The 68,871-nt window shown below is 44.0% G+C and overlaps 2 protein-coding genes across 3 annotated transcripts in view; both read left to right on the top strand.

The window, feature by feature from the left end:
• Positions 1-11,671, top strand: part of LOC115311576 — a 35,354-nt gene extending 23,683 nt beyond the window's left edge. The window contains exons 5-7 of the mRNA XM_029970265.3: positions 479-617; positions 9,041-9,176; positions 11,577-11,671. Coding sequence (XP_029826125.3) covers positions 479-617; positions 9,041-9,176; positions 11,577-11,671 — 370 coding nt within the window. The remainder of the gene's footprint in view (positions 1-478; positions 618-9,040; positions 9,177-11,576) is intronic.
• Positions 11,672-18,842: 7,171 nt separating this feature from the next.
• Positions 18,843-52,980, top strand: LOC8031771. Of its 2 annotated transcripts, XM_040222472.3 has the most exons (11): positions 18,843-19,032; positions 28,094-28,137; positions 28,210-28,320; positions 32,022-32,106; positions 34,385-34,471; positions 35,931-35,978; positions 36,060-36,115; positions 37,435-37,513; positions 42,342-42,470; positions 45,102-45,179; positions 48,505-52,980. In XM_040222472.3, the coding sequence occupies exons 3-11, from the start codon at positions 28,217-28,219 to the stop codon at positions 48,631-48,633; spliced, it is 795 nt and encodes a 264-aa protein (XP_040078406.1). In that variant the 5' UTR covers positions 18,843-19,032; positions 28,094-28,137; positions 28,210-28,216; the 3' UTR covers positions 48,634-52,980. The 2 variants fall into 2 exon arrangements, with proteins under 2 accessions (XP_040078406.1, XP_040078405.1); XM_040222471.3 differs by lacking the exon at positions 28,094-28,137.
• Positions 52,981-68,871: the final 15,891 nt, after the last annotated feature.

Genomic DNA, 68,871 nt, shown 5'->3' on the forward strand with positions numbered 1-68,871 from the left:
GACTTCTCTCAGCTAAAAGTGAGCTGTGACGAGGCTGAGGGCAGAACGCGCCGATATAACCTTCTTTTCTTTCGCTCCTGCGATGAAGATGAAAAAACTTAGGCTCAATTGAAAAAAAAAAAAAAAAGAAGAAAACTGTCCCCGAGCTGTGCCTCGAAAAATGGGATTCAAAACTTGCCCAAAAGTGACCATAAGGCAATGATTACTTTAGTCACTAAGAATTAAATAAAGCCAATTAAACAACGAAGTCGTCCACGTACCTTCACTGCAATCATATGTAAATCGTATAGAAGTCGTATAGTCGTATAGAAGTCGTATAGACGAACGAACATTTGTTTTTGCGTCGCGAGATATTTTGCAACCAGAAAACTGACGGTAGCATTTTAAAGTTATCGTGCTGCAAATTTTCTGAACGAGCTGGCGTGCCGCCCTGCTGCTTCGACGGTTGCCTCGTGCCGTGAACGCACCACGTCCGCAGGGAGAACTGCGACCACGTGGGGCAGAAGCACCTGCGCCAGTTCTACCGACGTCCGGAGTTCCTGCCGCTGGCCGTCGAGCTGACACGAGCCAACTGGGTGATCGCCTCCAGCGGCTTCGCAGGGAGGCGCTTCAAGCCGGTGCGTATATCCTGAACCTGCCGGGGGGACACAGGCAGGCACAATGGCTGGAAGGATGAATGAATGTGCATAAACAAGAAAGGCTGCACGGAGACCTCGGAGAGAAAGAGAGCGAGAAGGAGAATAAACGATGTTCAGGACAGTTTACATGCCTGCAGACAAAATATCAAAACCCAAATAAAAAAATTAAAAAAAAAATTGAACAAGAGGTGCAGTTGAGGATATGTACGGTGTGTATTTTCCGGTTTTAACCGAAAAACACCGATAAACATCCGTCGGTGACAACAATATAAAACGGGTAAAACCGAAAAACACCGGTGGTCGGATATTTTCGCCCTGGTTAAAACCGAAAAGCACCGGTCGTTGCATGTTTCCGACCTAGCAAAACCCTTTCCCCGTAGAGGTTCGTCAAACGTGTTATCTCGTGGATCCTGCATTCTTCCAGTGTTTATACATGGCTTGCACGTGGCGTCAGTCCGCCCTCTTTTCTGGCGGTCAAAAGCGTCTAGTGAACGCATTGGAAGCTAAGCTCTCACACGCTTTTCCCCTATTGTGTCTACCATGGCCCCCTTTTGTGGAAAAGTTAACGCAGTGGAGGGTAGGCTCTCACGTGCCCTTTCCTTATTCTGTCTGGTCAAGTGATGTCGGTGCAAGCCATGTATTCAGGGGTTGCCGTGGTTCCTGGAAGACACTGCCAACGTCCGTGTCGTACAGAAGCGTGCGTTTTCATAATTGCGGGTTGTGAACCGAAAGGAACGTGCTGCCATGACGGAAGCAAGCCTCTCGAAGTAGGCTTGCATCTACTATAATAACCAAGTGTGAAAATAGATGCTCCTTAGAGAAGTGTATGAAATATGTGAATAAAATTGGAACTCTCTGTCTGTGATCCATCGCATTTTTTTCCACCGATAATCACCGATTTTAGCCTAGTCCTGAGACGTTCCACCGAAATACACCAGTGCTTTGAAAATAAATAAACACCGAAAAACATCCGCCGATTTTTCTCACAAATAAACACCGGAAAGTACACACCCTAGGGATATGTGACTGTCATACGAATATGAGGTTACTTGAGCGTGGTAAACACTATTTTGACTGCCATTTCGCATATTTCTGCGGTTGTTTTTGTGTGCGCGCGAAAAGATTTCTTTTTTCCTTTTTGTTATGAACTGCCTCGGTAGGCCAAGATGGTTGACCATTCGAGTCCTTGCATGTGCTAGGTAGACGCACTTGCATGCACTTTTAGGAGTCTACCAAAGCATCTGAACTTAACGGTTTCTTATTTAGAATTAACCTCCAGATAATTTTCCACGATTTTAAATAAGAATGCGACGTTCCTTTTTGGCACCCGTACACATCCGGCCGCTTAGGGGAACACGCAAGCTCCCTCCATTGTCCGCATTCTGCTAACTGAAGTGAAGTCTTCTTCAAAAATAGATTCCGAATTTTGAATATAATAGTGTCCAGATTGTTTTTTTTTTTTTTTTTCCAAAGGATTTCTGTAATCATTCACAACCTAAGAAGTAGGAGGCATACAACCTATTACGTTCACACCTCCTGCTTTCTCATTCGCTCTTCGGCGATGCCTGTTTATGCTACGCGAGAAACACAGTTCGCTTTCAAAGTCAACACCTTTTACCCACAAATACAAAATGTAAAAAAAAAAAAAAAAAAACTCACCGCAAAAAAAAAAAAAAAAAAAAAAAAAAAATTGATATTGCGAAATTTCCGCGTCGCAACGAAAAGAAGTCTTGTGTCATTTTGGTCCTGGGCCTATTTAGGAAAATTATTAAAGCCCGGGATAATTAAATTGTTAATTATTTTTGCGTAATTAACTTTTTTAATATTTGGTTTAAGGGCATGGTTTCAATTAGAAAATTGCTCAGCATCATTGAAAAAAACTAAATCAACAAATGGCAGAACGATATAAGGCACGCGAAGCATTTTACGCCTTTCTGAAAAGCCGCACTTCGACGGGTTTTTAAGTTTCGGTTCGCAATCGGAGCTCTTCTCGGCCCCGGCGGCACCGCACCCCTCTGCTGCGCTGTCATCGCGCGACGCAGCAGAGGCTGGTTGCACTATTTCTCCACGGGGCGTGGTGCCGCCGAGGCCGAGGAGCGCTCCGATTGCAAACCGAAACTTAAAAACCCGTCGAGGAAGAGCGGCTTTTCACAAAGGCGTAAAATGCTTCGCGTGCCTTCTATCATTTTGCAATTTATTGATTTAGTGTTTTTCGATGATGCTGAGCAATTTTCTAATTGAAACCATGCCCTTAAACGCAACATTAAAAAAGTTGGTTACGCAAAAATAATTAATTACGCAAAAATAATTAACAACCTAATTCTTCACCCAAATGCAGCTGATACCCAAATGTACCACTACAGGTCTGAATCGGATGCCCAAGTTTCAGAATTAACCACGTTGTCTTTCAGAACTCATAATCGGTTTTCTGAAATTTTCAATGGGAAAATGGCGGTCGACGGAGCTCCGAGCACACATGGAGCTGAATGGCGCCAGTTACTAGCGGGCGGAAACAAACCCCTTTCAAGTTGACGATTGAAATTTTCAGGAAATCACTTATAATGTTTTATTGATATAACAGTTAGTTTTAGCGCTAACGCTACATTGGCGTGGATAATATTGAACGTTCGGCGATGCGTAGCTTATTTTCGAGGAAAAAAAACACCGCATACTTTTATTTTTTTTTTTATACATGCTGTTCATTTATGTGGTCAACGAGAGAAGGTGGTTATTTGGACCATTTGGTTTTAAGTCCCTCTAAGTCACTGACTTTTTAAGTCTATGATCTTTTAAGTCACTAGACACTAGGGCCTCTAAACTCGTCAAACACAAAGCTGGGGCCGAAGTTGACGGAGCGCACCGATTGGCCTATCACGACGATGACGTCGCGCTTTTTTCGCCGACCTCCAATCGACGCGCTCCGCGAACTTTCGGCTCCAACTTTGTGTTTGACGAGTTTAGGGTTCTAAGTCACCAAGACCTTTTCAAGTCGAGCTAAAGAACTACATGGCATGGCTAATGTTCCCGCTTCGTGATTCGTGATTGGATCTTCGGCGTGTAATGCCGTACTCGCATTGGTTGCGGAGCAATCGTAAGAGGACACCTATCACGTTTCTCAAGCTGTCAGTGGGCCACAACTTATGGGTGTACGTGCTGTCTTGGTGCGTGCGTGTGCTATAATTACAATTCGCATGGTGGACTCCCTCATCTGAATTCATGACCCTGATCCTTATTGAGGTGCGTGCAAGGGGCCAACGCGGTGTTTACAAACAAGCTGGCGTTTGCCCCCACCAGGTGTCGTCGGCATCAGGGACGAAGCCACGAACTTTTTTCAAGGGGGGGGGGGGGGGGGGGGGTACTTGGGTATGTCCATCACTTGGGGCAGTGTTGTCGGTAACGCGTTACAAGTAACGGCGTTACCGGTAACGCGTTTAAGAAACATAAGGTTTCTTAAAATAAGGCGCTTACGCATATCAGTACCGTCAAAAGAGGAAAACGTGTTAATTTAGAATAATAAAAAAAAAGTCAGACAAAGTAACCTGCGTTACTTTTTATCGGTAACGGTAACGCGTTCCTTTTATTTTGAAGCAACGAGTGACGTGTTTCGTTACCTTTTCCCGTTAAAGACCGATGACCAGTTCGCGCTTTCCATTTTTCCCCCGCTCCCTCCTCTCCCTTTTCTACCCAATCCACTGTTGCCTGTTTCCTCCTCTCCCATGATGATGAGGACCTTCTGCCTTAAAGAATCTCGATTCTGGTCGTCGAGCTTTAACGCCTACACTCTAAAAAAAAGAGCTGGTGCGTCTACTTTCTCGCACAATACTCGGAGAGCCAATCACCAGCCGCAACTCACGGAGGCAGCTCAGCGAATGAGGATGCCGAAACATATGTTTAGACCAAAAAGCAAAGCATGCGTGACGTTTTTGCGTTGGCCCGGGGGGGGGGGGGGGGGGGGGGGTTCAAAATGCATGTGTATTATATATTATAATTATAATCTATTATATAAATAATTACAAAACCGAGCGTGTTGGTAAGGTTCATTTTTACGCACGATAGGACGCAAATAGGACGCAACACAAAACACAACGTCTTTCAACTAGCAAAAAACAATTATGAAACAAATCTGCCCCCCCCCCCCCCTTTCCCCCAAAGGCTTAAACAAATCTTGGAAGGAAAGAGATAAAGATGTTGAAGGAAAGGAAAATGTCAGACGGGAAAAAGAGATAAAACTGAAATTCAGGAATTTTTTATTAAAAAAAAAAATTATTTCAAGTTTGAAAACACTGTGGGACGTCGGTCTGTGAGTATTCTGGAAAGTTCAAGCCTAAAGAGCCCCTTACAAGAAAAAAACAAGTTTTTTTTTTTTTAACATTTTGTTTTGGACACGCGTGTCAAAAAAAAAAAAAAAAAATTAATTTTACGCAAAAAAAAAAAAACACTTTTTTTTAAGGCAATATTGACGGCGCGAGACGCGATTTAGTTGGCAGTCACCTCCTTTCCTCTTGTTTTCTATATCGGCATTTCGGGCACGTGGAGGAGAGGTGGATCGGCTTCGCTTTCACGACCGAGATGGTCATTCTGGAATGACCCGTGACGTCATGAACTTCGCGCGCAGAATTTCAAATAAATCTCTCGCCGTCACTATTGCTCTAATTTTTTTTTTTCGCGTAAAATTCATTTCTTGACACGCGTGTCCCAACCAAACTGTTTAAATTTTTTTTTTCTTTTTAGGGACTTTTTGAGTCTCCCTCCCCCTTTTTTTTTTTTTGCTTCTTCTGGCACCACCACTGGTGGGCACTAGTGCGCGTGCGCAGGAACCAGATTCCAATGCACATGCTCCAACAGCAGCGGCACCGCAGCGATGTAATTATAGAGCCGCGTGCGTGCTCTATAGACGACAATATAATGAACGCATCAGCTGCGCCTGCCCCCTCCGGAGCGTTTCTTGTGTTCAGGAGTTATTTTCAAGCGCAGCGGGCCTTAGTTTTGCGACTCCGGCTTCTTTTGCGCGCGTTTCTGAGCGTCACGACGACTCGCCCGACTTTCTCAGATCATCGCGTGTGTCGGGCCGCCTTCAAAAGAGATTCGTGCTCTTCGAGGGCAGCTGGTGCATTCAGAGGCCCCTTTCCAGCGAAAGATTCTTCACCGAGTCAAAACACGTTTCATCCGCGATTAAGACACGACAGCTGTTCTAAACTCCCCTTCCAGAAGAGGGCGTTGTTTATCATAAGGAAAGATGAATTGGATTTACCGTAGAGAACGCTACGAGCCGTGTGAGCGTCACATGACCTTGGAAAGGGGAGCTGCGACGCCGCCGGCGCGCGTAATCACGTGATATGTGTACACAAAGCACTGGATTAGCTGGAAGCAGTTTCGTGTCTGGGAAGCCGATACTGACCGCCTAATTCAGAAACCTCACCCAAACTACACTCAAACTGAAGGGCCCCTCCACTACCTCGAGGAAGGCCCGAGGGCCGGCGCTGGTCAATCGCGACGGCGGATCCGTCCTCGCGATTGGCCAGCGCCGGCCCTTGAGCCTTCCTCGAGGAAGTGGAGGGGCTCTTCAGTTTGAGTGTAGTCTGAGTGAGGTTTCTGAATTCGGCGGTGAGACCCGCTAAGGGAAACAGGCAGTATCAATAAATAAAATAAAAAATAACTTAATGCTTCATTACGCTAGCACGTGAGGCGAGGAAGGGATGATAAAAAAAAATCTGTTTATGAGTTGAGAAAATAAAAAAAGGTACTCTAACAAAATTATAGGCAGCAACACTTACACGAAGGCTGTGCTTTCCACAGGGACTCAACGTTCTCTGCACTGTGTCCCTATGATATTAGTAACCAACGAGGAAACAGAAACGGCTTTTACTTTTCCAAATACTGTATTTAGTTGCCTCTGTTTTGTTCTGCCTATGAATAAATCACAAGCCAGATTAAACGTCGTGAGCACAAGGTGTCACGTGTGCTATTGGTCAGAACAGACGGGGCGTCGTTACTCTATATATACTGCGACGAGTGGACGTAAATAAATGTGTAGCTTTGTTGTTTTTAAATATAACCACAAAGAGCTTTTTTTTTTTTTTTTTTTCTAGGTGCGCAAATTATTTGATTACGCACAGTTGCGTTGGAGAGCGTTTGAGTGTGTTTGACAGCGTTGCAGCTGCGAGAAACCAGGACATCCCTGTTTCTTATGTCGCGTGCCAAGCTTTTCCTTGAATTGGATTCTACGCTTCACAGATGTGCCGGTGACGTGAGTCGCTTTCGTTTCTCGCAGCCGCAACGCAGTCAAACGCGCTCGACCGCTCTCAAACGCAACTGTGCGTAGGGTCCTTGCCCGAGTTAAAGCAGTTGTGAAAGCCCCTCTGTCCTGGGAAAAGCGGCGCGACTCATTGCTGTGAAAATGCTCGAGACACGTGCTGCGCGATGGGAAGAACAAAGCGCCTGAAATCTTGCTTAGTGCTGCACTGTGCCGCCATAATCTTCCCAAGAGTTGCACGTTGCACAGGCCTTATGCATCGACGCACGTGTTGCTGTAGTGGGGCCCGAGTCCCACTATAGAGCCAAACAGAAACAAACGACAGCGACAAGCCTCAAACCAGAGTCTTTCGCGGTTTGACAGGCTTTGTAGAATAAAGGAAACTATGCTCAAACACGAGCATCACGCACGCTTGGGTATCGTTGGCACGCTCGCAATCACTCGTGGTTACTTCACGAGCACCGAACGACTAAACACCTGCCAAAGGTAGCATAGCGAGCATGCTGCTTGTGTTTGAGGCTTGTCGCTGTCGCTTGTTTCTGTTTGTCACTCAAGTGGGACTCGGGCATTAACACGAAACGAGCATGCTACGCGCTTCATAGCGCAGGTGAAGAAATATACAACGCGGAGGATCCCGAAGAAAATCAAGTGTGCTGCGAACACGACTGGCGCTCGGAATAAAAAAAGGCTCGGAAGTGTTCACCCTAAGAAATTCGGTGCGTTGACTTCCCCCCAAAGTACAAAGCTAAAAATGTGTTCAAACATTAAAAAGAAGAAAAATAATCAGCTTTTACTTTGGTGAAGAAGGAAAACCAGCAGAGCTACTATGGTGGGAATGAAGTAATGTCCGGCCGCAAGTCGGCAAGCCAGAGTGGAAAGGCTGGAAAGGTTGCGCCATCTATGAGCGACGGCGGTAGCTGTCCAGAGTTTCGTGTCATCATTCGTTTGCTGACAGACACGATACTGGGGAAACTAGCCCTTAACAGCTCCGCTCTAAAAACAGCTTGTTGGGATACATTGAGGATGACGTAAGCACTTAAAACGTAAATGCCGCAGCGCAGCCAGCTTTTTACATCTGAAGATGATTACAGTGCGGACAACTTCTAGGTCTAAACATTATTTGAGCCTCGTCCGCTAACACGCCTGAAGCATCTTCGAAGCATGTTCGCTTCTTACATGTGCATGATTCGAACACGTCTGCAGACAGTTTTCGTGTGTGACAAGTCCGTTATACACACACGCCTCCGACGGTGTGTGGACACCGCCTTTTGTATAGCGTGCAAGCAGTGCGACCACGGTCTTACAGTGTTCGAGGCTGTCTGTATCCCCACCGTCACGCGGTATCGCCCAACTTTTCCAGTCCACATAAACATACAGATTCGAACGCGAGTCGCCGCGAGATCCGTGCTTCGAATGCCGCATATGACAATGAGTTCAAGGAGGAAGCTTGGCACGCGGCATACGAACCACTGATATTGCGGTAACTCGATGTGCAGATTGTCTTGTGTATGATGTATACAAGCAGTGTGACCCCGACCTTAGGGAAACTTTGAGTGTTTTCTGGGGTTAAGCTCCGAACGGGCGTGAGCGATCTTTTGAGTTGCAGAAAGGACACGTGTCTCGTCTTGACGTCCAGTCGGATGGCTGCAGACACGGGAAGGAATACGACCGCCCTATTTTCGTGTCCTGGAGTTTCTTTGATACTGGTCAAAGAAACCAATATAAAGTGCTCGATGAGCATTTACAAGTTATTATTGAACTTAAAATGCTGGTGTTAACTATACGTCATGTGGCGCAGAAGTCGACTCAGTTCTGACTGATACATTTAGGTCAAGAGGACATTGTATACGTAGCAGCACGTGTGAGTGAACCACTGGAAGAATAATTGCCACGGCCCACGGGATTATCGCTCAAACTTTCTTGTGAACGAGCGTGCAGAGTGCATTATCGTGTCGAGATATCTTTGAGGTATACGGTCTGCGGCAACCTCCGCGTTAGACCCGTTAATGGGTTAAAGTCACCAATTGATTGATTAATAAATCCGAATTGTTGCGCACACACGGGTGGAAACACGAAACGCTCAAGCTCGATCACGTACTTCAGGGTTAGTTATATGTATATCATTCATCATCGTCCTTCCTTTTTGCAGCTGGACTTTGAGACCGGCAGCACGCTGGTCTGGCTGGCCCAGGTAAAGGGACACAACTATGTCAGACTGCTCCCCGAACCCGTCTGCGCCCAGCAGTGCCAGGATCTAGACCTGGTGCTCGAGACCAGAGACATTCGTGAGTTTAAACATAACGCTGCCATCTGAAAGCGCTTATACAAAACTATACCGACGTCTCCTAAGTCGGTCGTCTGGAAACCCCACCGAGGGTATAGGATGCACACACGTGAAACGACGGCGTACACTAAAGCCGTTATAAGATATATTTTATCATTGTTTTAGAACATCAACCGTTTATAAACCCCAAAATACAATGCTGCATTGAGAGTCAAAAGCTAGTGTTTCACTTTAGGTTTCCAATATTTAGAGGTAATATCAACTTGTTTCGCACTGTCGCCATCTGATACATTCATATTTCAGGTTCATAACTGAGGAATTTTGTGCATGCGTTTATTGCGTGAGACCTAACCAAAAATAAGGCATTCAGAAGGCTCGCATTGACAACGTTAGTCACATTATGAACCTATATACGAAATCGACCGGGCCGTATCCAGGTTTCAACGCCTTTATTTTCTATACTAAAAGCGTGAAAGCACCAGTATGTTTTCTTGCTCAAAAGAAGGCTTTTCGCAGATACTACAGCATGGGGCAACACTGGCCAGATTCGTCCCAACAGACCGTATGCGACCCTACAGTAATTTTATAAAACAACAACAACAACAACCAAAGTCGGGGAAATGGCGATAGTTTCAAGTAAAGATCCCCCCAAATTCGATCGACATCGTTCAATAACAGAAAGAAATAGCTAAGTAAGAGGAAATGCACTTGCTAGACGTTCGATACACATTGTATTCAGTACAATTCTGCCGTACTTATTCGGGAGACAACAGACACGATGGCGCAACAGTTCGTTTCCATCACGCTTTTGAAACGCTCTGCGAACAACGTTCCCTCATCATTGTTTCGCGTTCTGTCTAGTGTCCCCGTAATAGATTATAGTGCGCACCGACTAGTTCGCTGTTTTATGTAAAGCCTAATATAAACGCATGTCAGCCAATAGTGCATTAATTAGAGGCCCTCTCCACGGAGACGCGACCTTCACATGAATCGATTCCCACTGCGCACGATTTATTGAGATGACACCGTTTCCGTATAGGATCTTACGCGGCGATACGCGTTCTCGAAAATACCCGCGCGTCCACTTTCCCGCAGATCACTCGGAGAACCAATAGGGAGTTTTCGTAAGTCGTTCCGATTATACGACAACGATTCAAGATGACAGAGAGGTTTAATATATAGATTGCTCTGATATCTATACGGTAGCGAAACGATGCGTGCGCAATGGCGTCGGCTGTATGTCGGGAAGCGTTATCGGAAACGGAGCGATCTAAATTTTCGTAGATCGTTCCGACGACTCCGATAACGATACACCCGATACCCCGCCACCGCCTTTGCGCATGCATCCTATCGTTATCGGGTATCGTTACCGGGAGGGTCGGAGGTACCGAAACGATTTACTAAAATTCTCTACGGAACAATCTACTGTCGGGAACACGTTCCGACCTAAAAATAAAGTCAGCGATGTGGCACTAAATGTTGTTACTCACATATTAGTTAACGCTTCAGGGTGGAGAATAAAAAAAAATGATATAAATCGTGATTCAAATCACGATTCAAATCTTGATTTTAATCAGACCAGTTTCACTATCATATGATTTAAATCCAAACGTCCCTGCAAAATAATCCCCGCAAAATATTTTTATTAATGTTTGTTTATTATGTGGTGCTTGTTATGTGACTTTTTATATATATATATTTAAGTCAGATAATTATCGAGCAAGAAATATGTATATAAATTCGAGCAAAAAGAACTGATCTTTTGAGCCATTGAACTTAGTTTCTGCCTTCCATTTCGTTCACTGAAGTCAGAACGCTACATAATTTGAAAGAAAAATTAAATATATAGTTTCCGAACTAGCTAAAAGAATGGGGCGACTACAGCAACGATGAAAGTTGCTCATTAAACTCTATCTTACATTTATAGTAATTCTTTCTTCCGCGTCGCTACCAGTGATCGGACGAATTGATCAGTTAATCTGCCATGTTGAAAAATACATCTAGTGGTAAAGATTCACCGATTTCTAGCACAGTCATGTAAGTGAAATGAATCTGATCTAAATAAAATAAATCTGATTTATACACAATAAATCTGATTTATACACAATAAATCTGATTTATACACAAAAAAATCTGATTTATATACAATAAGTCTAAATTACATTATTAAAAAATCGTTTTTCTATAAATAAACATTTCGTGCTTTGAATTTTTTCACTACTAAAGAGGCAAAATATTTATGATACGGCGAGTGCCGCAGATGCGAAACCCTTTAGTGTGTGCGTGTGTGTGTGTGTGTGTGTGCGCACACACACGCCAGCACGCACGCAAGCACGCACGCAAAACACAATTGGTCCTTCTCATGCATGTAGTTTCAATCGTTTGTTTTGTTTTCACGCAGTATTGCTGAACACGAAGCTGTGGAAGGTGGAATACCTCCCAGGGGAAGACACCGACAACCTGGCCTTTGCTGCCGGCGGTTTCATTCCCTTCTAATGGACACAGATAATCTGTTCGCCGGGCTTTGATCACAAGAATTCGCGAGGAGAGAGAGAGCGCTTGTTCTGCGCAGCGTCGCAATTGTGAGGACGGCACTGTCTGCCGCGGGCAAATAATTCTAAAATTAGAATCCGTTATGTCTGGACCGCCTGTTGTTGTAAAACGAATCCCGAATAAAACGACGTTGTACCTCGTGGCCCAAGTAGATTAAGCTTCAAATAAATCGTAGAAACCGGTTTGCCAAGTACCACTTGTTGTAGTAGTTTCCCAGCAGAACACTCCTTTTACATATCACACCTCCCGGCCCATTGCTTCAAAGTTACTTTACTTTACTTTACTTTACACACACACACACACACACGCACACGCACACGCACACACACACATTTTTTTTTTTATTGAAGTGAGACGAGTTAACCGGAGGTCACTCTGGGATGGCAAAATACGGAACAGATAGGCCAGCCAGAACAATTGTTTCCTGTTTTACCTCTTCCTTTTTTAATAATAATAGTAATAATAATTATTATAATCGCTTGGCCTCATGAAGCACAAATATATTTTAATTATGATAAAAAAACATTCAACTAAAATACCGTCAAAAGAAGAAAAAGAAAACGGATCAGTTAAATATTGTATTTTGTAATTTAGGGTGCCAATTGAGCGCAGCTAGAAACACGCCTTCAAAATATGCTGCGATTCTACTTTCGTACCAATGGAACGAAATATTACTAGAAGTTGAAAGTACGATGAACGTTTTAATAATGACGAAGTACAGAAATAGCAAATATATATGACGTGCGCTGTGACTCCCAGCACGTAAATTTATTTATTTTTTATTAATAATTACTGCAACCTCTGGTTGCAATCTTAGGACAATGGGTTACATTGGGGTGCTGGTGCTATCACAAGCGGGAACAATGCGAACCACATGATCGTTGTTGTTATCATCAATATTTGGCTCTCTCCCACATATACTGGAACGATTTCACCATTACTGGATTTGTCACCCAGCTGGACTGCATATTATCGGGGCTATTTAAACATGGTGGGCCATTCCTCATATCTGTACAACTCAGTCTGCCATTCAAATAGCTTTCGCCTTTTGTTGTAATATATATTGTCCGTCTCTGATAAGACACGGAAAAACCGCGCGGGCGCCTTATCGCAACCATTAGCAGCTTGTACCTGCTCCACGAGTGGTAACTTTAGCGCACTACAACGCTTCTCACGCGCTCAGTCTTTCTGAAAATGACTAATTTAGTGATTTTCAATGACGATCCTAAAAAGTTAATTAGTCATCTTTAATTAATTAACTGGCTAGTTGGTAAGTATCGCGCATTTTTTGACGCCCGCCAGCACGAGTAATGCCATCCCGTGAAAATGATTTTTTTGCGTCGAATACACTAACTTTAGGAATTCTTTTCAGTCTTCGCTGAAACACCCGATATATATATATATATATATATATATATATATATGGGTGATTTCATCTCAAATCGGGCAGGCTAAAAGGGTCTAGTTCTTAATTTTCACGAAAAAAATATATGTTTGGGGGGTATTTCTCAAACGAAGGAGGGCGCAAACCGCAAGTTCCCCAAATTTTTTGTTCTCGAGTTACGAAGCGTAGAAGCCCCCAAAACATTTATTTTTGTCGTGAAAATTAAAAATTAGACACTTTTAGCCTGCCCGATTTGAGATGAAATCACCCATATATATATATATATATATATATGGGCGGTTTCATCTGGATTCAGGCAACGAGGGGCAGTCGTAATTTTTATTTTGCTTCAAATTTTTATATTTCGTGGCGCATGTTCTAAGAAGAACAATCCTTTTTTATTTTATTGTCCTAACATGTATAGTTTCTGAGAAAAAAATCTCAAAAAAGTGGGAAAGAACAACGAGGTTTTGACGATTGTCGTGTGTGGCGTTTTTGAATCAATCTCAATCTCAAAGTATTCATAGGAGAGCATCTATATTTTTTTAGTGTGACATACATCCAAGTAGGTAAGACGTCATTATAACTACTATTTATTATTCGTCGCTCCAATTTTTGTAAAAATCCCCCAACACGCCTCTACGAACAACTGTTACCTAAATGGCGAAAATCTTTTTTTTCTTTTTTTTTTGTTTGAGTCGGATATGTTTAGTATCGTTTTTAAAATAATGCCACATGTAGAAACTTTCATTGCCTTCCACATTAAACAAAGTTTGTGTTTTTACCATGTACGAGTACTGACAAATAAATTATGAAACAGAGAGGGTTTTCACTTTTCACTCAACTTCAACACGCTGTACAAAAAAAAAAAAAAAAAAAAAAAAAAAAAATTTGCGTTACGTTTTTTTACACCCTGCTTTTAGCCAGAATACATTCCGTTAAAGGTATGTGCCTTGGTTTTGAGTTTTAAGCCTCTAAATATGCTAAAAAAGAGCAAATGCCGATGGTGGGTTTTGACGATTTTCGTGTGTGGCGTTTTTGAACCATGCACTCTCAATCTCAAAATATTCAAAAGAGTGCTTCTCTATTTTTTATTGTTATATACATGCAAGTCGGTAAAACGACATTCTAACTACTATTGATTATTCGTCGATCCAGTCTTTGTAAAAATTCTTAAACATGCCTCCGCGAACAACTGTCACCTAAACCGCGGATATTGTTTTAGTCGACTATGTTTAGTTTTGTTTTTAAAATAATATAACACGTGTATAACCTCTCATTGCCTTCCACATTATGCAAAGTTTGTTTCTTAATCACGTATGAGTACTGAGAAATAAATTATTAAGCAAAAAAGGTTTTCACATTTTGCTCAATTTCACGACGCTGTAAAAAAAAAAAAAAAAAAAAACACCAAACAACAACACAAAAATACCTTTCAATTTTTTATTTTTGTGCGTCGCGTTTTATTTTAGATTTTTCCTTTAGCCAGCATACATTCCGTTAGAGGTATATGCACTAGTTTTGAGTTTTAAGCCTCTAAATATGCTAAAAAAATGCTGATGGTGGGTTTATGGGTTATAGCTGTATATTTTATTCTTTATTATAATAATCTAAGGGACGTTGAATAAATACTCATACAAAAGACATTAATGTCGTTAGGCGTATAATAACAAGTTTGCAATTCTAAACGTCTAAACACTATAAAATCGCAACTGCCGAAAGCAGGTTTTCAGACAATTTCCACCGGTGCCATGATTGGAGAGGTTTCAAGCCTAAACCCCATGCGCTACATAATCTATCTATAAGTATAATATTGTAAAACATTAGAGCAGAATACACTTCCTATTGGAAACTTAGATTTTTAAATGCGAAATTTTATATTTTCAATGCGAAATTCATTTTGATAACAGAACGGAATAATTTTTAAGCATATTTACAGGCTTAATACTCAAAAGCAGTGCGCACAGTCAAACCCGTATATAACGAACAGCAGGAAACGCTGCGATCAGTTCGATATAGCAAAAATATTTACATCGAACTTCCGCGATGAGTTCGTTGTAAGGCGAAGAGCTTGTCTTTCCTTCTCATCTCTTCAGTTCCGCCTTGTAACACGGCCCTGGAAAGATTTCCTTTTTCTTTTCTTTTGCATGTTTGCAGAGTTTGTACGCTTTGGGATGAAAATATCTTTTTTGTTTTTCTGCGCGTGCGTGCAGAGTGTATTTTTTTAGCTTCTCCCATTCTGAATCGCAGATTCGCTCAATTTTGTTCGCAACTTGAACTTTTGGAATAATCTTTCTTGCGTACTTCTTTTTTTTGGGAAGGGACAGGCCAGAAGACGATTCTCTGCACGCTTTTGGAAGCCTTCCCGGGGGAAAAGGTTCGATATAGACAATATGTTGTTCGTTATAAAACGTACTTTTTACATGCATTTTTATTTAAATTTTCCGTGAGTTCGATATCGACAATAATTCGCTGTACGTGGGTTCGTTCTAAACGGGTTTTGTATACCTCTAACGGAACGTATTCTGGGTAAAAAAAGGGTGTGACGAAAACGCGACGTAAAAAAAAAAAAAAAGACTTAAAAATGTTTTTCTTTTTTAATACAGCGTGATGAAATTGAACGAAAAGTGAAAACCTACTCTGTGTCATAATTTATTTCTCAGCACTCGTACGAGATTAAGACACAAACTTTGCATAATGTGGAAGGCAAGGAAAAATTCTACTCGTGGTATTATTTTAAAAACAAAACTTAACATAGTCGACTAAACAAAAAAAAAAAAAAAAAAAAAAAACCGCAGTTTAGATCACACTTGTTCGTGGAGGCATGTTTGGGGAGTTTTACAAAGATTGGATCGACGAATAATAAATAGAAGTTATAATGCCGTTTTACCGACTCGCACATATATCACAATAGAAAAAATATAGAAGCTCTCTTTTGAGTACTTTGAGATTGAGAGTGGTTCAAAAACGCCACAAACGAAAATTGTCAAAACCCACCATCGGCATTTGCTCTTTTTAGCACATTTAGAGGCTTAAAACTCAAAACCAAGGCAAATACCTCTAACGGAATGTATTCTGGCTAAAAGAAGGGTGTAAAAAAAAACGCGACTCCAAAAAAAAAAAAAAATAATAATAATTTTTTATTTTTTTTTAATTTGTTTATACAGCGTGTTGAAATTGAACGAAAAGTGAAAACCCACTCTGTTTCATAATTTATTTTTCAGTACTCGTACAAGATAAAAACACAAACTTCGCTTAATTTGGAAGGCAATGAAAGTTTCTACACGTGGTAATATTTTAAGTGCAATAATAAACATGGCCGACTAAAAAAACAAAAAACCCGCAATATAGGTCATGTTGTTCGCGGAGGCAAGTTTGGGGACTTTTACAAAGATTGGAGCGACGAATATTAAATAGTGGTTATAATGTCGTCTTACCTATTTCCATATATATCACACTAAAAAAATACAGACGCCCTCTTTTGAATACTTTGAGATTGAGAGTGATTCAAAAACACCACACACGACAATCGTCAAAACCTCGTCGTTCTTTCCCGCTTCTTTGAGATTTGTTTTCTCAGAAACTAATTATCTCAGGACATTAAAATAAAAAGAATTGTTCTTCTTGGAACATGCACATGAAATATAAAAATTTGAAACAAAATAAAAAATACGACTGCCTCTCGTTGCCTGAATCCAAATGAAACCGCCTATATATACATACATATATATATATATATATATATATATATATATAAAAAGAGGGGGAGAGAGAAAAAGTTTTCTTTTTCTTCCAGGGACGCATTTATTTCCGGACCTTTCGAACGTGAAAGCAGGTACACTTTGGCGAAAAAACTTTCAGTTTACGGCTGAAGTTACGGAGGTCGGAATGTTGGAGTCACGCTTGGCCCCTTTCAGCCTTCCGGCTTGTCTCTCCGGGATATAAAGCACCTGAAACTACCAGTAAAAATGGAAACTGAGAAAAAAAACGAGCGTTTTTTACAAGAACACGTCGTAACAAAAGGCATCCGCATGCAGCTGGTCAGACCATAATGAGATAAAGAAACAGAAATAAATATAAATACAAATTTAAAATAAATGATTATCCTATCGATGCATATCCGCTTAAAAACGACATAATATAAATCCTAACCCAGTGCCCTTTAAATTTATGTTTTACCAGTGTTCTATCGACATAGTCCGTAATTCTGTTATCGCCTTGTATTTAGGTTTGTGGGATTAGACTGCAATGTTTCTAACGAGGTCGGTAATCTCTCTTGATCCTCTGTCCCGCAAATCCTACTGTCGACTCGCGCATGTAGCAAACGAGAAATAAATAAATTTAATTTGATTTAATGCTTTATTAGGTCTCTAAAACCCGGGTGACAGTGAAAAGGCTATTGCCCATGCCATAGAGGCTCACTGTACCCGCTACACACACAAACACACATACATACAAAAAGAAAGAAAGAAATGTTTTACATTGGGATTTGGGTCTGATTGAGTGTCACTGGTGTCACATCACAGTTCTTTGAGGTGGAGGGTTGCACATTTGCACAGTTCTTTTAAGTCCTCTTTGCTTTCGAACGTCCCTTGTGTGACGTAGCAAACGAGAAATAAATAAATTTAATTTGATTTAATGCTTTATTAGGTCTCTAAAACCCGGGTGACAGTGAAAAGGCTATTGCCCATGCCATAGAGGCTCACTGTACCCGCTACACACACAAACACACATACATACAAAAAGAAAGAAAGAAATGTTTTACATTGGGATTTGGGTCTGATTGAGTGTCACTGGTGTCACATCACAGTTCTTTGAGGTGGAGGGTTGCACATTTGCACAGTTCTTTTAAGTCCTCTTTGCTTTCGAACGTCCCTTGTGTGACGTCACTCGGGAGGGAGCGCCAGAGCTCGATGGTTCTCGGAAGGAGCGTGCTTCTGTGACGCTCCGTCCGACCAAGGAGGGGTTGTAACTTGTCGGCGCGGTTCTTCCTCACATACTCTAGAAGGGGTGTAGGAGGGCCACCCAGCGTGCAGGCTAGGAGGCGAAGCGAAGCCACCTGCCTACGGACAGACAGGCAGTTCCACCCCGACGCCGAATGATGAACGCCGAATGATGAGTACGCCTCCAGTCATTTGTTGCGCTCTTGGCACTCATACGGACGAAATTTGCCAGTTACTTCGACAAACTTTTGAACGCACGCAGAAAAGAAAGCAAAGGTCCGGGAAATTAAAGTAAACTAAGAAAGTATTTAATTTGGTGGACCATGGAAGGATAATTAATCCCGGTTCATGAACTACATAATGTCACAGCAACAAGCAGTTGGACGTAAGAGAAAAGAAAACGGTAGGAAGGGGCAAGCCATGGAGATCGGGAGAGGGATACCACAACTTTCTCTGTATTAATTTCATTAACTTATTTTGATCCCTTGTCCGATCGGGGAGCTTGGAATTACCGACGAGAATGGAAAAACGGGTGTCGAAAAGGCGGAAGTTACAACACTGAGGTTAGAAAGACGTATAGAAGGCCTAGATAAGTGCAAGCTTTAATACAAAATCAAGGGGTTACGGGAATTCACTAAAATTTACAAAACAATTTTTAAAGTGAAAATTATATAGGGTAGGTGGCGCAAGTTGCCGCCCCATACGCTAGCTTCCATTTATCTATTTTGACCAATAAGGTAGATCGTTGCTCCACCACTCCTCCACTCCTCTCCAGCGTCCACTCCGCTCTTTCTCCTTCCTTTACGTCCACCTGCTGCAACCACAGTGGCTGCAACCTGCTGCTGATGTGATTATCTTCCACTAACGCCTGCTCAAGCGCAGCATTTGGCAGATTTGCTTGATGCACGAGAGCTCACGACTTCCGACGCCGTAGACTGCTAGCACCCGCTCCGTTTATGGCATCCGGATCTTGAAAAGTAAGTCCGTTCTTTCCTTTCCGTTCAAACATATGCCGTGTAAACAAGTTCTCATCTTGCGAGCGCCGAGTGCAGTTTTCATTGGCCGAGTTCATAGACACTTGATCGCGGTGCACGCACAAATTCGGTTCGCGTACATGTGTTCATAACTTGCTGATTTCAAAGTGCAGCTGACGCTCACATTAGAACGTACGTGATCGAAATTCTCTCTTGGGTCGGATGTGCACGCTTGCCCCGTAAGCTTCAGATGTGTTGTTGATCGTTTCACTTGGGCAGTTCAGCAGTTGGGTGTTGTCTGTTGATTTGCGGCTGTACTTCCTCAGGATGACGTAGGTATACTACATCGGCGGCGCTCGGGATCAGACTCGACGTTAAACGCCACGTAACGACGTCGTTTAGATGTGAACTTTTCGAGAATACGCTTTCGATTAGGAAAGGTGAGAAGTGATGTGGAGCTTGGTGATCCTAGTTCGTGGTGCGGTCGAGATTTCTGATGTTTCTGCGAGCTGTTTGCTCGGTTCCGCTCTACCTTCCTTTTTTTTTTTTTTTTAATTGTCTTTTTTTTTTTTGTTGTGAATTTTATTTGCATTTTGTCGTCAATCCCGTTTGAGTAAAAAAGACAACCAACACAATTCTGTTCGACTTCACTCTTTATTTTAATAATCATAATAATCTGAGTGCTTCTAGTTTGTTCGGCAACCGAGCCTGCGTCATGACATTTTTATGATTTTTTTTTTTTTTGAGGTAGGTTTTGGGTTGTGTAAGAGGCTAAGAAAAGAGTGGCCATTCAACATTTTGTGTAGCTTACAGTTGTAACCCTGCCTTTCTCGGCGATTCATAAAGGCAGTTCCCAGACATTTCATCGAATGCCGTTTTATCGAACATAGTTTCATTGAACACAATTTCATTGAAAAAGTGGACGTTTTCAATACATCAAATCTTTTAATCCCTATGTTATAGTTTGGCGCATTACTAAACACGTACAGGTGCCTCCCCTCATGCAGGTATTTTGCAATGTGATGAAAACTCATGTTTTGTTGATAATTCCTTTTTTGTGTTTTGAAAGTAGATGTGCACTGTCTCCTGTTGAGAGCGCGTGTCTTTGACATAGGTCAGCAGTGGGCCCAAGTTGTTGCCTTCTCAACAGTATACTACCTTGAAGAAAAATTAATTGGGTGGGCAAGCTTGTTGCCATTCATGGCAGAAAGCTTGACACTGTAGAAAACAAAGAAGTATTCTGAACTTTTTTTGTAGCTTTGGGATCTAAACCTTTGTCAACTTGGAAACCAGACAAAACATGGTCAATTTCCCAAAGACAGAGTGATGCAGGGCGTAGACAATTGTATAGACCATGCGCTCGAGAACCAGAAAGGATGTAGGCGGCAAATTAGAAACCAGAAGAACATTGCACTTTGCAACGAGGAGGGTGGGAAAAATGTCACACATGATCATTGTTATATACCGTAAAATACCGAGCAGGCGCCCGCTCTAAATTTGAAGATATTCACAAAAAAAATAGGGGATGGGTGCATGTGAGGTCATCAATTTTACATATATATGTGCTGTGCATATTTTTTCAGATGTTTCAAATTTTGGGGGTGGGCACTAAGTGTGGAATGGGCGGATGCATGGTATTTTATAGTAGGTGAAGTTGCGGCTTTGTTCTGTGTCTGTCAAGCATTTGTCGTTATTTACTAAAACACAATAAAGCATACTTCCTTATTTCTGGGTTTCAGACAATCAAAATAAAGATAGGTAATTTCAGTTGTGCAAGCTATTTTATTTCGAGTAAACCATTGTATGAAATGGCATCCAAGGGAACTGTTTCAATGAAATAATGTTTATTGTAATGGCATTTAATGACCGTTCAATGACCATTTGATGAAATCTTTGGTCCCACATAAGACATGCAGGGTGTGCACAAAAAAAATGTGCAGGATTTTTTATTTTTATTTTATGAAGAAAAATTTAGCTTTTCACAAAGCTGAATTTCCACCTGTGGTGATGATTGCATGGGCTTTTCTTTTTTTCTATGTGCAGGTTCCCTTTCTCTGTTCATCATAATGTTAGATTAGTCAGAGGAACTGACCTTAAGAAACAGTCAGTGGTTATAAGATGCCTCATTGGCAGCTGACGTCTCCCTATATTCTTTTTCTTTTCTTTTTTTGTTTGGCGGGCTTTTCCGCCCAGGGGGCAGAGATAAAGGTGTGAAGCCTGACAGAGTCTCTGCCCCCCAACAGTTCAACAGTCAACAGTGCAATGAATATATTCAGCAATTGGTATACTCAGTAAAAATAAAAAAAGAAGGCACAATGAAACAGCTTCTTTAACATTCAACATTGTGAATTGTAAAATAAAATAATCTTGCCTGTGCGGCCCTCTGGAATGGTGCTCTGCCGACTAATAACAGGATGATTCGTCACATATAAACATTCGTCATGGGGTGGCTCGTCCGTTGGATAGCTGGTTACATCAAGAGTGCTGGAGGGATATGATAAACCATACTTTTCAGTTACCAGCTATGTTACATGATGGTTATGCAGTGAGAACAATAGGATGGAATGCTTCAGCTAAAAAAAACTAATATGTACGAAAATGTATGTACTATCGTGCACACTGTTAGCTATACCACGGCAGCTGTGGCCGTTCCGTACCCCCAGCGCCACATAGTACGGCGGAATCGCTTTTCCAGGTTACAATAAAACTCTCCCCTTGTTGTTTGATAGGCGCAAATCAGATGCCGCCACAGCGCTTGCCGATGTTTGCTTCACAGGCTTTTTTGAGTGCCTCTTTTGGTACAAAGATTTCCTGATCCCTGGAAACAAGTCAGGCAAACATCCAACGAAGGGAACTGTAAAACAGTCGCGAGGAACCCCCTCCCCGGGTGGTCCTCTTTCCACGGCTGCGCGGGGGTGTGGGGAAGAGGGGAAGTGGCCGCACCCGGGGCAGTCTTTGTTTTCTTTACTTTCGACGGGTGACCGCGGTCCTCCCGAGCAGGCACCCCGTGGCGAAGACGTCTCTTCTGCGAAAAGGGCGTTTTGTTTTGTATGTGCGCTTGTTTTCTTTTGTGCTCCAGCGTCCCACAGGGTACGCTGGTAACAATTGAATTTCGGGCCAGGAGCTCTAAAATGGCGCCACTCTGTCTGGAACCCAAGGCTGTGCCAATGTTATGGAGCTGTCAGCCGTGGCCGTTGCAAACTTGATGTACGGCCGGGTTGGCCCCCAGCTGACCATTGTAGGGTTGACGCCACGTGACTTCGAAAAAGTTTGAAACCATTGGTTAAAACTTCCCTGAGGGCGAGGAAATGAGTGCCTTCAAAAGCCTCGGATGGGGCGGGGTCGATTTTGGACTGATTTGGACATCTGTTAGACCTGTTCGATCCGAATATGCCAACTTCCCCTACTTTGTGCAAATGTATGTATCATATTTATTCGGATATAAGGAGAGGTTTTCTTTCCAAAATTGGTAGTCTCAAAGTCATACCCCACCTTATATTCGAAGCTCAGTATAGCAATATAGCAATTTTTTTCTTTTTCTTGGGTCCTTCAACTGCCCCCTCGCTTTATAATCGTGACTGCCTTATATTCGAATAAATACGGTAGTTTGTAAAATAAATTGGTTCGCCAAAGAACTCGCAAAGTCTCCATCGCCTCCTGAGAACTTCAACAACCATCAGGCTGCTAAACTTGGCAGGACGAAAGTACCACCAACGAACGAATGAACATTTACTGGAACATACCAAGCTAACAAATGTCAATGCTAAACATAGAAGAGGTTTTCGCACACGCCTGCTTTCTGGACGACCCTTCAGTATGCAGGTCTCGGTTGAGTACACCGAGTGGGTACGGTTGCTTGAAAGTCCCATTATTCAACTGGCAGTCGAATCAGTTGTTATTTCTGCTTTTTCTATCAAGGTCTATTGCAACAAATCCAATGAAACAGCGCATTGTTCATCCTGTTGCATGTCTACAAAAACTGTTGTGAAGCAGCATCGCTCCACCTCTCTTTGTCGCGATCACCTCCATCCTTGGGAAAAAAAGTCCTGTTAAGGACCGAATCGGGGGGCTGCAACGTTTATGTCAGTTCCTTGGTGGCCCCCGTGACGAATCATCCTATGACCAATGTTCTGCCGTGACGAAAGGGCCTGTTGCAAGTCGTTCTGCAACGAATCGCCATGTGAGGAATGGAACGTGTTCCCCATATTTTGGTTTTTCCTTGTAACTTCCGATTTCTTGAGGTCTCTGTTTTTCGTGTCTTATTTAGGTGAAGTTCCGTATGGTTTTAGAACATTATGTATTTGTGGACTGCAAGAAACCCAGAGCCCCTTACATGTTTACCAGACTGTCGAACCAAAATTTTTATTAGTTTGATTCGGGTTCACAGCTTTCAGTTCACTTCCGGTTCAGTTCTGGGGAGCGAAAATAACGGTTCAAACTGGTTCGAACCAGTTTGAACTGCTAAATTGAGAATATATTTTCCACATTGCTTTGACTATAGTCACTATTTCCGCCGTGAGACGAGTAACTAGGTGTATATTTTATATTTGTACAATCCACTTTTATTTTAAGGTACAAAAAAATAAGAAATTGCCTTATTTAATTTCGACGCAGCAGTAAAAGAGAATCTAGATTAACATACAAAATGTCGCATTTATACGAATCCAGATCCATTTGTTTGCCGTGTCACACATATTTTACATGAATTGAAAGTTTGTCACGAAGGGTGGTAGGTTGATACCCGTGATTGGTACAACTTTGGTTAGCTGTATTAAAACTTGAATCGTGGCTGTGCTCTTTGACTAAGGAATGAATCACAGTGCATACAAATTTTAAATTGGCACTTCGTCTCCAAATATATAGTACAATATAGTTTACAAAATATGTTTCGTAGTACACACAACTGAGCTAAAAGTAATAACATTTTCAAAATGTAACCAGAGTTTTAGCACAAGCCCCTTCAGTCTACTTTTTATAGAAACACTGAGCGGCAATCACAACGCTTGTTTTAGAGCGCAGTTCTTAGGCGCCCGTTTCCGGCTTGAGCGGCGTCGCCGTTGCTGTCGGCGTAACTGCCCATTGCATTATGGGATGTTTCCCATAATGAAGTCGCACGGTACGTCACAAGTGATGTCAAGAAGGTCACGAGTGACATCACGAGGGGGAGGAGGGGATAGGGAGGACAAGAGGGTACGGAAAAGGAGGAGAGGGTACCCTCCTCTCCGTACACTCCCCTCCTCCTCGTCAGGAGGAGGGGGGTGTACTCTAATTCGGCATTACAGGAAATTGTAAACGTCTCATCTTTTTTATATCATTGTTTACACTCAGCACCGTGATGCAGAAAGGAGTGCTCAAAATTGTTCACTCTAATCTATACTCACCGTCATACTCAAATCGAATCTGGCCCAAAAGAGTGCTGTAAAAAATTTTTTATACAGGATAAATTGGCATAGCCTGGCTATTGATATATGTACCTCACAAGATGCTGGTCAATTCAGTTTGCATATATTAGCATCAGCTTTGCTAATTGATGATTTTTGTTAAATAGAAGGAGGCAGTATTTCATGATCTATTCGAGACAGCAGCTACTTAATTTGTCACTTTCTAACCATCTGTGCGTGTAATTGTCATAGTTCTGCCACGCTGCCGTGTGTACTTTGTTTTTGTCCAGCCCACACACACAAAATTGCTGTTCATCACATAAAAAAAGGCAATAACAGACTTCTGTATGTTTGAAAATTTATTTATCTGTCAGAAACACATAGTGTTTTAAATCAGCTTCAAAATGAGAAATTTGTATAAGGCTCTCCCAAATCACTGATACATGTGACTATCAAGAATAAAAACGCCGGAAAAGATTTGCAGGGCATATTTCAAATATTTAGGGGTGCATTTACTTCTGATGAATATTGCTAAGGTGATTGGCCCTTTACTTTCGTTGTCAAATGTTCAGTCAGTAATTAAATACATTTTTATATGCATCAATAAATTTGACATTATGAAGTTCACATAACCGCTTGAGACCAGCGGCGTAGACTTTCCATTTTCCCGGAGGGGGGGCAGGTTGAGCTCTCCCAAGAAGCTGAGCTCTCTTGGGGGGGGGGGGGGGGGGGGGGGTGCACATTATTTTTTTACCAAAACTGGAGATTGAAGCTAATGAAAGCACGCTGGGATTCCATTTCCCATGTATTTTGTCGATAAAGGCAACGTAAGTGTTATTTTGTTTACATGCCGCTACCAGAAGCTCGTTACATGGCACGTAAACAGCGTCTCGGTAATGATCTTGGCCCGGGCCCGGGGGGGGGGGGTCTGCCCCCCCGGATTTCACCAGGGGGAACACGAGCCCCGATGCCCCCCCCCCCCCCCCGTGGTCTACGCCTGTGCTTGAGACCATCACGGGAGGACGATACCTGAAAATACGCCAGCTGTTGAGCCGATCTGCGGAAACGTGATCTTTTGGTCGCTGCTTGGCAGTGTGAAACACAGGGTCACGGCGTATGCCCAGAAGGACATTGTGTTCCCATGATAGATCTAAAGGCAAGCACACAAAATGTGCAGGAAGGGAGAAATAATAAATGGTGTTCTTCAAAGGAATCCAATACACAATGCCTTACTACCAAAACAAATACTGTAAAACCCGTAAAGTTCGCAATCCCTTAATTTTTGCGAACTTTGCGAATTGAAAAAATTGTGAAATTCAAGGGCACGCAAAAATTTATAGATCCTTAAGAGTTTGAAAGCAGGCGCCTGGAATTCGCAAAAGGTAGTGGCCGCGATTATGTCCTCTGACCAATTTGCAAAAAATGGGGGCCACGAAAATAAATGGTTTTACAGTACATGGAGATGTAATGATATTTCTAATTACCCATAAATAGTGTGAAGGACAGACAAAGATTTGTATAATCCTAATATTAATCACATTTCAGCATTAACTTGCATTAACTAGAAACTTCTCGAAATACTGCCTCGGCACACTAATGTTATATTCAGTTTTGTGTGCAGTTGTTTCGAGCCCTCACTTTACAACTCTGTGCTTGATCAGTCATGCTCTCTAACAATTGTTAGGCTGCCGTATATCCTCGCGAGACTGCTATATATACTGCACAACTTAACAATTTCGACATTTACTTTTGCTAGTGTTATGAACATTGCATTTCACCAGAAAACTGAACTGTTTAACATATGGTTTGCATGTGACGTCTTCACACTATATGATTTCTTGCAGAGAAAATCAAATCTGGTGGTGCAAAATGCACGCTGCGGAAGGTTCGCTCTCAGTGCAATATGTGTATTTCAGATACACAAATTACTTTTGCATACACAAATTATTTTTGCTTGGTGCAGCATTGTGTGCAATGGCGCGAGCGTCGGGTATCACGAAACGCGTTTTCTGGCCAGATTGCTTTTTGCAAACAAAGAAGTTTCTGGGTTCACGCTTCCTGGTATGTGCCGAAGATGCAGGGCAGGGGGACCCCTCTTTTTTTTTCTCTCTTTTTTCGTTGCTTTTTTAGATTTTAGGTCTTTTTTTTTTGTTTCCTGAGGAACTCCCTTCTTTGTTTGGGGTGTTAATTGGACAGTTATATTTATGTCACTTGTTAACAGTAAATCTTCATTGCTTTAAGTTTGCACACACAAAAAAAGTAAAGTTTATGAACAAAATACGGAAGTGGTCAAAGCTTTGGGAAGAACTTGAGAACGACACTCCTGTGAGACTTAGAGCAGCTGCCAACGTTTGGTTGTCCCTCTGAGGCCACTAGGATCTTTCTTTGCAGGCATCTCTGCCCTACACAGTAGTGTTTCTATGTAATTCCGGTTTCATAAGACACATTTAGTCCTTTCCGCAATGTTAATATGGAAAAGATTGTTCACCTTTTCATGACTGAGGTGTGCTGTTCTGGGTTTCTGCCTTAAAATGCCTGCCAAATTATCTTTTGAAAGCATGCTTTTGCCAGAAAACATGAAAATAATGAGTGCCATGTGGGTCCATGGCTTTAGATTTTTCTCGTTAATTGGCTTTTAGTTCTGTGAGTTAATTCTTGAGAAACAATAACAGAAAATAACGGAACAGTTAGGCAGGTTTCATGAAATGATGAAATCAGCCATAAAAACTCTGACCTCTATGGTGTGAGTTTGTCATTCTTGTTTCTTTCTACTTGCAACTACTGAGCAGTTGGGGCTCTTGGCTGAGAGAATAACCGCTAGCATTTTGTCTATAAGTGCTTTTTCTTTTGTACGAATGCTTGGTCCCACTATCTTTTGTTAGTCATTTGTTTCATTGAGTTAAAAATCTGTTCTAATATAACTATTTTGATGACCCTCCTGTAGATTATCCATGGTTAGAAAATTAACTCTTAGACAGTAGCACATACCTGAATTTTAGTTTCCATATGTAGGATCAGTTTAAAGGTGTTTTAGATTGGCCAAATGACACATTCTACAGTTCATGCATTCTGAAACATGCTAGTAAATGATTACTCTTTTTAAATTGTAGAGTGGAAAATTCTTTGCAGGTTGCAAACTGAAAAATTGGAACCTCATAAGTCTGTTAAATATTTTTTTCTCCCCAATAAATGCATCTGTGATACACTGCACTTTTTCTTTCAAAATTAATCAAGCTGCTCACTGCCCAGAGGCCATCCTTCATTAAAAAATATTTTTTAAGTACTCCTGTTTATTGGAAACCTTACTTTCTGGAACATTTTCACATGTTTTCTCAACTTGCCTTTGCACAAATTGTACAAGAGCTGCAAAAATGAAGGGCCTGGTTATTTAAAGGGCCCCTTTCCACTTGTTTTCCCTCTCGACATTACGGGTGCTTAGAGGAAAGGTGGATCAGCTTCGCCTTCACGTTGAGGTGGAAAGAATGAAAGACCATCTTGTTGAGGTTGGAAGAGCAAATGACCATTCCGTGACGTCATGGACTTTGCGCGCAGAATTTCAAATAAATCTTGCGTTGTCATTATTGCTCTAGAAAGATCTTTTTTTTTTTTGTTTCGCATAAAATTTATTTTTTCATGCGTGTTCCAATCAGACTGTTTAAAAAAAAATTTCTCTTTCTTTTCAGGGGCTCTTTAAGAGAAACTGCAGTTCATAGGATAGTGTGCTTTGGTACATATCTTTCCACATGCATGGAAGAAATGGAATTCTCTTACCACTCACAACTTTTGTTTAACATTTCAGGTAGGCAATGGATATCAAATACAGGCTACTACCGACATTCATTGCATTCCTCTGCTTCGTGACGGAGACTGTCTTCTCCAGTGAAAGAGCGGAGCTGGCAGATCCTAATAAGTAAGTACAAACACTGGGATTTGAAGAAATCGTAGACTGTCTTTTTGTATCACCCCTTTTATTTCATAGACAGGCCTGCCAATTTGTTGACATTGCCAGCATGTTCCAGCTTTTTAGAAAGTTTATCTCTATACTAATTGTGTCTCTATCGTAAAATATTGAGCATTCACTCATTCCACGTTAAGTGCCCATCCCTAAATGTTTTAACATTTGAAAAAAATATGTACAGTACAAATATAGATAAAATTGGTAACCTAGCTAACAAGCACTCATCCTTCATTTTCTGGCAGTTATCTCCAAATTTTGAGTGGGCAGTTGATCGGTACTTTACGGTAGTTGTTTTTCATCTTCATCAATCTTTTGTGAGTACAAGGTGCTTTTGGTGACTGCCTTAAACCCATGTGGTTTATGAAGTGTATTTTTGGAAGGCTTTATAGACTAGAATATTTGATTTTCTGAACTCCTTTGCTTTGCAGTAAATACCCTTGTACTATTAACAAAATTTAGTGCTTTAATGTTTAACTACCAGATGTAGAGTCTCAGTGCTTTATCTGACAGTTACGAGTTGCTGAACATGCACCTCTTGTGTTCTAACAGAGCACTTCATGAATGTCTCAGTTCCTTCATGGTATATTGCCGCCCGCAGAGCCGAGAAGGCAACGCTCGGTCACGATCTTCTAGAAGATTCCCGGTCATTCTCGCAGCAGACGTAACTTTCCTTCTGCTTTGTTATTCTCGAAAGTGCCAGTTCATCCTCGCCCCGAGCGCGCGACGCTCGAACCTACTTTGCCGAACTTTCGAGATAGTGACGCAGGGTAGATAAGCGGCTCCCGCGACCTTGTCGAGTCAGTCTCAGTCTCGCTCCCGCTCTGCTTCGCCGCCGAATCGCCGCCTGCTTTTCTACTGCCTCGACGCTCTTTCGTTATTTATTTTTGGTTGGCACAAGTTCGCCCATTAAATCTTTATTTTCAGTTCACCGTTCGGCTTTTCGTCACCTTCATTCGTGACATTTCTGGTGGAGGTGCGGGGTAACGCATGTCCCTGCAGCGTACTCCTCCAAGGGCCCGCAGTGCAAGTCCGACACCAAGCCCACGAAGACCCAACGAAGACACAAGCAAGACCCGATCAAGTCGCCGCAACCAAGAGCTACCCCCGAAACTCGGATTTCTGCCAACCAAGATCAAGCAACCAACGAGGTCAACAATGGACCTCCAGTCGTCGCAGACCTCGACCACCGCCGCACCACGGCATACCACCCGCAGACCAACGGGCTGACGGAGCGACTGAACAAGACCATCGCCGACATGATCTCGATTTGGTGCACGGCAGAAAGGTGACGACGATGCTCGACGCCGTGCTGCCTCACGACCCGACGAACGACGGCACCGACGAACGACGGCACCGACGAACGACGGCACCGACGAACGACGGCACCGACGAACGACGGCACCGACGAACGACGGCACCGACGAACGACGGCACCGACGAACGACGGCACCGACGAACGACGGCACCGACGAACGACGGCACCGACGAACGACGGCACCGACGAACGACGGCACCGACGAACGACGGCACCGACGACGCCCAGTTGGTCACCCAATGAGCAGAAGAAGTACGCCAGCTAGCCCGTCTTCGAATAAAGGACCAGCAACGTGTGGACGCTGGCCGGTACAACCTTCGCCGCCGCGACGTGGAGTTCCAGCCCGGAGACAGGGTATGGGTGTGGACGCCCATTCGCCGCCGCGGCCTCAGCGAGAAACTGTTAAAACGCTACTTCGGACCCTACAAGGTCATCCGCCGCCTTGGGGACTTGAACTACGAGGTGCTCCCCGACGGAACTCGCCCATCAGGACGCCGCCAGCCACGACCCGAAGTCGTCCACGTAGTTCGACTCAAGCCATTCTACGCGCGTTAGGATTGTGAAACTGCATGTTTGTTTTGTTTCGCCGTAATTGTTTTAGCCATTTCCGTTTTCCTTTCGTTTTGCATCGGGGCGATGCACTTTTAAAGGGGGGGATAATGCCGCCCGCAGAGCCGAGAAGGCAACGCTCGGTCACGATCTTCTAGAAGATTCCCGGTCATTCTCGCAGCAGACGTAACTTTCCTTCTGCTTTGTTATTCTCGAAAGTGCCAGTTCATCCTCGCCCCGAGCGCGCGACGCTCGAACCTACTTTGCCGAACTTTCGAGATAGTGACGCAGGGTAGATAAGCGGCTCCCGCGACCTTGTCGAGTCAGTCTCAGTCTCGCTCCCGCTCTGCTTCGCCGCCGAATCGCCGCCTGCTTTTCTACTGCCTCGACGCTCTTTCGTTACTTATTTTTGGTTGGCACAAGTTCGCCCATTAAATCTTTATTTTCAGTTCACCGTTCGGCTTTTCGTCACCTTCATTCGTGACAATATTTAATTTGACTGAATTACTTCACATTATAAGAGGAGGCTCCCTTTTACCATTTCAGTTGCCATATTTGCAAAAAGGCCAGACAGATCACTTACGTGATTCTAGTCAAATGTGCATTTTACATGTCTTAAATAATAATTGTGTTGTATGTATGAATGGTTACACATCTGGAAGTTAGTCAGCCTTATTGGGTCTGGTGTCTCAGCTGTAAATGATAAATTTAGCCAGTGCAGTACAACTGCTAGCCTGGGGTCTATGACATGCAGCACGCTGTAGTGATGCCTGGCCACAGGCTGGTACAGTGCTGGTTTAAATCGCAATGGGCAGGGGTGGGGATTGAACCCAGGATCCCTGGGTTCTGCAGCGGGAGCTTTCGCTATATGTGCCCCAAGCCGAGGTGCACTAACCCACCGGGCCATCGATCCTGTCTTGCTGAACTATAAAAAAAATGACGGAAGGAAGTTTGAGAAAATAAAAAGTTAAAGATAAAACCTTGTTTCCCTCCATAGATTGCAGGAAATGGTATCAGTAAGCCTTTAAACATTGCAGTACACATATGGTGCTGATAAACCTTCTCCATGTAATAGCACATGTTCAGCTCTACTTTGACTACGTAAATGAGGCAACATAAGATACTGTAGCAGTTGAAGGATGACTATTGTCTGTTTCAGCATAACTTGGCAAACTGAAAAAGCTGCAGCAATGAACAAGCTGATCAGTGTGCCAGAGCAAGGCATGTGACATGTAACGTGTTGTTGGGATGCATTCTTTCTATGGAGGGCTGTCATATGCCTTGCTTTGTATGGCTGAGGGGGTCTTAGCCTTTGCCCTTTGCCAAGTTATGCTGGAACGAAGTTTATACACTTTGGTGTCAAGCAGTTAAACGACGCCGATGGTGTCTTGATTGACAATAACAAGGTTCTCATTTTTCAGTTACAAGCCATTCTAATGTAATTTCTCGAACTTCATGTTTAAGGAAGCATGCTTTCGTGGGAAAATCCCATGTTCCTGTAAAATACTGAGCAATGGGCCTGCCTAAAGTTACAAGATACTAATTGGAATGTAGGCATGCTAGGTTTTTTTTCGGCCACATTTTGCCTTACTTTATGTATTCCAGCAAATTCTCAAGTTTGTGAAAGTTTTGGGATCAGCGTTGGACAGATGTAGGTGCATGCTCGGTACATTTCAGTAGTTTGCTCGAACAGCTGAAGTTTTAGTACTTTGATAGCATTACCTGATGTGGGGGCCAGTTGACTTCAGATCGTCCTATGTTATTCCAAATGCTGTCTTCTGTGTTCCAGTCCTGCCTATGTTCCAGAAAAATTGAAGGATCCTCACCATGGAGTTAAAATGGGACAGATTAACCCACTGTGTGATGATGCAAAGGTGATGCATTTTTAAAACCTCTTTTTACTCAACACAATTTGGAGTGTAAAGTAGCATCCGAATACCTTGCTTTTATGAAAACTAAACATACATTTTGTTGGTTATGGAAGTGCTGCACAGAAACCTGGTATGCCTTAGAAGCATCGAGGACTGTTGCAGTTCATATTGTCTGCGATAGTACAAGGTGCGGCACTGAGCTAGTCCATTGGAATGCACGGGAGATGTTGTGTCGACACATTTTAAAAGCCTCACATCCACTCTGAACTTCATACAATCGTCTGCTTGTCGGACTAGTGAACATCTTGGTGATAATCTTGCCGCATGCCATTGTTTGTTTTTGCTTTTTTTCTCAGGATTACAAATCAAATTCTTGTTCACGGCAGATGCACGGCTCATCACTTCTACCAACGACCCTCCTGCATAAATTTGCTGCAGTCGATTCCAGTCTAACTCTTAACGACTTGTCGTTTTCAGAGCGTCCGATGCGAAATGTTTCACTGTTCTGGTTGGCGTTCCATTGGGCTTGCTCATGGTGCTGCAGCTCATACTACCCTGTACTATCGTGGATAGTATGAGCTGCCACAGCCTTCGATGCCTCTTTGGCATTCGTGACAGTTTTTGAAGGAGCTTTTATCCAGACGAAGACTGGAACACAATTTTCTGATATTCGTGAAAAATCTGAAGATAAATAAACTTTGCAGGACCACAGTCATATAAAAAGCCGAGATTGAGTGTTGCAGCTCATATTGTGCAGGGCAATGTTACTAGATCCAAGGCAGTTGACAAGTTTTTTAGAATGCCTGGCGTCTTTTCATGGTGCATTCGATTGGTGGAACTCGCTATACTATCTGTCCTCCCCATGGACAGAAGCGGTGGAACTGGTGGAATGTTGGATGCACATTGCCTGCAATGGAAAGTGATTCTATTGTGGTTTTGAGGGTAAACATAAAGTTTGCGCAAAAAGAATGTACTCTAGTTTGAAAATGGTCCTTCTTCATTGCTCATGGAGGCGTTGCTGGTGGTGCTAGGAACGGTATACGCCATATCTGCTCTTGTGCAGGAAAGAGAGAAGAACAGTTTTTAACGCTGCTCTTCCGTAAAGCTTGTCAACTGATACATCTAAGAACGTTGGTCCCAGGTTGTACATCGTGATAATTATGCAATTTGCCTTGCATACTTCTTGCTTTAATAAACGCCCATATGCACTCAGTTGTGTTGTGCCTCAATTTGAGTGGTTTTTATGTGTGCTTTAGACAGCCCTGCGGTGCTCCTTAAAGATCTCTTGCACAATTCAAGTCATTCCTAATTCAAGGTGGGGGGTAACTTCTTTGGTATAGACTCATACTTTTGTATTTACTTGAGACATTTTGCCCAATTTGTGCTCTCCTATGCCCACTAGTCTAAACTAGAGAACTGCATGGGCCTATGCACAAGCCTGATACGGTCTGTTTTAAATGTTAACCCAAGCTTAGTCCAGTCTGGTGCACTGTTTTTTCACAACTAAACTTTTTTGCCTTACACCAGATGATCCATATCAAACAATCCAAAAGAGGCACAGTTCATTCGCCAAATGCCCATCGTTCACGAGACAATTAGTAACAGGCCAATTAGTCGCATCAGAATGTCATAGGCCAATGTCATAGGTTCATTTTGAAATTCGCATCTGGATAAAGAAACAGTTCAAAACAGATACTGCTAACTGAACAATTCAGTGGCACAAAGTCATGAAATGCTTACCCACGAAAACGAGAAGGTCCAGGTACAAAGACGCCGATTCACTAACACCCCATGTGCATTCCCAGAAGGCTCTTAGATGGCCCCCATTTTTACACTTGTTGCTCTAGATTCTTTTAATTTTTCTTCATATATATAGTGTCATTGGGTTCAGGATAAATGGGTCCTTATTTTGTTTGAGTCTGGGCTACAAACCTTTGTCCAAGCCTGGCCTGGGCCCGAGGACAAGTTTCGCTAGAAACATGAGCCTGGACTGGGCCCAAGAAACATCTGCTGAAGCCCAGACCCATCCAGTGGCCTGGGCTGGATGGGGAAGATACATCCTTCTGGATGGTGTTCCTGACGTTTCCGTTCCCAGGCACCCCTCTCCTACGGCTCAATCTAATTGCACACCGAGGTCGTTGTTTTAGTCCAGTATTTTTTGTTTAGGTGCTGAGCTGCCAAAGGAATTGGGGTTGTATGAAGTGACTGTGACTGCTGAAGCTTATCTACTGAGCTAAAATTTGTCCAACAAATATTTATTGCATCCCATTTATTGATGCAGGTGAACATTTCGATTGATTTCAAGGATGATCCCAGGATGTACACTTGCTACCACCCTAAAGCCTGGTTTCCATTTGATGTTGTGGAGGTGAGATTTGTCCCTTTTTTCTGAGGGCACATGCTGGGGTAAAAATTTGAAAAGATGTTGAAGACATTCTGAAAAAAACAATGTGCTAGGGGAGAATTATAACATATTTTTATACTGTGATTTTGAATAGGACAGCCATTTGCCCCTGAATAGTCCTAAATGCGAGAAAAAAACCGAACCCAAGTACAAGACATGACAGCATTTTGGATTTGCCTATGCTCCAGACAGCCTGCCAAAGTTGCCTTTGCGCACACTCTTGCACACCAGGAGGAATCAGTCGGGATAATATTTTTGCGATTCTATTTACTCGAGGACAACCTTTTGTGACGTTTCCAAAAAAGTAAAGAGCATCCGTGCATAGCTCTGATAAGTGCTCACAGTGCTCAAGTTTTCATATATGCAGACGGCATTGCAAAGCTACCACCATGAAAATTAGTCAAGGTTGTGAAACTCTCAAGCCCCTGTCAACTACATCAAAAACAACGACAAAGACTAACTAACCTCTCTAACAAATGTCTGTTAACTAGGGAAGAAAAAAGTGTGAATCGCAAACACGTCGATTGCTTCAGAAAAGCTTGCGAGAGGCGTGGAGATTCCAAGATCAAGATCTCCGAAGAAGGTGTTACGCTCCCTCTTTGATGTGCTGCACATGCTAACTGCGCCGGGAAGAAGGGGCTTGAGCACTGATTTGAAGACGCCTTTATGGCTACTCTGCACATCAAATTGAAACTGTATTTTTGATATCTATGATCACGTAGGACAAGTGAGGATCATTCAAGTATTTTTTCTCGAATACAGAACTCTTTCTTAAAGGAACACTAAATTCCCAATAAATATTTTTTTTTAAATGCCTGGTCATGTTACAAAATCAACTCTCCCTGAACAAAAACGTATATGCATAATATTTGCATTGCGAGACTTATTTTTGAGTTGGAAGCAATTAGGAAACATGTTTTTATTCAAGGTCGATGTCTTGAAATAGAAGCCTGTTTTGGAATCTCTCCTCACTCAAAAGGAGTTGTACAACATAAATATTGCATGAAATAAGTTTTTTTTTTAGGGGGGAGGGGGGGGCAGTGTTTATTTTGTGACATACATTTTTGTCACACAATTTTTTTGTAGTGCCTGTTAGGCACATAAAAATGTTTCACTTATTTTCTTAAATATAGGAACACTTCGGCACTTGAAATATAAACAGCCATTAGGAAAAATGGTCTGTTCTCTGCAGCTAGCATAATATTTATTGCTGCAGAATGATGTAACCATCCCAGTGGTTAGAAAGCTTGAAGCATCCAATAAAACTCCCCAGAGAGTTTATGCTAGAAAGCTAGCAAATATGAATTTAGTCTCATTTTTAATCTGCTATTAATTTCTGCTGTGAAAATCCTTGCATTTAAAGTTAGAGTTATATTTGGTGGTGAAGGGCGAATTTGATTGAACTCTGGTCTTTTATTTCTAGAACCTGGCTCCCAAAATGAGCTGCGACACTGTGTTACCTAAGTACGCTGTAAGTATTCCATGACTTGACTGTGCTTCAGTATGCAGTTCTCAATTTCCCTGCTATAAACATCCTTGTTTTTTTTCAAAGCCGAGGCACTACTGCATGAACTATAAGATCAAATACGACACAGTGCTACCCACACAGTGAGTAAAGCCAATCTTGACATGTCTTGCATTTTGGTGTTTGTTCTGTTGTCCAAAGAAAAATGCAGTGCAGAGTTTCAAGGTGTGAAAGCATTGCATTTTTTTTTTTCGCGGCTATTTTTTTGTTTTTTGGCACCCTAAAGCAGCCTCTAAGAGTAACTTACTGTAATAAATGGGTAATGAGTGCCAAATTTGTTGGCTTTAACTGATAAGTAAAAAATACAAGAATTTTTAACCCATCCTCACAACACAGATTGCTGGTGCAGGAATACCTGCTTTCATGACCTCTAATCGATTTCAGTTCTATTTTCTGTAAGTTATTTCTAAATAGTCAAGTAGGGGGTCTAACTATCGGGATATCAAAACACAATCTGAAGTGTTTGTGGTTACATGAACTACCGTATTTCCTTGAGTGTGTTTGTGGTTACATGAACTACCGTATTTCCTCGAGTAATAGCTGCACTGTTTATGAAAAAAACCTGAGGGTTAGCTTTTCCGCGGAGCACACAGATCGCCAATAACCGCAGTTGACAGCATGATTCCAGCTGTTTACAGGACAGAGATAACGTCTTCAAGTGGAGATACCATCTGTGAAGATTGAAGTTGTATGGAGAATTGTTTTCTCGATCTGGTTATTCGCTATGTTATTTATGCGCAACGCAATGATTGGCTGTAAACTGCTTTGCAGGAAAGTAGATGCAAGGGCCTTGTTCATAAATGGTGCGGCTATTACTTGAGTAAATACAGTATTTTTTGTCTAAACACAATAAACTTGTCTGCTTCAAATGTTAGCAGAAATAAAACTTTATTCTTACTTTTTTAAAATCTTAGTACCCTGTCATGAGATCATGTTTAGGGGTAACATAGAGTTCTATCATCAACTGACATGTTGTTAAGTACTGAATAGATTGTATGGTGCACAACACTGTTAGTGTGAATAAGGAATCAAAATCAATATTTTTTTCTGTCGATCTCATGGAATCAAAAGGCTGTCATCAAAACTAGTGTGGTGAGAAGTGTTCATTTGAAGCACTAACTGAGGAGGTAAAATGTGGTGCTTGCCAATATCCTTTCAAACTAGAAGACAGAAAAGTTTCAATGTTGTGTTTGCACTAACGGTGTCATGCAGCATACCTCCTGCAATCAGTATTCTCTCGTAACTTGCAAACAAATCTCAAGAGGAATTTAACATTTTTAGCGGTTCAGTGTGAAAAGCATAAGTTTTGCTGCATATGTGTAAAACTTGCGAAGTTTATGCTAGAAGCCAGCTCTTCACTTGAGTGCTGGCGAAATTATATTTCTCTAACCGCTGTTTACAGTGAAGGTCACCGTCCCCTGTGGCCGGTGTTTGGCGAGTATGACTATGTTCCGCCGCAGCGATGGCTTCACAATATTGAGGTATGGCTGTTGAGTGACTGTTGATTCTCCTTTGAATGGGCTACCATGATTTCTTCATATTCTGTTGTATATGATCTTTGTGTTCAGTTAAATTGAACATTGATGATTTTCAATTGGACATTAACTTCATAACAGCACTTTGATCGTTCCTTGCTGACAGTGCTTAGGAGTTAGAGCTATTATTCAAAAGTTTTAATGTAGTTTACTTTCGAATGATGGAATAAATTATGTCAACAAGAATCATGTTATTAATCACGGATTTTGACATCCACGAGGGGTCTTCTGTCTGCTTTGTGGTCTCAGTGAGGGTGCCAGAAATGTTTTGAATGAAAAGATGTATGAATTAAGATGCAGATAGGCAAGGCTAACAACACAAGGTGTCATAGTTGTTACTACTACCATGTGATGTAAATTTAGTCAGAACTAAAAAGCTGATATTTCATTAGGGGCACCAAACTCAAAGCTACGGAAGCAGTGTAGTATATTTGTCACTAAGTTATCTGCAACTTTATCTGTAAATTACTGTTATCATTATCAGTGTTCTATTTTATTGAATTTTTTCTATGATGACTGCATCAATCGGCCCTTTGCTTCACCTTACTTTTCTTATTGTCTAATTAATATTGTCACGAACGACAGATGATGAGGTGACGAATGAACAGAAACTAAACGTTTAATTTGGCGGACTTGTGCCGAAAACAAAATAGAAGAAGGCTAGCGTCGCAGGCGTCGAAGGTCGGCAAAGCAGCACGATCGAGTGCAAGAGCAAGACCGACTCTGGCTCGCCACATGGAGCCCCTCATGTACACATGTGGGCTTCTGGAAAGAGTCGGCATAGAATGTTCGGCGCATAGAACATTCGGACCTCGAACAAGCAACGGGGTTCTCGAATTTACCAGAACACGACATTTAAAGAAATGACAAAAACATAGGTATGTTTGCTACCAGGCATCGAACCTCGGCCCTTTGCGTTGGAGCCAAGCACGATAACCATTCAGCCACGGGCACGCTTGCTTGGAGATGCCCGTGGCAATATGAGTGGGCCATCAGCTTATTTGTTTTATTCTGGGGACAACCTTTGTTGAAAGAAACACAGAAAATAACAAAAAAACATTTTTTTAAGTGCATCAATGTAATGTCCTACATATGCAATTAAAATGTTTTCTTTTTTTTTAATGCATCTAAACAAATATATTTCATAAAAAATATTTCCGTCAAAGAAATTAAGATTTTTGGTGAAATATTTACGCCGCAATATGAAATTTAGGTTGAGGTCACAACCCGCTCTGGGCCCTGCCCACAGAACGGTGGCCTGGTTCATTACTACTGCTTTGACGTGGCTGCTCGGCCAAATAAGTTTGCTAGCCAAATGTCTTCCTGTCGCCACGTCCGGTGCGTCTAAAGTACCGTTGACACCGCCTGCTAGTCGCGCGAGCAAACGTGCCGCAGCGTAAGCACTCGAGACGCGACTATGAAAGCGGCTCTCTAGCACACGACAGATGACAGATTTTAATCACAGAAAAAAAGTGAAAGCCGTTTACAACTCCCTGTAACACCGAATTAGAGCGCAGCTCTTGAGGAGGAGGAGGGAAGGGTACTGGGGGGTGAAGTGACTTGGGGGGGGTCACGTGACCTTGGGGAGTCACGTGACCATGCCGATGATGTCATCAGTGACGTCACTGATGACGTTATCAGTGACGATGACGATGCGGACTCCGATGACGTCATCAGCGATGATGACGATGACGATGCGGATGTCGGTGACGTCATCAGTGACGTCACTGATGACGTCATCTGTGATGATGACGATGACGATGCGGATGCCCCCCGAAGTCACGTGACCCCCCCAGGTCACGTGACCCCCGCCGAGGTCACGTGACCTCCCCGATGACGTCATCGTCACTGATGACCAGAGGTCGGCATTTTAGGTCGCCCTCACTCACCCTCACCCTCACAGCCACACTCACCTAAGCCCCTCACTCACCCTCACCCTCACAGCTACACTCACCTTCAGCCCCTCACTCACCCTCACCCTCACAGTCACACTCACCTTCAGCCCTTCACTCACCCTCACTGAACCTCACGGCCCTCACGCACTCACCGCCCTCACGGCCCTCACCGCCCTCACGCCACTCACCGCCCTCACGGCCCTCACCGCCCTCACCGCCCTCACGGCCCTCACCGCCCTCACCGCCCTCACGCACTCATAGCCCTCACGCCATTCACCGCCCTCACCGCCCTCACCGCCCTCACGGCCCTCACGGCCCTCACGCCACTCACCGCCCTCACCGCCCTCACCGCCCTCACGGCCCTCACGCCACTCACCGCCTTCACGCCACTCACCGCCCTCACGCCACTCACCGCCCTCACGCCACTCACCGCCCTTGCGGCCCTCACACCCCTCACGCCCCTCACGCACTGATTGCCCTCACGCCACTCAGGCCAGCTTCAGATGAGGCAAATTCGCCCAGAAACCTTACGTCGCAACACCAGCAACACGGGCCGCCCGCGATCACACGCAGCAACCAATTGCTGCAATTTGCCGTCGTCATCATAAAATTTTATTTTTCTTGCACTATTTAGACACAATTACGCGTTATAAACGTGTTTTTATGCATTTAAATCTCGTTAAGAATACTAATGCACCTTTCTGAAACAGATTATTTCCAAAAAAACGATCGATTTCAAACCAGAATCAAGTCTTTCGGTGTCATCATCAACGGCACGAGGTATCACGTGAAAATTTTGCGTCCCTGATTGGATGCAGCCGCTTCAAACACATTCGAATTGCTCCGAGTTGCTTGCTTATTCCGAGCCGCACCCGATCTCAGCAATTCGTGTCGATCTAGGGAAAACTAGAGAACAACCCGCCATTAACACCAAAATTGCTGAGAAAGATGCTCGATCTGAAGGGGGCCTCACACACTCACGTACTCATGGCCCTCACACACCTTATGCGCTCACCGCCCTCACGGCCCTCACGCCTCTCATGCCACTCACTGCCCTCACGCACTCATGGCCCTCACAACCCTCACGCACTCACCGCCATCACACCACTCACGCACTCACGGCCCTCACGCCACTCACCGCCCTCACGCCCCTCACGCACTCATGGCCCTCACCGCCCTCACCGCCCTCACGGCCCTCACCGCCCTCACAGCCCTCACCGCCCTCACCGCCCTCACAGCTCTCACGGCCCTTACGGCCCTCAACGACCTCACGGCCCTCACGGCCCTCACCCCCCTCACGGCCCTCACAGCCCTCACAGCCCTCACGGCCCTCACCGCCCTCACAGCCCTCACGGCCCTCACTCACCCTCACACTCACGAATTTTCCTGGTTCAGAAACTCACTCACCTGTGAAGATGAGGGTGAGTGAGGGTGAGTGAGGGCCCTCATGAGTGAGGTTTGCCGAGGTATGCTGATGACGTCATCAGTGATGATGACGATGACGATGCGGATGCCGGTGACGTCACTGATGACGCCATCTGTGATGATGACGATGACGATGCGGATGCCCCCCCGAAGTCACGTGACCCCCGCCGAGGTCACGTGACCTCCCCGATGACGTCATCGTCACTGATGACGTCATCAGTGATGATGACGATGCGGATGCCGGTGACGTGATCAGTGACGTCACTGATGACGTCATCAGTGATGATGACGATGCGGATGCCTGTGACGTCATCAGTGACGTTGACGTCATCGGGGAGGTCACGTGACCTCGGCGGGGGGTCACGTGACCCTGAGGGTGGTCACGTGACCTGGGGGTGTCACGTGGCTTCGGGGGGAGGGGGGGCATCCGCATCGTCGTCGTCATCATCACAGATGACGTCATCAGTGACGTCACTGATGACGTCACCGACATCCGCATTGTCATCATCGCTGATGACGTCATCGGAGTCCGCATCGTCATCGTCACTGATGACGTCATCGGAGTCCGCATCGTCATCGTCACTGATGACGTCATCGGCATCGTCACGTGACCCCCCAAGGTCACGCGACCCCCCCCCCCCAGGTCACTTCACCCCCCCAGTACCCTTCCCTCCTCCTCCTCAAGAGCTGCGCTCTAATTCGATGTTACAGGGAGTTGTAAACGACTTTCACTTTTTTTCCCCCCTTGTTTCTGCACATTTTAAAGATATTTTTTACTATTTTCCATCATTCTTATTCAATAAAAGCGCTTTCTTGAAAGGATAACGATGGTTTACTTTACGGAGTGGTACACATTGTATGGCTTCCACTAAAAAAAATTTGACTGCTCTTGCCGACTGCCAATCACAAAATGCATACCGGTGAGGTCACTGATCGCGCATTTTCAACACACCGTGTTGCCACTGGACGTTCAGCTGTTTTTTCCCCAGTCGCATTCAAATATAATGCGCTAATATTTTTGTGGCTATTACTTGTTCCCCGAGTAGGCTGAACCACTAATGAGGTAATGACATAATAGGTCAGAAGCTCAAATGTCATTAGAGGGCTCTTTTATGTATGTGTCTTTTTTAGGCCCTCTCAAAAAAATATTTTTTTCATTTCATTGTTTCTTGAAGAATCAAGTAACCTAGCTATTTAAAATTTTAAGCATTTTCAAAGAGTGCAAAAAACAAAAAGGTGTCTGCATGTCAATTCTTAACATTTGAATTTTTAAATACAGAAGTAACACTGCATTAGGCAGCTGCCTTCAGTTGGATTAATTAGAATTGTGTTAGTAAGAGATAACTACACAAAGAGTGCTTCCTGTTAATTACACCTCAAACTTTTTTGGTTGTAAAAGAGTAGGCACGGTTTAAGCAAACCTTCAGCCCCATTTAAACCTGGTTTTCTCACAGCATGGTGCCGTCGTCATGCTGTATCATCCATGCACACATCCCTTCTATGTGGATCAGCTCAGACGGATTGTGACTGGATGTCTTCGGAAGCATGTAATCACACCTTACCCAATGCTGAGTCCGGAAAGGGTAAGTGATCTAAGTGGAAAACAACTTTCAGAACACTTTTTATTGTACCCTATCCAAGCACAGTAAAATTATTTTTACCTAGATGCTCCCAGTTGCGCTTGTTCTCTCTAATAGAGAGAACTAGACACTTGATAGAGAGGTTGTAACTGGATGTTTTTATTTTCAAACTTTATTTTGAAATGTTGGTGCATTTACCTACTCTATTTCACGGAGAGAAACCCCCTGGAGAGCTTCAGAACGGCACCCAACATTTTTCTAAGTACAGCCAGGTTCTAAACTCTTACACTTCTCGGGTACATTCTGTGGCAAGGAATCATTGTTTCTGGTTTTGGGGAAATTGACATGTTCCTTTAGTACCATGTCTCATACTATCCCCATAAATTTTGATTAACCCCATAGAAGGTCAGCTAATATACCCACTACCGTAAAATCCCGAGAGAAAGCCCACCTGAAATCGAGTGAAAATATGACGTGAGCTAACTTTCGGTGTTCAGTAAAAAGAAGTTGAGAAATGTATCGCAGCCAAAGAAGGAACACAAATTTCTTAGCACTGTATTCATTCGTCGTCAAAACCGTCGAACGAACAGTCGTTCTCACTGTCAAACGAGAGGTCGACCACCTCCTAGCGCTTGGAGTTCGACGTGGTTGGCAGGGCAGCAGAAGGAGGGACCGCCGAAGCGAGCCGCTCGTGAAGCTCTCCGTTTTCTGATCCATCGAGGGCTGTTGATAAACTGCACCGCTTGAAGGAGCGGGCGACAACTTCCTCGCTCACGGCCGCCCAAGCCTTGGAAACGAAGTGCACAACATCTTGTCGAGATGGCTTCTTAAGGTTGCCCTTGGGCGTGACTGCCCCAGCTTGAATGAAGCTTGCCCAGGTCTCCCGAAGGCTGTCCTTGAATGGTTTCATCCAGCTGATGTCAGCTGGCTGCACTATCGATGTGCAGCTACCCGGAACAAACACCATGTCGGTGTCCTTTCCCGCGATTGCCTTGCGGGCGGCGTCCGTCTTGTGGATTGGGGCCTGGTCCAGGATGAGCAGGCGCCGGGCATCATCTCTGTTCGGACCACAAATCCATCGCACCCACTCTAGGAGCACATCAGAAGTCATCCAGCCATTTTTAGAGAATGACAGCCGCACGTTGGCTGAAATATAACAAATTAGAGAGCAGATAAGATACAAACGCGAGTACACAAGTGACGTTACGGGGCCTAGGGCCAAGTATGCTGCTAGGCCTAACAATGCTACGCCGCAAAACACGAAACGAAAAAAAAAAATATTGCAGAAGACAGATTGTAATAGTGAGCGAGCTAAACATTTTTCTTAGTTTGAAAAATAAAAAGTATTACGGTATTTGTATGGATGGTTTTGTAATTAAAAAAAAAAATTACATAATATCTGGAACGCTGAGGGCGAACAGCGCCTTCGGAGGGATCCGGCTGGTCGGCTCTTTCAGGATTATAAATGTCGAGAGCTTAATCCCCGCCGCGGTCGCACACAACACCACCGTAAACCCACGACGGGAGCATCCAGTGTTTGCAGTCCAGGCGCTTGCTCCCCCGGCGACACTGTTAGTTCGCGTTGCGGGTTGGTCCATTCACACCATCGTCTGGTCCATGTTGGCAATGGTTAAGTCATTGTAGTTGTGCTGGAGGCGCAGCGTGCCTACAGTCCTTCGGAAGGCCGATACCGCCTCCACATGGTCAATCGGGAGCTTCTGTCTGTCGTTGGTCGCGGCGCGAAGTGACACATTGAATCTCTTCTTCCATCGGGACAGGTATTAGCTCGATGCGTTGAAGTTGCCCACCTTGGCTTCCGATGCGAGCCTCTGTGCTTGCTCCTGGAGCAGGCAATTACTAACCGCCCTGCCCGCCACCCTTTCTTCTTGTGGAAATTCAAAAGTCCGTCGTCGATCTCCTCGGAAAACACAGGTCGACCGCTGTTCGAAGACCGCTTAAACTTTCCTTTTCCGTGACACTCCTGAAGAAGAGTTTCGTACGTAGAGTTCCACTGCCTTACTTGCTTACGATTCAGCCCAAGTTGGCGTGCGGTCTTACTCACTTTGCTGCCAGCCTTTTGGTGCCACCGGACAACCTCCGCTTTCTTCTCCACGGTAAACCTTTCTGCATCGTTCCGTTCTTGCTTCGCAATGAAAGACGAATGACCGGAATGTTCAGGGATGCGTGGTAGCCATGTTTTGGATTCGTGCGGAAAAGCAAAGGTATTTCCCGAACAGGAGATAAGTAAAAAGGGAAAATATTTCGCTACGGCTTTACATGTGTGCGGACTGCATTGTCAACCCAGATGCGCACGTGTTAATTTTAGATCCTGTGACCTGTTATCGCAGCCAGTCTCCATTGTTAGGTTATCTCCCACATACCCTACCTAGGCCAGCTAACCTCGTTTTCGTGGACGTCGCCCCCGGCTTGGATGACGCTATTGTCAGGGGTGGGTTATCTTTCAGTGTTTTTGAAGAAATTGAAAATCGTGCAAAAAACAGGGGGGGGTTATCTTTCGAGGGTGGGGCATCTCGCGGGATTTTACGGTAATTGTTTTGGCAGGACACCTGCTTCAGAGGAAAATGTGTGTGGTGCCATTCTTTTTAGAAAGTGAAAGTGCATAATTTTTTTCAGCCAATGGCATTGGTTGCCTGGGGATGCAGGTACGAGATGAGCAGCGTCAATAAGAAAGAAGTGGTGAAATTTATCAAAGTAAGTGTATTGCACTGTTTACTCTCATTTGTCTTTAGCAAAGTGAAAAGTAGAGCCCCATTGATAAGTCTTTACAGCGGAGCTGTTAAGGGTTAGTTTCCCCAGTTTCGTGTCCGGTACCAAACAAAAAAATATCGACACAAAACTGCACAAAACTCTGGACAGCGACTGCCATCTATGAGCAACGGCGGCAACCAGACAACTGATCTGGTTGCCGCCATCGCTCATAGATGGCGGCAACCTTTCGAGCCTTTTCGCCAAAGTGCGCGATGGTCCAGTGGTCGCAGTCGTGTACGTCCCCCCCCCCGCAATGCCTAAGAGAGACATTGAAGCATTCATGATGGACGTCTTCAGCTGGGTCATGCTCGGTGACGACACGTCCACCATAGTGACGGGTGACTTTAACGTTGACATTGCACGCCAGGAGAAAAAGTGGTTCACTTCGTCTATGCTCGAGCGCCTCGCGCTTGCGTGAGTGCACAAACCTATGGTGCCCACGACCAGGCATCGGACGTGTATAGACCTCGTCTTCACGAAGAATGTGCCTACCGTCAGCGTACACGTTATGGCGGTGTACCAAAGCGATCACGACGCCATGGTCACTGTGGTTACGAAATAAGTCACAACTCTGGATCGTTATATATATGTCTGATTCTTTAATCGTTCAAGTAACCAATTACCCAATCACACCTTAATCCTTAAATTTATAAATACTTCATTCCCACCACAGTACAGCTTTGCTGGTCTTCCTTCCTCACCAGAGTAGCAAGGCTGACAGTTTTTCATTGCTACTTTTATACAATAATTGATTCAAATTGATTTTCCCAGCTGATGAGAAATATTATTTTTATTCAAATATAGATTGTCACTCTTTTTTGGGGACTGTTCTTTAGGATTTGAGGTCGATCTGTAGCCCTTAGCAAAGAATGTAGACCTATGAGAGTGAGCAAACTTTTTGGGCCTATCAAACTAACCCAGTGACTCCCCTATGTCAGCTGCTGTCTGTTCCTATACCCTGTCCACCCTTAGGCTGAGACTACAGACAAAGCTACAAGCGATAGCTAGCCCGTGCTCCTTGCTTTGAGACTTGCCTTTCTAGCATGAGCGCTCGCTCTTTGGAACAATGTTTCAAAGTGAAGATATTGTGTTGTCGCTCTTGTAGCCTTGGCTGCAGTTTCAGCTTATGGGTGACAGGAGTATAGCATGGCTGGTGCGAAGTGATGAAGTATGATGCTTGCGCTTTGCACCGGCAGTGGTAGAAGTTGGTTACATTTTTTTCCAGAAAATTCGTAAAAGCTGTCATTTTGCCTTGTGGGCCCATATGTTCTCTTTATTGTACAGGAATATATATTCGTAAAACAGGAATTTGTTGTGGTGGTCAGTTTAAGTTCTACATCATTTAACCAGCATCTGCGTAGTATAGGCGTTCATTATAAAGGCATTTGACTGTAACCATATAGTTAACACAACAGTTGGGAAATTGCTAGACATATTCTTATAGAATTTCAACAGGTGTTTGTAGGCGTAACAGCCGGGAAAATGCATCGATCAAGAGCTTATCAGTGAGGTTCTGCTGTATTTTAACCTTTTTGCGTTGCCATGCCCTATCATAGGCAAAATGTCTGGGTTTCTTAGTTCTATATGATTATCTTCTCGTACTGTGAACAAATGTTCTGTGTTCAGTTCTATTTGTTGTCAAATCATGTTTATTCATATAAAACATAGCAAATATTACTTATTGTTGAACAAGTTTGGAACTAAAGGTTCATTCACACATTTGCGTTCGGAGCGACCACTATGCTTACGAACGAATGCAACTGCTGCGACTTCAACGACAACTGTACATGACGTGTACACACATATGCAACTGCATGCAACCACACGAATCAACAGCCAATGAGAAACGAGCTTCAGCTCTTGCTCCTAGCCAATAGTAAGTAACCCAGCTATGCTTACAAACATGGCGCACGGTTTCCTGCCCAACGCGAGGTCCATCGTCCTCACCGGAGCAGCCAGAGGTTTCTGCTATGGCGTACAGTCACAAAGTTCTGCTGTGCGTCTACAATAGCTGTGTAAAGGCTGGTTGAGACATCTGAAACAAACCCGTTATCCACGACTGTGTCCATTGGGACCGGAACGACCGCTCTGCGCTGCGTGTACACTCCTGCAACCACTGCAACAAGCGCAGTGCGTCAGCAGCACGGCAACCGCCTCTCCGCTGCCGTCAGCTCTTTCAGCGGTGCCTCTAGAAAGAAGGGGACGCGCTGCCACTCACTTGTGTAACATTAAATAGACAGACCGTCTTCTATGACTACAAACTTTATTTTTTTATTTTTCAGGATACGCTTGCAGGGTAGTGCATATAAAAAAAGAAAAAAGATGCAGTACGCCGACTTGCACGATCACGACTTTAATACATGACTGCCAATAGTACAAATCTCGCCACACGCCTTTTCTACGATTGTAAAAGACAATGTAATCTTAGCAGCGATATAGCAACGTAGAAATATAATTTCTTGATGAGATAGACGTTGCGAGCGTTCAGGATTGCTAACACTGATCACCTTTCTCGGGTGATGAAAACGCGTGAAAATTCGCATCCTTTTTACGGTATGCACCAGTAATACCTTGAACTTGAGCACACGCATGGAGTGCGCCAAAAAAGAAATCCGGGCGATGTTCGAGGACACAAATGCTAAGAAAGCACCACTGTAGTCGAAGTAAACAAACACGACGGCACGGGCATTTCTGCTGTCGTGAGAGTGCCGCCACGAGATCGCTGCACGAGTAAGTGGATCTTTCCTTCTAGTATGTGCTGGGTTATCATATTGACACACAATGAAAATTCACAGTCAAGGATAGCGCTTTTACGGGGAACGATGAGCTTCCACCACGCCGTCCACGCCGATAATCACCACCGACGCCATGTTTCCAGATAGAAGGAGCCCGGCACGACGGGCATGCAACGCGCGCGACCGAGGTCTCCTCGACTTGTGATTGGTCTGTCGCTCCCGTCGTTCCCGAACGTAACGAAAAAGTTCAGCCCGGCTCAACTCCTTGCGTTGCGAACGAACACAAACGAAACAACCGTTTGGCGCTTCGTTGCTATGGTAACTCGTTCCAACCGGTTGCATTCGTTCGTAAGCTTAGTGGTCGCTCCGAACGCAACTGTGTGAACGGGCCTTAACAAACATAGCGGTCACTTCTCATTGGCACTACCAATATGGAACTGAGAGTAAGTTAGACCTAGATGGCATGAAAGTGTCTCGGTGCATTTTTGAGCATGCTACCATTTGTTAATCAGCTTTCTTATTGTGCTTTACAGGAAAAGGCAATGAAAGGTCCTGAAGCACACTACGCCAAGGAAGGCCAGTATTCACACATGCTCCGTAAAAAGGCAGTTCCTCCCAAAGGATCAAATTTTGAAGACAGTGTCATCTGTCCCAACGACTGAAACATATTCGTTTAGCTCTCCTCTCACCAATGAAGACGGGAGCACTGCCACACCACTCACCTTTGGACGAGGAGTGTGGCTGCCCCTGGAGCATGTCCTTCTGCAAGCCTCTGGTTGTTCTCATGCCTCCTTGTCACGTGTCAATCAAGAGTCCACTTAAACAGCAGGAGACAAGGGGAAGACCAGAGCTTGTCACCATCAAGTTGCGAGACCCTGTTATGTGCTTTTGCTACCTTGACCATAACTTACGAGTTTAGAGGGCGCATTTGTCTGGGCCGTACTGGACAGCACCACAATGCCTTGCATTCCTGGACTTTAGCTTAGCCAGTGCTAGCTTGCACTATTAAGGCTGGTTCAGACATTTGCACTTGGGATTGCTTATAACAATGTGGTTGCTATGGCAACCAAGGTCTGTGCCATGCATTGCAGCAGAGCGCAAGGAGTCGTAGTGCAGTCGGTTATACCCAAATGCAAACGTCTGAACCAGCCTTTAATTGCGTGAATTTAAAAAAAAGGTAGCACTCTGGTCTTACGCGGCATGGCACAGAGGGATGTGTTCCTAGACTTGCTGATCCTCCTGGTTTGAAGAAACCATTGAGGTTTTGGTTTCTTATAACCTTATGGGGGATTAAGCAGGCTGGTATTGTTTTGCTAGTGCTTTACTCATTGTTGCAAAAACATGGCCTCTGTTCTGTAGCATGCATGTTTTTGGTAGCAAAATATGGACTGGACTTTTTCAGGCATCAGGTGAATGGATGTTTTGTTCAACTGTCTTAAAGGGTAACTGCAAAGAAAAAAAAGTGTATTTATAAACAGCATAATTGGGGCAAGCATGTAACAAAACAATTTTACCAACAAAAGCAAAATTTTTTACAGCAATATTTATTATGCGGGACTGATTTTAGTTTGTGGCTATTTCGTCCGTTTTAAATTGCGCGCCACAAAGTTGGTATTATACGTCACGGAGTGGCTGCTATACGTCACGGAGTGACGTATTCCAGCCACTCTGCGCGCGTCGAAAGAGTGGGAGTTTCATATGTGGATAGGTTGTAACTCCGACTAAATTATGTCCTGTGGCGTAAATGTTGCTAAAAAATTTTGTTTTTTTCGCGGAAGATTTGTTTTGTGACATGCTTGTCCCAATTAGGCTGTTTAAAAAAAACTTTTTTTTCTTTGCAGTTACTCTTTGAAGGAAGGATGCACTCTTTGTTATGTGACACTTCACGGTAACTCTGAGTGCCACAACCAATCTCTGAAAGGCATTTATCTACATAGGGCCATAATCAGCTGCCCAAACTTTGAGCCCACATTCCTGGCATTCCCTGTGTCGGCAATCTGTAGTGAAGATTGCTCAGGCATCTACAATGCAGGCACAAGCAAATTTCCTTGTAGCCTGTAAGATGTTGTGGATAAACATGCACTTTGCTACAGACCCAGTCATTCCAACACCTCTTGGTGAATCTCAAGGAAGGTATTATAGCCTGTCATAGAGACCAAAACTTGTAAACACTTTTTGTGCGTGAAACTGCAGAATGCTAGCTGTGGAATTGATTGCTACTTGGAATGTTTTTTTTTATGTGTGCTGCCACTGAGCTTAGTTGTAAATTGTCATGTGGGAAACTAATTAGTATTTTGTGTCTGAGGTGCAAGAAAGTGACAATGATGTGGGGGCAGTGCAAGCTTCTTGCCATTTATTCTAGTTCCAGTCTTTTGGAAGAGTACATGTCTTAATGTCAGCTTGTGCAATGGATTGCTCATGCATCTCAGTACTGTTTACATATGGGGATTATAGGTGCATACAATCAGCGCTAATAGTGTCCTTGGAAACTGTGTAGCCCATTTTCTGTTTGTGCAAACATGCAGAAACAATCATCTAGGCATCTGCTTGGTAGGGTAATAATGTGAAACATTTTGAAACTGTGGAAATCAGGACCATGTTCTATTTGAGTGCAGTTGGTTTCTCTCATACTTGAACTCCTTTGTTTACTGGTGTATGTGACATGCCTTGCACACTGAAATAGTTTTAGAAAAAGGTACTTTCTGTCAAATTATACCAGTAAAGTGTAATTAAATTTTTTTTTTTGCAAGCTCATTAGCAAATTTTTTTTACGTAAAACCCTGAGCTAAGTAGCAAGAAACAATTCTTTACTTTTTCTGCATCATGTGCACCTTGGAGTCTGGGTCATATTTGTTACCCATAAAGCCTACAGGACAGCTTTGAAGAAGATTGATATTATGTTTTTTAAATTGCATTATGCACTGCTGTACAGTACACATAAGGCCTGGGTTTGTAATCGGTTATTATTTATTGGTTTTGCTATTTCTAGATATAGAAGTCTGGATCTGATCCCACCACACAGAATTGAATAAAAAATTAACTATGCATAATACGTAAATAGAGGTGCAAAAAAAAAAAAGGAAAAGAATTATGTTGGTTCAGTCTTTTCTGTTCTGTTTGCGCACGCTGAAAAACACAAGATTTCCATTTTAATCCATTTTTTTTCCTCTGATCTACAAAAATAATCTTTGGTGTAAACATATCCATGTTCTTTGTTAAAAATACTGAAAACCACAACTCTAGTGCATGGCATGCAGTAAAGTATGTTGTATAGCAGAAACTATGAAACTAACAGCACACAACTGAACATTGCAGAACATGCTAACATGATGCTCAGAATATTAAACTAAGGTTGTTCCACACATAGTATGCTTTTATAAGGCATTCCATTCAGAATGTTTCATGGTCTTTGTTCTGATAGTGTTTCAGGACTCGCCATCTGAGTGGAGCTTGCAGAATTTATACGTGATATAGGGCTGCTGTCTTTGTAAACAAATTAAGTGTACTATTTCAGTCACTCTGTAACACTCAAATAGTGACTGCTCCATACTGCCAGCACCCTATTGCCACTCCTCCCAGAATCACGAAGCCAGAAATGAGTGTGAAACCGATCCGGAGGAGCACTTTAGTTTCACCGAGCATCTGTGTTTTGGGGAGTACCTGCTGTGAAGTGCTGGTTGTACAAGACAGCCACCATTTTCGTCTTACAGCTAACAATGTTCAGCATAGAGTCGCCAGTACCTTGTAACATGGTTTCAGTAATTTGCTGGCATGTGAGGCATGTACACGTCACAAGTAATGTTGTGGTAAGTGCATTCAGATATGTTTAGGTGTTAGCTCAATGTTAGCAATGTAAGTATGATCAGCCGTTTTAACTGATGCCTTGTTTTAATGTGGTCTTTGAAGTTTGGATAGAAGCTAACCATGGAGCTTTGGGTTCACACTCACACTGAGCACCAAATGTAAGGTGCTTTTATTTCCAGAACAGAGTGGTGCATGCAGTGTTCTGCAGTTTTGTTCCCAACTTTGAAAGATTCTTGGTCTATATACATATGTTATTTAGAAATATTTTTTTATTTATTGCTTTTTCTGTGTTTATATCCAAGGTGTCAGTCATTACCTGTGTGTATATTTCTTGGTCTCAAGTACAAATATTGGTTCAGGAGGTTGCTGATTTACAATGAGCTTCGAACAGCGGGAAATGCTTTTTCACTATGGTTGTTTTAGGTGTCTGTTTATTGTGGTTGCCTGAACCTTATGCATACTGTGGCACATTTTCGTATACACTCGTATCTCAGAGGCTGCACATGACTTTAATTCCTTTGAATAGGATCATTTTCTACTTTACCCCTTTGTTGTTGTTTTACTCTGCATGGGTGCAATCACTTTGTAAAAGAGTACTAGTCATAAACAACGCCGGATTTAAGTACTCCATTTGTTTTGTTGATGCAACAGTTGAAGTGACCACTTTGATATAAAATGATTTCTTGGTTATTGTTTCTTGGACAGATTATACTGAATTTCAAGCTGATCCAGTAAACCCGTTTTTGGTGTAGCTTGACTACCATTAGTTTATTACAGATACTATGTAGCCTAAGCACATCTCCGAATTGGCTGACAATATTGTATATACTATTCTGTTTGTTATAATTGAAGGTCAAAATCAATGAAGAATAGTTTGATACTGTGTAGAAAAGCATGTTAATCCAAGATTAAAAAAAAAAGTCTAACTGAAATTGCATTTCCGCGTTAGTTGCTTTCTGTTTTCGATGTAAGTACTAGTACTTCGTTTAAAGATATGGAAGGTAGCAGACTATTTGTGCAGGGCTATGTATGTGATGTTGAAATTCTCTCGCTGGTTGTCAAACATCTTGCGAGCACTGGTGTCATTGTGCCAAAAAATGGAAAAGTGTCTATTTTTAATATGACGTTCATTTTGTACCGTGTTTACAGAGCCAGAGAATGACGAATGGAATATACACAGAAAAGAAGTAAACACGTTTCAGTCAAGTGGATTGGGCTGTGCTCTTTTCAGTTCAGGGGTGGAACGGCTGCGCCATTTGCGCCATTTTGCGCCAGACGCATGTGTCTGCGCCATCCTGCGCCATGTTGCTGAAACTGCGCAACAGCCAATACCTCGCGCCATTATGCGCCAGATCACAAAACGTGCGCCAAAATCTTTTTATTTTGTCTTGGTTTCGGTTTTATTGACTCGATTGGCAACAATGAGCGTGTTTAGCCTGGTCGGCTTTGCAATCCCTTCTTCTGTTCATACTCCCTGTGTATCCCGAGTCGGAAGCGCGCGAAAAAACTCGGATTCTAAGCGCTACACCACCTGCGACTGGATTGTTATTCTTCAACCATAAGCAGTTAAAGGGCAACTCCGCTTCATTTTTGATATTTAGAAAACTATGTAGCCCTCTTCAGTATCATATAGGAAGACCCCATGTCAAATATTACGATCTAATTCCGTCTATATATTTAATAAACTGGCCAGCAAACCTTCAAGCGAGCCCAGTCGCCGAAATCTGCCAACTCTAGCGTGCGTTAAGTCGTTAAGCGTCAGATTGCCTGAGGTTCTCCGGCCCGGGATCCGGGACGCTGACGTCAGCTAGTTGGAAACAAATGAGTAAATTATTCCTTTTAGTACCTACTTCATCGTTAGAAGTTGGAACCGCATTCTCGCAAGATAAATCGTGATTTGATAGAACTGAAACGCGGTCCGATCCGAAACCTTGCCGGCCAGCAGCTCTTACGCGAGTGGCATATCTACTCGGCGTACATTAACCTTGCTCCTACTTATCGCTTCAAATACAATAACTTCTTTAATCGTAGTCTGCTGCTTCGATATCGAGTTGCACAATAGGATATCAACTCGAAATTTGTTGCTCTGTTCTTCCGTGCAACCGCACGTCCGTTGCTTAGGCACGTCACGTGGTCCGGACATTAAATTACTATGTCGAGCACGTGTGGGCTGCGTGATAAGCAGTGCTGGTTTGCATTTTGAGCAGCTGAAAGCTACTCAGGAAATATCAAGGACGCTATCTTTAGAAACATAGGATACTTGCTTTTTGATTCTCATTAAGGCTCGCAAAGTTTCAAGTTTTCTCATCTGTTACATTGTTATCCCATCTACCTAGGTCCCTAACCACCCATGTCCATCTGTGCTGCTAAGCACGATTGAAATTGCTCCCGTGCGTGTCTAAGACACAAGCTGAAGTGCAATGAAAACTGATCTGAGCTGCTCCTAGCCTGCTTCAGAATGTAGTTTTAGCTGCTCCCAACCTGCTCCAAAACAGCTGTTTCAGCTGCTCCCGTGGCTGCTCCCAAGTACATTTCATGAGTTCCACCCCTGCAGTTGCATGTTGTCTTTTACGTTTGACGCTAAAGGCGATCGTTGAATATACGCGCTGTTAATTTGTTTTATATGGCCTGCAGACTTGGTGGCGTGTTCAACTGCAACGTCACCTGGATGAAAAGCCGAACAGTGCTTAATTTTCTACTTCACCTACCGACGGTCAGCGAGGGGCACATGCCGGACGCGAGTGCTATGTCAGCGTTCACCCGGAACTCGCGTTCTGTTGGTCAGAACACGGGTCCCGGCCGCACGCTGACTCGGCACTCGTGTCGTGGAACGGTTTGAAGAGGGTGGAAAACTGGGGTACTTGCCAAGCATTCATTCCGGTTAAAAAGCGCACAAAAGACGGACAAAGTGGACAATAAACACGAAAGACAAGCGCTCACTCGCAACTGGCAGTTTATACCCGCGCCACACGGGCAGTGGCAACTCGAATGCCATTTACAACGAATGACATTTGAGCTGACGGCCAATCAGCGCGCGACACTCCGGGCGTGGCGCATTCCACGCGCGACAGATTGCGAGCTGATTCGCCGATTACACAAATGTCATTCGTTGTAAATGGCATTCGAGTTGCCTGTGTGGTACCGGTATTAGTCGAACTTCGAAAGTCACATAGGAAAAAACAAATGGTTCTCCCCCACCCCTCCTTCCTTTTGTTCACGCAAAAAACAATTCACCCCCCCCCCCCCCCCCAAAAAAAAAAAGCCGGTGATTTTTTTTCATTTGTGGCAGTACGTAAGGGGGTGATGTGACCAAATATAATTCAGCAGTTAAACATATAGAATAGCGCAAAAAAAGACAAGGACAAGAAGTATACAGGGCAAGCGCTAATAATATAAATAATACAACCAGTTTGTAACACACACAAAAAAAAAAAGTAGAGCAAAAGACAATGGTAATAAAAACTGCATGCAGTGACAATCTGCTAGGACAGTGGTGGTTAGCTGAGGTGTAAGGTGACTGACTGGTGGTAACTGGATGGGTCTGAAATAATTACTATTTCCTCAGGGAGGGAGTTCCAGATGGTTACAGCCTGTGGAAAAAATAAGGTGTCAAATAAGACCATACCACTTAGCGCTCTCATGGCGGCGCCATGGAAGGATTGGTGGATGAATCCGGCTGAGCCCTTTGGATCGGGCGGTAGCTTACGCCACCTAGCCATTTTGTTTTACCATTTAAGCTTTGAATATTTAAATGTGAAATCTATATTCACTCCGCGCTACAAAGAAAATGAGGCTATAAAAAACCCCTTGTCATCAGTTAACAAGAAAATACCTAGTTTTCTCGCTTTCTGCCACCATTCACTTAATCTTTGCTTGGTAATCTCTACAGTCTTGAAATCCACTCTCCCTTCGTTGTCTCTAAAACCCAATGACTTTATTAAGTCTATGTTGTCTTCGGTAGACATAGGGTGAAGCCCTTTACAGTAGAGTATCAAGTGTTCAGCCGTCTCATCCTCTCCACAAGCAGTGCACACTGTATTCATTTCCTGGTACTTCGCTCTGTATGTTCTGGTTCGCAGAACACCTGTCCTCGCGTAAAACAACAATGAGCTTCCCCTAGAATTGTCATAAGTGCTTTCTTTGGCAATAACTGCTTTGTTTAACCTATAGCTTTCCAGAGCCGTCTTTGTCTGCATTCCCTCTAGCCACCGATCTCTTTCTGTGGCCTTAACTTTCTTCTTAACTGAGACCTGCTCTTCCGTATCTCCACTATAGCCTAAAAACTTTCCTCTTAATTTCCTAGTGCGCTGTCTCCACTTTGTGTCTATATTCCTCATGTATAAGTAGCTGAACACCTTTCGTGCCATTGTTCCCCATCTATTTGCCTCAACTGATCCTCAAATTCTATCTTGCTCACCGCTTCCCTGCACTCTCAAATGACGCCCATCCTATGTCTCCTTGTACTCCCTGGTTTGGCGTTTTGCAATGTGCCCCCAAAGCCAGCCTACCTACTCCGCGCTGTTTTATTTCTAGTCTTGCATGCACTTCAGATTTCATGCATAGCACTGCGTTTCCAAAAGTCAAGCCAGGCACCATGACCCCTTTCCAAATCTCTCTCACCACCTCATACCTGTTGTAACTCCAAAGTGCTCTATTTTTCATTACAGCTGCATTTCTGTTGCCCTTGCCTGTTATATACTTTTCATGCTCACTGAGATATTGTGCACCATCACATATCCATACTCCTAGATACTTGTATTTACTAGCTCTCTCAACTGTAATCTTCTGTATCTTCAGCCTCTCAACTTCATCATCGTTAAAAATCATGACTGCTGATTTTTCACTACTGAATTCTAAACCTAATTCCTCTCCTTCCCTACCACAGATGCTCATTAATTCCTGCAACTCTGTCCTGTTGTTAGCCATTAGTACGATATCATCCGCATACATCAATCCCGGTAAGGATTGCTAAATTGTTTGGCCTAGCTTACTGTGCGAAAGGTCGAATCCAAGCCCACTCTTCTCTAGTTTATCCTCCAATCCTCTCAAATACAACATAAACAGCAAAGGCGATAACGGGCACCCCTGCCTAAGGCCTCGTCTTATCTCTATGTTCCCTTTCGCCTTTCCTTCCCATGTTATAATCACCTTATTATCTTTGTAAATGTTCCTTAATAGTGCTGGTAGTCCTTCATCTAGGTTTAAGCTTTCCACTATGTCCCACAGGTTCTTTTGGTTCACATTGTCATGGTACCCTTGATATCCAGAAATGCCAGCCAGAGCTGTCTGTTTTCTTTTTGCGCTATTTCTCACACTGTGTTAGAGAAAATAAATTGCCCTCCAACCTTCTTTGTTTCCGAAACCCGTTCTTAACTCGCCTAGTATGCCTTCGCAATCTACCCATTCCTCCAGTCTGTCCTTCATAATCTGCATTACCAACCTGTAAATAACTGGTGTCACGGTTATGGGACAATAATTCCTAACATCAGACTTATTTCCCTTTCCCTTACATATCATACTCATCCTACTAAGCCTCCATTCATCTGGAGTATTTCCTTTTGTGATCATAGTGCTCACTACCCCCCTTAGTTTTGCCTTAGATTTAGGACCCAAATTCTTCACCAGCTTGATTGGGATACCATCTGTGCCTGTCGACGTGCCACTAGGGACTCTTCGTTCCGCCCTTTCCCATTCTCTTTGTCCAAAATCCGCGATGTCACAAGCTGAACTTCTACTTCATTCGGTTCTCCTATCTTTCACATGTACCCGTTCCCGAAATTTCTCCTCCATCACTGCTCCTATATATCGTATTGCATCATCTCCCTCTAATTGATCTCCCTGATGCGAGAGTATATGAACCTCTGTATAGCTTGCGTCGTTTCACCGAGTGAGATCGAGTGCTCCCAAAACTTCTTGCTGCGTTTCTATCTTTCTTACTTACATTACTCATCCATTCCTCACCCTTTCTCTCAATTTTCGCATTGATCAAACTGGATGCCTCTCGGCGACATGTTATAAAATTGTCCCATTTCCTTTTTACTTCCGTTTCTGACTCCCCACTACGCTTGGAATACCTGTGTTCTCTAGAGGCATCCTGACGCTTTTGTATCGCTTGCTTACCTTCTTTGTCCCACCAGCTTTTTGGTCTATGTCCTTGCTTCCCCTTTCGTTTACTCTGAACTTTGTCTGGTTCCAGAGCAAACAGCCTAGTTAGGCTCTCATAGGTCCGATCTGTATACCGTTGCCCTGAAACTGCTTCCTCTATTCTCTCAGCAACTACTTCCAACTCTTTGTCGCTGCAGAAAGTTTGCTTTGAATTATGTTGTCTAGTTTCAGCATTTACTTCTCTGGCAAAATTCAGCTTAATACGTTTGTGATCACTACCAAGACTTTTGGAACCTTCTTCATCTACTTTAATTACTTGTAACTTACCACACATTTTGTGTGACGTGAGTACGTGACTTCCCCTAGCTCACTAATGTCTCTTGATATGCAATCAATCATTTTTCTGTTTTCCTCTTTAGCATCTGTCCCTGTCCATAAGTAAACCACTCCAAGGACTGTTGATTCCCCAGCGACTTTTCCTTTCAGCCACAAATGTTCGGCGCACTCCTTTCTGATCCTTTGATAGTTCATATTCTTCTTAATAAATGCTCCAATTCCACCTCCCTTCCTCGTTCCCCCCATTCTGTTGCATTCTTCCCACACATTGTCAGGGTTGCAAGGTGGCTGCTCCATGTCTCTGAGATGTGTTTTCACAAACCCATACACCATTAAATCCTCCTTCCTTAGTTGCTCCTCTACCTCTTCCCATTTTAACCTATTTCTACCACCCTGCATGTTAATATATCCAATGTATGATGGTGCTGTTTGTTTATACCTGTTCTTACGTTTTCTCCTCTTTTTAACCCTGGGTGCCTCTCCTGACTTTGTTGGGTTTTCAGTTACTTCAGTGCCCCAGGGCCCTCGGTCCCCCCCAAAAAGCAGTCACCGTGCGGCCCATCCTATCCCCCACCCTGTAACCCGTGGCCTCACTGTAGTGAATGCCATCTGCAAAAGGGCGGGAGCCAGCCTCATACACTTCCCTGTTTACTTCCATTACGTCGTACCGAAGCTGTCGACTCATACCCTTAATTACTCTGTTGGATTCGACAACCCTCCTCTCCATTAACCCAGACTGCCCCCGAACTTCTGGAATGGTGCACACAACCACGTGCACATTCTCAGACACGTCCCTCAGCTCACGTATTCCCACGTTTAGCTGCTTTCCGTGGTTCTGGCTCCTACCCTTGAGCACATCATTAAGCCCCGCATGAACTATTACTAGGTTCCTTCCCTCCCGGTTATCCCACACCCCCTCACGTGCTGCGGTCATAGCATCCACTATACACTTCCTTGGCTGGACCTCTACGGTTACCCTCTGGTCTCCCTCTACCCTGTTATGTACACCTCTCTTAACCCGTGCTACGTTAGAGCTCCCCACTACCAGCACCCTAGATCCCCCTGGTGCCTGCGCGCCCTTGTCCTGCGACTTATCTCCTGTCGCTGACTGCCCGACGCCTGCTGCTCGAAGGCGCCATTGAGCTGAGGGTCACTCAGCTCTCCAGCGTCGTCGAGCCCGCCAGCCAACAGGCTGGACTCCCGACCACCAGTGACCCCAGCCTGCAGACTGGTGGTTCGTCCCGCTAGAACTGACACTTCCTCCTTCCTTCCCTCGCTACTCTCACTCGCTCGAATTACCCCTTCCAGGCGCTCTACCCTACTGTCATACTCCCTCTTACGCTCCTTTAAAACCCGCCTTCCATACTTCCGCCAGCTCTTCCGCCTGCTTCTCGAGGCCGACCCGCTGCTCCCTCTCATGATTGAGTTCAACTCCTCAACCTGGACCTCGAGACCCACCCGCTTCTCTCCTTCTGCCTTAAGGGGGTACGGAAACAAAAATTTAAATATTCAGATTTCGTTCGGAAATGGGTCACGCATGACGTATAATAACCGGAAATGATAATCGCGCGTTTGTATTTTGAACGATTGGCCATATTTTTCGTTCCAAACGGTGCACTCGAGCAAGCGCTCGAAGAGAAGCGAACGGAGAGCGCGATGCGTCATGGGATATCCGGCGCAAACAAAAACAGAAAGAAAAGATTTCCCGCGTTCGTGGAGTAGCAAGGCAGGCGTGGTTATGAGCTTTGCCCTTGGTGGCGTTGTCAGCGTTGCAGCGCGTTACAACCGAGCCGCTCGAAGTGCCCGTGGGGTGACGAGCGTGTGGCTGGCCCAAGGAGCACGTAGCTTCCACAACACTGTCAGCTTAGGACTGAACGAGGTGGGGAAAGCAACTTTTGTTCGAGTTTTGAGCGACGTGCTAATCTTCTGGGGGGAGAATGGCTATGTCCGGTTGCACGAACGAGGGTCCGAGAAAGAGGGGAGTCCTTCCTTTCCGTCTTCTTGAACCGTTTGGTACAATGCGCGACTTGTGAGTTGAGGAGGAAAGCTAAGAAGGAAAATGTTGAAATACCAAAGAGTGGCGCTGCTCCGAAGGAAACTGCTACGTCACGACTACGTAGCAGTTTCCACAACGTTGCTAGACTACCTCCCAAATAGGCTTCGCATGCATCCACCAGGTGCACATTGAAGATCGTTTGTTTAGCTTTAAAATTAGTTTTCTTGTGCTTTTCAACGGAAGACTGGTGTTTTTGAGGTTAGGGTGCAACATGCAACACATTAAAGCCAGAAAATGAGCGCTGAAATTTCGTTTCCCTACCCCTTTAAGCTGGGCCTCAATCTCCCGAACTCTACCCTCCCATTCCCCAATAGACCTTATTCAGATTCGCGCGCCATCTAGCGGACGTGGCGCCAACCTTCCTTCCGACGCCATCTTTGAGGCGACTTGCAAAGCGCTGTGGCCGTTTGCGGCGCGTGAAAGCGACGCGCAGCGACCGCACGACTTCGCTGTTCCGCTATCGCTATCAACGAGGAAATAAAATGAAAAACAACCGATGTAAAAATTCGAATCGTATTGTTTTCTTTTCAAGTTAAAACTATTATAGCCAACGTTTTAATAGCCGTAGCGCTTTCCTGCACTATTCATGCTCCTGAAAAGAGCACCCGCGCGTTAGTGCTGCGTGCTTTTACAAGGCTCTTAAACCCTTTATTAATATATGACACTTTCCACAATGGCATGAAGGGCTCATGATATTTGCATGTAACAATAGCGAGTATCTATTATTTTATGTGATTTTTTGGGAGCGCGATGTTGGCTAGCATCGTAGATTCGCTTCCGCAGAGGAACGGCGAGGTTCAGTCAACATCACTCAGATACACTGGTTTGAAATTATTTTTTTTCTATTTCTCACTCAAGTAGGTCTTTTACATCCGATTGAAGGCTGATGCAAAGTGCAGAGGAACTATAGGCAACACAACAACTTCGTTTACCACATAAATGATAAAGACAACGGTGCTAAAAAGCAAAAGTGAACACTCGCTTACTTTACGCTGTATTATTATTATCACGCGACTCTCATATTTCGAGAAACATTTTCGAGATGTAGACGAAAGCATAGAAGCGGGCTCTTCTTGACTGCTAACCTAGACCTGTTGGCGAGTTCAACAGTCGCGCTTGCTCGCTTCCCAACAAATCGGGCTCGCGCTGCGGGAGAGGCTTTTTGATTTGGAGCCAATACTGCAAGCAGCCACTTTTATGAGCACTGGTCATATTCTATTGCGAGTAAGCATGAAATTTAACTCTATTTGACCGCGCTACCAGGAGGAGCACATTAAACTGTCGCTCACATTTATTAATGCATTTTCTCTCAAGGGGCCAAGGAGCATATATGCGCAAGTACTGAATTTATTTGTTAGCATTATTATGATGATTACAAAAGGAAAAATGTTTGAAATTTCTGTCAAATCGCTTTTTTTTTTCATACGTTATATTCCGCATACTTGCATTGCGGCGACACGCTGGTCATTTCCTTTTACACTTTTGTGCCTCGCATACGTGAGCATGCTAGTGTAGATCTTCAGCCTAGTTTTTCTTTTTTTTTTACCTGCAATAAAATATACTACCATCGTAAATTAGTGCTGTATCGCACGCACTCTTTCTAATGATGTTTTGAGCTATCATTCGATGTTCTCCCCAAGAAACTAAATAAAAATCGATGTAATAAATTTATTTTTATGTATTTCTTTTGTGTGTGTGTGGAATCACATCTTCTATATTCCTAAGGTTAAGACAACGGGAACCAATTAAGATTTAAGGTTCAACGCCGCAATCATAGAATTCTGCAATTCGGGTCTGCACACGCTGGGTCAATGCGCACTGGGTGAAGAACTTCTAGCATTATTTAGACCCGCAGCCGCAAATGCTAAATAAAACAAACCGTCACACAGTAGCTGACGGCTCTGCTAAATATATCATACAAATCGTCTTTGTGCGAACAGGCATAATCGGCTGATCAGGCAACTTAACGCACGATCCTGAAACAAGAGCGTGAGTCGGCCTGCTCTGGTTCTGTAATGAAGCTCATTTTTATAAAAAGAGATTCTTAGTGAAACAGCTGAAAACAAACTTGAGCTCAATATTCGCTAGTTTTTCTCGAACAACTAATACCATCAATATACAAAAAAAAAAAAAAAAAACCGCAGGGGCATGCACGAACGCAACGCGGAGAGACGGGTTCGTAATGCGGCGGGCGGCGGGAGGCGAAGCCTCAAAGATGGCACCGAACCTCTGGTAGTACCCGTGGCCGCCGAGAGATGGCGCTAATAATGAATAAGGTCTATTACCTGCTGAAGCTTCACACAAAGCCTACTCTCGAAACTCGTACCCGCCGCCTCCTCCAGACTCCCGAAACCCGTCTCCTCTAGGTAACACCACTTCCCACACCCCTCGCACTGCACCAACCCGTCCCCACCCTTGTCATGCCGCCCCAAATCTAGACCCATGTCTAGACCGGGAACAAACCGTCCCTTCCCGCCAAATATTCAAACAGAGCCTTCTTTGCGAAACTAACTTCAACTGCTGCTGTTCAAACCTAATACTGCTACCGGATAGTCACTTCCAATCAACTCTTAAAAAAGAGAGAGAAAAGGAGAAAAACTGGCACTTAGCTTCGGATGCTTGAGGAGAACAAGGAAACACGTCCGCTCACCGCAACCACCGCTCGCCGTTTACCGCTATTTTGTTAATCCACAGCGCCCTCTCCAGGGGGGTGCAGCTGTACCTTCTACCGTGGTAAAGCGAAACTGGCGACACGGCGCTTTGCGACAAAATGGTGAAAGTAGGTCTGGGGCTCGACAAATTCGCACAACACTCTCATGAGATGGCGCCACCTTAGTCAACACCCTCACCATACCCTCCTCTCTCTCGCTATCTTCTCTACTGATGTCTAACCCCTGGTTAGCTCAATTGGTAGAGCGCTCCACCTGTAATGGAGAGGTCCCGGGTTCGATACCCGGACCAGGCGGATTTTTTCGGTCGCGCACCAGTCACCAGCTGTGTTTGGAGATTTGTGTTTGTCCTTTGTCCCTCTTGTTCCCCTTCTCCAGGGATTATTTTCTTCATTGTTGTCCAGCTCGTGTACACCTTTGCATTTAATGGCATTATAAACATTATTATTGTTATTATTTTTTTTTTGCTAGCGCGGCCGACGCTTGATGCTTTCGGTTTTCGGTACTGCGCGCAACAGAGCGGCGGCACCGAAAACCGCACCGCCTCGGCGCAGACTACGCTGCGCCGGGGCTATCGAGTGTAGTCTGCACATGTAATCTTTGAACACATGAACATTTAGAACGATCTCACCGAGGCAAAGAAAGAAATCCAGGTGATGGACTTAAATGCATTTTTATTTGATACTCTTGGGTCAGGCCACACTCTCAAAATAAACCCTTTACATAATGTTATGTGCATAAATGTATGCAACCCCCCTAGGTGAGCGAACATTAAACGAAGGAAGTGGTGAAAAACGAAAAGACGTACAAATATGGGAAATGTAAGTAACACAGACTGTAGGACTATTATTCCACAAGTTTTCCACTCAGATCTGCTCATTTCTTTAATTATTGGAAACGTTACACAATAAAAACACAAAAGCGATGAATACGCAAAAAAAAAAAAGTTTTAGAAGGACATAATATGCATATATACACATATCAATATGTGCAAACTTCTGGTAACTATACGAACATGCGCACGCGATATGAACAACAGCATGAGTTGATAAATTGAACTCGCAACCTGCATTATCTGTACACAGTGTGCTGAATAGCAGGAATGCGGTAACAATTCAAAATACTGACTGCGCAATTAGCGAAGTTCATGAAGACAGCTCATACCTAGAGAGTTATTCAAAAGTCTATATGATTACCATTCTAGGAACATATCGTATAAGTATTAAGACTGCGCGTAAGTAACGTATTTACAAGGGTTTACAAGCTATTTACAATGATTTCACGAATTGAAACACGACGTCGAGTCTTTAGACCGCGTGTCAGATTACGAAGTGCATTGACTTCATTATGGCTTGTGCACACCTCCTGGATATTGAACCTCTCAAATACGGTGCCTCATATTTTTTTTATGTATTAATGCTTGTCAGTTGGCTGCGCCTCAACAATAAAATTTGAAGGGGACTATTATGGCTTGACTGATTCAGCACTGACAAAAAGTTTCTTAGGTTCTATTGCAAAGCAAAGCTGAATTGTTCATATAAATGTTTAGACAGCGTTGTCAATCTGCCGTGAAATGAGATGACTGCTTTTGATCTAGAAAGGAAGTTTGTCCACGCATTGGCGACTGCGAACCTCTCATTCAAGCAGATTCCGTACCTACAATACAGTGTGCAGAAACCATAATAAACTGTATTATTGATGCGGTAAAAGTGCCAATTGTTTCCTTTTTCTTTGCGCTGGTGTTTTGAGAGCGTGCTTTGTGAGGAGTTCCATGTTCAACAGGCAAATATGCCAACGTAGGCGCACATTAACGTAAAGATTGAGGAGCTGCTTCGCGCATTCCTTGTTGCAAAAGTGTTCTTCGGAATGAGGAACCAGGGAATGTACCATGCGTTCAGCAAACTTCGGCAAGTGAATGTGCTCGTTGATCTTCTGAAGAAAGGTTCGTTCGAGAATTTTTAAAACACTGAAATAATGCATCGGATGGGGGGACAGAAAGAGCCGAAAATTGACCCAGGAGCGCTGGCTTGGAGGAGAGCATGAAACTGCACCTCAGAGGTGAGCACCCCACTTGCAGCACTCAACAAGTATGGGCAAAGATGACACAAACTTTTCTTAAAGGGCAACTCCGGCCAAAACTCAAAATGAATTAAATTACTGGTATCGCTGTAGTGACACAAAATACGACCCCAGCCAAAATTTCACGTCCGTGGGACGCCGCATTCTCAACTAATGCCGATAATAAAAACGCGACCCGCCGCGAGCCGCTGCTCCTTAGCGGGCGGCCAGCGGGTTGCCGATCGCTAAAGCAACATTGGGCCGTGATGTCAACATCGTCCTCTTTTTTTCCTCCGTTCCGGACGGGAGCACGGCGCAGCCGTCGCGCGCGCTTCTTTGTGCCGCTACCACCGCTACTTCGGCTTGTAATTGCGTGTTTAGCCGTTGCTTTTACCTGTAGCCCGTGTAGCTTCGGTATAGCCTTTTGTTTATTTGCTTGTGAGGTCTCCTAGACTCGTTTTAGCGAGTAACTCGGTGCGCCCAAGACTGCCCAGCTGTTCCTCGAAGGATGCCGAGTACAACTTAAAGCGCTGTGGGCTGCTCAAACAAGCCGCTGCGCAACCCGGAGGTGCTTTTTCACAAGTTTCCAACGGATCGGAAATTGGAGAAGGTGTGGGTGAACGCTGTTCGGCGAGTGGACTTTGGAAAGCCTTGGACGTCGACCCCCAGATCGAAGCTCTGCTCCAATCATTTTTCGCCGGAGAGTTACGAACGAAACCTACGGGTGTTGGTTGCTTGTGGCTTGTCAGCGTTGGGGTCGAGGATTAAAAAGGATGCCGTGCCGTCGCTCTTTGCCCATCGTACATGTACAGAAAAGGTAAACATGATAAAAGTGTCCTGATGAATAAATAAGACAGTCATTGTCAAGTGCAGTGTTGAAGATTGAGAGCTCCATTGAATGTCTGTTGAATGGGGAATGGTGGGCATGTAGAGTACAACCACTAACTAGCTCCAAACACTGAAGTTTGTAATGAAAACGAAAATAATGTTCTGCTTTGCGTCACTGCTTGTTTACTACGCAATCTCGTGCGTAGTATTCAGGTCCGTAACGACTACTAGCGAACAGGCGGCGCGTGAAGCTCATGCGATATAAACATTCGCCTCCCAATCGTTCCAACCCGTTACGCAGCAGTATTAATTAACATTGCGCTTGTGAATACCACAAGGGACTTTAAAGAAATCGCGAAAGTTCGGATTTGTAAGTTACAACTCTCTAATTTGCCCGAGTTCGGCTGCAGGTAAATATAATATTTAAAAATGCAAAAAAAAATACGCTTGCCTTAGTCAAAAGTTACGAAGGAAAACTTAAAATCCTATGTATTCTAATAAAAAAATTGTTGTGGGTGGGGTGGGAATGAGGAAGGGAAAGAAAGTGTTCTCACCTTGCTAACGTTCTCTGTTTTCCTTTATCACTCACAAAAACTTTTGCTAGCTTTGAGAAGAAAATGACTGCCCAAAAAACTCCTTTTTTTTTTTTTTTTTTTTTTTTTTTTAGTGCGGCAAGTTTTTTTTTTTATTTGTACAAAGATTCACTACCTGGACGAACTTATGTGGTGAATTAGTGTCGTAGCTTACAAATTCAGCTTTTACGCGCCTGAGGAAAAAAATTACGAAAAAAAACAGACGTCTACAGCTTGACACACGTCTGCTCGGTTGTTGCGGAACGCGCCGGAGAGCCTCAAAGCTTCGTGTCTGGGACTGACCCGCCGCGCGAAAGCGCCAGCACTGTACGTCACTGGCAGCGCGGCGTAGAGCAACGCCGCTCCATCCACGGAGCCCCGATGACACTTTAGGCCTAGCGACGAGTGCGGGAGACCGCACGCACGCCGACAGCTGCCGAGTACGGCACCGAACGAGTTCACTCGTTTTCCAGTCGCTAGCTTTTGTGTATACAAGCAACGAGTACGGCACGGCATAGCGCACGCGCGGCGGCGGCCGCCGAGTGCGCCACCGAACGAGTTGACGGGTTTTCCAGTCGCTAGCTTTTGGGTATAGGCACTAACTCTTGCTACATATGCTGGATAACTACCACATATACAGAATTAAAACAAAATCAGTTTACCTTCTATTTCTAGACGACTAGCGCAACAGAGGTAGGTGCCACTTGGACTGCGTACTCGCTGAACGAGAACGATCTTGGCGTCACGTCCACATAGCGGCTGATTTCCAGTGTTGCCGGAACCTCGAGCGGCTAGTTTCGGTTTTGTCGGCCGCGCCCCAAACAAAACTTTGAGACGTCGATATTTTTAAAACTACGCACAATAACGAGAAAAAAATTACACCTTGCAACTCAGGGGCGCTAAGTGCACTAAAAACAGCCATAATCCCAATATCGAAAGTATGGACCGGAGTTGCCCTTTAAGAAACGACTCCACCAGGAACCCGGCGAAGTGATACTCAACATTTTCTTGGATGAGGTCGTCATGTGACTCATTGGATAGGTCAAGCTCATCGGCTTCAATTGTTGGCACTGGTTCGGCCTGGTGGCTGGCTGCAGTCGACACTGGAAGGTGCCTCACTTCCACCAGCAATGTGGCAGCGCCTGCCTCACAGTTTCCTCTACTGGAAAGCTGAAACATCTTTCCAAGAAAAATGTGTTTCAGGCCTGCCACAAACTGGTAGGAATTGGGCGTCTCGTTACACTCATGCTGCTGCCGCACCATCCCGAACAAGTTTTCCAGCGGGATCTGGTTAAGCCGTCTTGTTAGTAAGTGATCAAAGCCAAACTTCCGGCTGAAGTCTTCCCACATTAAGAGGACGGCATTGATGGTAATTTGCCACCCCCTTACTGTGTGGGGGGCTGTCGTGGTGACAGGAACTGACACTTCGAAATCCATGAGCTTCTCCTTTAGGAAATTAATATGTCCCGATGAAGAGCTTAGAGCGAATCTCATTTTTTGTTCACCGCATTTCAGAGATGAGCTATTCAGTGAATAAAAAATTTGGTCCATGTGCTCAAGGAAATCGCATGCGGCCTAAGCCTCAGGGGGCAGCTCATTCAGAGAAAGGAGGGTTGCAAGGGAAACAGAAAGCGGGTCACTAAAAACCTGCGCAGCATATTGTACTTTCATATTTGCGAATGGAGTCGGATAAATGTGCTTGTCGATTAGTTTTTTTGCCAGTCGTAATCGAAGAGGGTGCTTGTTTTTGTAGAAGTCCACAATGTATTTCCATCTGATCAATTTGCTGCCAATTTGGAGGTCATGTTTGCGCAGGTTGTTTCTTGTACACTTGAGCAGATGAGGGGTGTCATAGAGAAAGTAGACCTGGGTGTCACCGGCAAGGAAGAAGGGATGATCTGGTGTGACACCCAGTTGACGTCCAAGAGGGCAGTTGCTGGCCCCCTGGTCGCACACGACAGCTTTCAGAATGATCCCGCCGGAACTCGGGCTTTGAATAACGTCGGTCAACCGATCCTGGAGACATTCTGGGGATGCTTTTGATTTTGAAAAAATGAAAGCCAATGGTTGCACTCAGGGCTTAGAAATACCCGCCAGCATCATAACCAAGCCTGAATTTGCCACATCAAGGGTTCTTTCCTTACCGCTGTCTGCAAAGCCATACACCATATCTGACTTAGTGTTATAGAAGAGGTCTTCTTTTAGAACGATTTCGTCAAACATCAGAATACATGCGCGATTTTTAGGAGGCCAATCGTGAATTTTGTCGAAAACAGTCTTGATGAGGTTGGGTGCAACTTCAGGGTGTATGGCAATGTGGGACAGCCAGTTCTCGAGAGATAGAGCCGATGGCAAGCTCGGGTACTTGGCGGGTACTTGTAAGCTTTGGGGCTCTGAAAGTAAAGGTTAAGGGTGTTACATCGAGTCGGTGCGCAGGAGACCACTGGTCAAATCTGAGGCACCCTAGTCAAA

The sequence above is a fragment of the Ixodes scapularis genome, unplaced genomic scaffold (assembly GCF_016920785.2).
Source record: "Ixodes scapularis isolate PalLabHiFi unplaced genomic scaffold, ASM1692078v2 PGA_scaffold1__304_contigs__length_218370807, whole genome shotgun sequence".
Lineage (NCBI taxonomy): Eukaryota > Metazoa > Arthropoda > Arachnida > Ixodida > Ixodidae > Ixodes > Ixodes scapularis.

Excerpts from the sequence above, each read along its gene's own strand:
- LOC8031771 (XM_040222472.3), top strand. The coding sequence starts at position 28,217 with ATGGATATCAAATACAGGCTACTACCGACATTCATTGCATTCCTCTGC. Across the intron at positions 28,321-32,021 it reads GAGCTGGCAGATCCTAATAA|TCCTGCCTATGTTCCAGAAA; the intron begins GTAAGTACAAAC and ends TCTGTGTTCCAG. Across the intron at positions 45,180-48,504 it reads AAGTGGTGAAATTTATCAAA|GAAAAGGCAATGAAAGGTCC; the intron begins GTAAGTGTATTG and ends TGTGCTTTACAG.